The sequence below is a fragment of the Crinia signifera genome, chromosome 19 (assembly GCF_055691185.1).
Source record: "Crinia signifera chromosome 19, ASM5569118v1, whole genome shotgun sequence".
Taxonomy (NCBI): Eukaryota; Metazoa; Chordata; class Amphibia; order Anura; family Myobatrachidae; genus Crinia; species Crinia signifera.
In genome coordinates, this window is record NC_139226.1 from 57,919,148 (window position 1) to 57,991,236 (window position 72,089).

At 45.7% G+C, this 72,089-nt stretch overlaps 1 protein-coding gene across 1 annotated transcript; it reads right to left on the reverse strand.

Moving 5' to 3' along the window:
• Positions 1 to 1,691: 1,691 nt before the first annotated feature.
• Positions 1,692 to 49,408, reverse strand: KCNJ14 (potassium inwardly rectifying channel subfamily J member 14). Its single transcript, XM_083161725.1, has 3 exons — positions 49,175 to 49,408; positions 13,697 to 14,562; positions 1,692 to 4,243 (listed from the first exon to the last, which is right to left on the reverse strand). The coding sequence occupies exons 2-3, from the start codon at positions 14,465 to 14,467 to the stop codon at positions 3,674 to 3,676; spliced, it is 1,341 nt and encodes a 446-aa protein (XP_083017851.1). The 5' UTR covers positions 14,468 to 14,562; positions 49,175 to 49,408; the 3' UTR covers positions 1,692 to 3,673.
• Positions 49,409 to 72,089: the final 22,681 nt, after the last annotated feature.

Genomic DNA, 72,089 nt, shown 5'->3' on the forward strand with positions numbered 1-72,089 from the left:
AAGTACCGATATATATAGGTCTGTTTGTTGTTTCTCTTCATTAAATCTCCATTTAAGTATACAATTTCACATATTAATACACAATTTCATCTTTAACCAAATGTAAAAACAAATAAATCACAAAGTCATCTCATAAGGATCCAAATTATGCTTTATTTGCAACAAACCTGAAATATTTGCTCAGGAGTTACACAGGATTGTCATTAACATTGCTGAAATCACTTCCAGCTACAGTATACACGTCTTTATTTCCTTTGGCAAAACCATGTTATGACTTATAACCTATATACTGTAGGGTTAAATGATACACATTGCTATTTTGTGTTTGGTTTTGTTTAGCACAATACAATATACCAAGAGCATCTGTTACTGCAATGCCTCTAGTTCCGGTCTCTTACACCTGTGATGTGTAATGTTGTGTACACACGGTACAATCCAGCATGAGATTTTGACTATATAGTCAAAATCGCATACAGATCACACAGGTTTTTTACCTTGCGATCCCACAATGCGCACTCCCGTGGCAGCACAAATCGAAACCCAGATAGACAGGGCAGCAATGACTGTATAGTGCAAATCTGATTGTATGAATTGTATGTTAAAAGTACAGAGTTAGCAAAGATTGTATAGCACTCGAATCTTAGTCGAATAGCAAGGGAATCTCACCATGTGTACACAGCATTAGGTATACAGTACTTGTAGGGCTCTTTCGCCTCTTACTGACAGCGCTGACAAATATTCTGTGATGGGCTGGACAGTGACCTGTGGATCCAGTTTCCTGCAAGTTTACATTTGGCACTCTGTAGCGGAGATGAAATAAGAAGCGGCAATCCGTCACCATTCTATTTTACTTTTTTTGTGTGTTTCTTTTTATTATAAAATTATGTTATGGCCTAGAGCTGCCAGCCCATTACATCTTCCAGCTCATTACAACTTTGACAAAACTAGCTGGAAAGTCCTAAACTTTCACTCAAGGTAAAACTGGAACTGGCTGAGGCTACGGGCTAACATACACATCCCAGACATAATTGATTTATATATTTCCTATATAGATATAATTGTCTAAGACTTGTTTTTGGTAATGCTCGCCAAAAAGGTTTACATTCATAATCCGTCATTTACATATTTGAAAAATTGCTAAAGGGCAGCGGCCATGCTTTTTAAAGGGGGGCTCCTCCGTCTCCGCCCTTTTTTCTGGCGGCAGCAATGTAGAGTCTAAACTCTAGAGCAGTGGTTCCCAAACTTTTTTGCATCACGGCACCCTAGATTATCAGAATATTTGTCACGGCACCCCTAGGTCCAAAGTTTGCTATCGAGAATTTCAGAAAACAATATAAAATTAAATATGTTGTGCTTATATGTCCAGTAATGTAGATTCACTTCTATTTATCCACATATTTTAAAACTGGAAGCCACAAGCACTGATTTTGTCTAATACATTGACCATAAATATTTTTAATTGGTTTTGGACCACCACACCAAGGCACCCCTGCAAGTGCTCCGAGGCACCCCAGGGAGCCTAGGCGCACAGTTTGGGAACCCCTGCTCTAGAGCAATGGTTCTCAACCCTGGTCCTCAAATACCCCCAACAGTGCTCGTTTTCCAAGTCACCTGGTAGGTGCACAGTTGCACTCATTATTCAGACACATTTTAAAAGATCCACAGGTGGAGCTAATTATTTCACTTGTAATTCTGGACCTTATTCTTGTCCATGCGCACCTGTGCGAATTCACATGGGTGTGTGTTGTATTTGAGCTGCACATGTGTTCGCACACAAGACTGCAGGCGGGGGAGGCGGGCAGAGGAATGCGGCCATGGGAAATTGTTGAGCATTCCCATGGTAATCATCCAGTGACGCGGTTGCCGGGGGCAGGCAGAAGACATCACCGGATGTGAGCTTCCTGCCATGTTCCCCACAAGAACACACGCAAATATAAGACCAACGAATAATGTAGGTTTGGCCCCGTAGGCTGCGAATGGATGTTTATGCAAAATTCGGGCTTTGATGTTTATGCCGAATCCAGGCTGTGAATGGGGGGTGGCAGCATATGTGAAAGGGCTGAAAATGATACACAGCGATGTGAACCTCGCATCGCTCCGTGTCAACCAGAATAACCCCCTCTGTGTGAAGACCTGGAAAATGTGCACTGTTGGGAATAATTGAGGACTCTAATGCGTATACGCAGATCTCTGGGAAAATGGCGTGACTGTCATTTCGCAGGCAATCTTACTACTGCGCATGCACACTGTAAAAATTTGCCTTCCAATTGTATAGGCCCCTTTCCATAAAGCTAAATAAGCTGCCCTTCTGTGTTTCTTCTTCTATGTAAATGACTTTTTAAATTGTCTTTCTGGCGCAACCATATAATTTCAGGTCTTCACATAATGGAAACATTACACAAAAAGTGTGATTTCATTCATAAGCTTCTTCAAAGGAAGCACGGGCTTCTGGGTAATGCCTTTGACCTGATAGCTAGTGAACCTCAATGTTTTTTACAGTTACAACCTGGGTTTTTAATAACACAACAACCACCTGCAGACAGATCTGCTACAGTCTAGCTGGCCTAACCAGCGAAGGGTACAATTTTCTAAGTTGTAGAGCATTTTCCAGAGTTCCCATTCAGTTTGGAGACCCCTGCCTGAGAGTCTCCCAATCCCTACCCCCTACCCTGCTCTAGTGAGGATACCTGACGTGAAACCATAGGTTAAATATATGTGTTAATGATGGATTTTACTGTAACAAACCTTTTATATCTAACAGTCTTTAGTTGTGTATGCATTAAACCCCTTCTTATGCTTTTTGTATCTTTTTGCATCCATATAGTTTATCTAATCTAAGGTAAGAAAAAAAATTATTTTTTCATTTTTTCAGGGGATTGTGTACACTATATTGTTAAAATGTACCACACAGCTCTCACATTTGCAGGCAGCCATTTTGTTTGCCTTTTTTTTTTCATTCACTCTGCACTTTGTGCCTTATGTACTAGTGACGTAACTAAATCCTAGCACTCTCAATATTGGTTCAAACCCCAAAAATGCTGCGCTCCTCCGCGTATGAGCACTAGGTACACGTCACATGTATGTTATGGTTTGGTTGTTCCATTTGTTCATATTTGGCTTATGAAATTTTTTCCTATTTCTCAGCAAATATTCATATGATATTTAGAGAGAATTGTGATTCTACACTTCACAGAAGTCAATAAATTGATCTCCTAATTTATAACAAGACACGCTAGCCTTGGTTATGAGTATTACATAGTAAGCTTAGTTTGCTGATACTTTGCATGTATTATGTGTAAGTGGTAAACTCTTGGCTACATGGGATCACCAAGGTGCATACACTGCATTTGCTGAAAAGAAGGAAATTGAATAAAGCAATCTAGTATCACAGAGCAATTGACTTGATTGTTCAGCCAGTGACCACTTTCACAAAGCTCGGTGGTATAAGAGCGCACTAGAAGCTTTTCCCAGATCATTCAGATATTAAGCTCCAGTAAGCAAATATGACCTTTCCCAGTACAAAAATATCTTTTCTTTCCATAAAAAGATGCAGCGGAACTTAGTGGTCTTCTTCTGCATGGATACCTGCATCAGTCTATGAGTAGATGTCTCCAGTTTTGACCCCAAAGGAAAAACCGCCTAATTAATGGTCAAATTAGAAGCATTCAACAAATCATGTTAGTAATATTTCGTCTAAGGGATCCACAACCCTAAGCCTACTTAACTCAAGTGAAACTTCTGGATTCGATAATGTGGTGTCCACAAGAGCAGGTGGCTCTTCATCACAGATGCAGTTTAGGGCCACCTCATTCTCATAGCAGAATGAGCTACGCGCCACCATTGAATATTTCCTTTCAGAAAGCTCCTTGGCGCTGCATGAAGGTGTATTTGGGACATCATAAGTACGATGGAAGTGTAGGTAGTCCACCTCGTAGTGGTTACGTTTCTCAAAGAGGACTGGTTCAAATCTGCAACCCCACTGGATCTCAGATGGAAGATAAGAACTACGGCATTGCGTGGTCATTGCTGTGGCTTCTACCATGCCTTCAAGGATGACGACTAACTCAAAGTTAGCTGATTCCAGTTCTGCTTTACCATATTCATACAATGGGCTGTCTTCATCAATCTCATGAACAATGGTCACTGGAGACACAAGAAAGATTCTGTCTGTGCCACTATCAAACCCAACATTGATATCTGTATGGTCCAGTGGTAGGTATTCTCCTTCAGGGGTGACTCTAGGCTGGTTAAAACATAAAAAGGAAAACCATCAGAATCATATCAGATGCAAGCACAATACCGTAAAAATCATAATGCTTACACCAGGTGTTATATCTAATACACAATATACAGGGGGGGATGCTCTAACATCCGCGCCATCTTACCGCCGCCCATCGCCGGCTACCGCAAACATATTTATAGCATATGATCTAACATATGCGATAATTATCACAAAATACATCTCTTGCGTTAAGAGCTGTCTTTTGCGTTGACCCGGCGATGAGTGGCGGGTCCCGGCGGCTTCCCCCTCCCTCCCTTACCCGGCCTGGATGCTGCTGCTGCAGGGGGGGGCTGACGCTCCTCCTCCCTGCACCCGGAAGATAATGTACAGTGCAGGGAGGAGGTCACAGGTCCAGGCAGCACAGCTCTGTGCTGCCCGGACACACTTGAGGGGGGAGGGGGCGATGCGGGACGGCAAGGGGTCGTGTTAGAAGCCCATAGGAAAAATCTGGCGATGCCCTCCGTCACGGAAACCCGGCGGGGGATGCTTGGAACATCCCAAAATGCTGTAAAAACCCAATAACGGGGGTTTTACCGCATTTTTAGTTTAGAGAATCTCCCCCTTTATCCTCTACAGGGAAATATAGCATGTGGCATGACTGCTTGGGATGCAGTTACAATCCCGGCGGTCGGGATCCCGGCGTTCAGAATCCCGACGCCGGAATCCCGACCGCCGAAATGCCGACACATTCTCCCTCCGTGGGTGTCCATGACACCCCTGGAGGGAGAATAAATTAGTGTGCCGAGCGCAGCGAGGCACCGGGCCCGCTGCGTGGCGAGCGCAGCGAGCCCGCAAGGGGGGGCGATCCACGTCCCCCCCTTGTCGGCATTTCGGCTGTCGGGATTCCGGCGTCGACCGCCGGGATTCAATACTGAATCCGACTGCTTGTGTAATAGAAGTATATAACATACACAACAATGACATACCCTCCAACATGACCCCTTGCATTCGGTACACATTGCTCTGCTCCTGGACTTCCCTGGTAATGTATGATTACCAGCACCTGCGTGGAACTAGGTAATTGACGAGAAGGTGATAACAATCATAAATTACCAGGGACGTCCAGGAACAGTACCGAATTGTGTACCGAATGCAATGGGTCATGTTGGAGGTTATGCAATGATATTCAATACAGACAGGCAATATCTAAAATCATCATTATCAGTGACGTCTCCAGAGGTGGGTCCCAAAATTCAAATAGGGGAGCCGAACCAACAGTCTCACTGGCAAAATCATAAAAGGAATCCGGTAACCATTGTTTTTTTTGTGCAGTGTATGACCTTGAATACTAGTAGATAAATTATTTATTTACTCTTAGATTAGAATCCTTTCATAATAGAAAATCAAATTTCCTTTAATCTCATTGCATGATCATATGGTTGTTTCTCATGCAATTCTTTATGTCCTGTATATTTTAAAGTCATACTAGTAACATTTTCACTTGGTATAGTGTAGTCGCTTATTACATGTAAAAATGCAGGGATGGGCTGGTAGGGTTATCATATGGTGGCACACCAGCCTGGGGTCACAGCCCGAGTTACCTCCTAGCACTGCCTAGCCTGGCAGCCGGATACGTAGTTGCACTTACTTACACAGTCATTATTTGACTACCATGGTCACTGTCACAGTCTTCCTCCTCCTTCTCTCCTGCTAGAATGTCAGGCATGATAATGTCATACCATGTGACAGCAACTCGCCTGGCATTACTAAGGAACATGGTGATAGGAGATACTCAGTCTGGCATGCTGCGCCTATGTTCATCAGTCAGAACCCGAGCTGTCTGGACTACAGGCCTCAAGGGAGTACCCTACCGGACTTGTGTGTCTGGGACCTGACAAGCGTGGTCCATGGAATAAATTTACTAAGATGGGAGTTCTATTGAAGACGGGATGTTGCCCATAGCAACCAATCAGATTATACTTATTTATTTAGCATTTTCTAGAAGATAATAGATGGAATCTGATTGGTTGCTAAGGGTAACTAACATGCCATCTTCAATAGAACTCCCATCTTTCTAAATTTACCCCCATGTGTTTAGTTGTCCGCTTCTCATCATGTTGCTCCGTAGGGGAAAACCTTCAGCCCTCATTCCTCTATGATTGTGGTATGATTGTAATTCCTGTACACTTAGGACAAACACTAGTTGCCCTTACAGTATTTATCATTTCTTAAAGTTATACCTGTTGTGAACCTAACTATTCCCAATAATACCTGTCGCCCATTAACCCGGGTCACCCATTATACATAGGTTAACCCTTCTTTTTTTTTTTCAAACAGTTTTATTGGTTGCAACGCATAACAAATAATAGACGGTAGAGATATTACATTTTGTCAGCACATAATAGAAAGACATAGTATAAATATACAGGACAGTCAGTCAGCATCCAATCATTATTGTTGTTCATAAGGTATTACATGAGTTGTAGTAAATCTAGGGTTTAAACAGTAATAGGGTTTTTGTAGGAGTGCGGTAGATCTCAAAAAGGTGGGACGCCGTTTGCTAAAGTTTCATACCAAGATGTCGATTGAAAACTATTTCTTAATGCATCTTTAGTGGGTTTGGCTAGAGTGTTAATATAAGGCATCCATGAGGTTAACCCTTCTTAAATCTCGGGTCGAATTGCTAGGTTGCACCGCACCTCATCCCGAGTCGACCAGGCCAGGGCCGGATTAAGGTCTGTGGGGGCCCAGGACAGCAAAATTGCGGTGACTCAAATAGGCAGGTGGTACCTGGGCAACCCCCCCCATGGAAGCAGGTGGTACCTGGGCAGCAGGGATGAAGGCAGCGGGGTCCTAGCGGCGGATGGGAAGTCAGTGTCATGGCCCCTGCGGTGGATCGGCAGTCAGCGGCTGGGTCCCTGCGGCGGATGGGAACTAGTAGTGCTACTAGTACCCATCTACCGCAGGGACCCGGCGGCTGACATCCCATCTGCCGCAGGGACCCCGACGTTGACTTCCCATCCACCGCAGGCGCCCCGCTGCTGACTGCAGTGCTCAGCTGCCGCAGGGACCCCCTGCCCGCCCTACGCTCGCCGACCCTGCTGCCTGCCACCCACTCTCCACCACCACAGCAGTGCCAATGTGAGAGCCCCTTATGTGTGGGAGCCCCCGGGCGACCGCCCCTGTCGCACCGTGCTTAATCCAGCACTGGACCAGGCAGCGACATGGCTTCGTGTGAAAGGATGAAAGGAGTATAAGTGTAAACATTGTCCTAAGATGTTTATTTCTGATGGGGCATGGGAAATGTAGTCTGGTATAAATAGATAAAGTTATACCTTAGTTTGTGTGTATTATGCATAACACCTGCAAGAGAATATATTATTCACATTTATTGTCAAAGATCATATTACTGGAGAGTTGATTGTAACTTATTAAGTCACCCAAGTTCTCTTTTGCAGTGGTTTGACATGGTAGAGTAGAAGGTGCAGCTTCTCATACATGAAAGGCACAGGAGTGGGGGACTGACAGCTTGGCAGATCTGCATATCTTTTGCATGAACGGGGCAATTACATTACAGTAACTAAACAGATTACAATTGTCATCTTATTGCTACTATACAGTATAGTGTATTTCAAAAAATGTTGGGGATACTGCCCTAAAGATGTATTAGGAGTTTCAGCTGCCTATAATAAATTATGATCGTAATGTTTTCCTTTTCATCAGCTATCTACAGGGCTTATTTCATTATGCTTATTATAATTATTATTATATTTTATTTATGAATGTACTTGAATTTGTGTCTAGCAATTAAAATGAAGTTGATTTACAAATGTAAATATTATAGTCAGGTCAGGTTATAATTTCCTACTCTGATACAATGAGATTTTCTAATCACTACCCTGGGTCTGCTGTGTACACACGGTGAGATTCCCTTGCTATTCGACTTAAGATACGAGTGCTATACAATCTTTGCTAACTCTGTACTATTTACATACAATTCTTGCTATCTACTTTAGATTTGCACTATATAGTCATTGCTGCCCTGCAGGGTCGCCACTAGTAATGTTGGGGCCTGGGACTGACCTTCAGCCCGGGCCCCCAGCGGCACCACCCCTATATAGTCAAAATCTCATGCTGATTGTACCCGTGTGTACACATAGTTACACTGCTGCATACAGTGATCCACATAATAATACAGTAGAGAACCAGAGTCTAGCTATCATTTAACTAGTCCATTCTATAAAATATTATCTACAATCTGATTGGTTGTTACAGGCAACTTTTCTACTTGTCCTCTTTAGAAGGTTATCTCCATAAAAATATTTGGTACTTGTTCAGTTTCACGGCGGCAGCATGGCCGCGCGCTACTTCTGGGTTCGGCACTTGCCAAACCCCACCCTGGCCTTCTGGCTAGGGTCTTCTTTATTATTTATTTCTTTTCCTTCTCACGTTCGTCACTTCACGTTTTCTGTTTTTTTGTAGTTTGTCACGTTTTTTTGGGTTGTGTGGTCGTCCCTTACGGGCCTTCCATTTCCCCAATGTGCCGAAGCTCTCGCCTTTTGGGGAGAGCTTCGTGCCCCCCCGAGGACGACCCCGAGCCGCAAGGCGGAGGGAAGTCCACAGCGGGTCTCTCCAAACCACGGGGTGCGGAGGACCCACCGTCCTAACCCTTTCGGGGGTTGAGGAATGAGGGTCTCTCTAAGCTTCGGCGAAGAGGACCCACCGTTCCCTATTTTCCCCTCGTCGGCCTTATGGCTGAGAGGGGTTAGGGGAAAAACGGGGCACGTCTCCTTCGGGAGATAAGCCCACTCGATCGCACGGCCGCTTTTGCACGTGTTTAGGCACAGCACTGGTGGTAGGGAGCACACCTCGGGCTCCTGAGTTTCTTCAAACTCACTTGCCAAACTTTCTAAAATAAACTAAATAAACTCCATGCCAACGTGGATAGTTCATACCCCAACTATCCACGTTGGCATGGAGTTGATTTTAGAGCCCGTAGTGTGGGCATTTTAAAAAGGGGGAAAAAAATATATAAAACAAAATAATACAGTCCCGTTTGTACCATCTATTGAGGACAAATAAAATATTTGGTTTAGTTTCACAGCGGCAGCATGGCAGCGTGTCTGAGTCCCCTTGTGGGGCTCCCACAAGGGGACTCAGACGCGCGGCCATGCTGCCGCTGTGAAACTAAACCAAATATTTTATTTGTCCTCAATAGATGGTACTAACGGGACTGTATTATTTTGTTTTATATATTTTTTCCCCCTTTTTAAAATGTTTAATATAAATATAAAAAATTGATATTTATGTTGTAGGACGGAAACTGCTTTTTATTACCCTGCTAGTAGGTCTGTTTGTGGAGTTCAGCAGGCTACATTTGCAATTGTTTTCACATTATTCCTTTGCTTTCTCCTAGAGCTCTGCTGCCCATTTTGTCAATGCCCAAGTGTCAGGGAATATATGTAATATACTTAGTAGCGGGTATAATATCATTGGGATCTAGCCAGGGCCTGGATATGCTAAGCATTGGACACTGTTCTTGCGGATGCAATGCTTTACCTTTACAATAGCCTGGGCTTAGATAATGAATGCCAATATTAGGTCACTTCACATTGTTCGGCCACATGGTGTGTCTCCCTATGGCCCAGATGTATCAAGCTACAAAAAAGTGATAAAATGGAAAGTGATAAACAACCAGCCAATTAGCTCCTACCTGCCTTGTTACAGGCTGTGTTTGAAAAATGTCAGGTAGGTGCTGATTGGCTGATACACCTGGCTCTCAGTCTGGAAATGTGCAGTAGGTTTGCAGCACAATTTGTTTACAAGGAACCATTTATTTGTCATCTGGTATATGAAAGTATAAATGCTATCTCAGGTGTCATTCCAATAAAAGCTTGACTTGAGGCTGAGAATGCAATGACACATGGATAACATCCATAGCATGTAGGGCACATGGTGATAATCAACATTGTCTTCTTAGAAGACAAGTCTTCTATCAGGAAACAAATGCTGGAATATTAGCATTGACCTCGCCTTCTAAAGGCCCCCAGACATTAGGCCGACTTGTCCTTAGGACAAGTCGGACCCAATTCTCCTGTGAGCCGCCCGGCAGCTCTCCGGGAGGCTCACATACAATTTGTCACTTGATGTGTCAAATTTACATGTGATAAATCGCTTGCGATTTACCACATGTAACGGGGAGCTGCGGGCGGTGAGGAGCAGGGGGCAGGCGGTGAGGGGCAGAGGGAGCACCGGTGATCCTGGGGCGCAGGGAGCCATGTAAGAAGCCACTGCCATCAGCGGGAGCAGTGGGGGCAGCGCAGAGTACCAGGGAGCCGGGCCGGGCAGGAGAAGACGCTGCCGGGCAGCGGTGGGACTCGGGAGCAGCAGAACACTTAAAAAAAAAAAAAGCCCATACAAACGCATAGGAAGCCATTGATTGGCTGAGACCTCTCTCAGCCAATTAGCGATTGGCTGAGAGAGGTCTCAGCCAATCAATGGCTTCCTATGCGTTTGTATGGGCTTTTTTTTTTTTAAGTGTTCTGCTCCCGGCGCCACTCGCGCTGCCTGGCAGCGTCTTCTCCTGCCCGGCCCGGCTCGTTGGTACTCTGCGCTGCCCCCACTGCTCCTGCTGACGGCAACTTCTTCTCCTCCTCTGCCGGGCTCCCTGTGCCGCTCCCCTGATCCCTCCGCCCCGCTCTGGTAGGTCCCCTCGCCAGCTGCAGTCCCCACACGGCTCCGGGCAGCACATAAGATTTAGAAAATCTTATATGCAGCCCGTCCGACCTGCCGACTCCGATCCGATGCGCACGGGGCCGCGCATCGGGTCGGAGGGCATGTCTCCATTTGCGATTTGGGCCGATTTTACGGCCCGATTCATCCGAATCGGGCAAAATCGGGCCCAAATCGCATAGTGTATGGGGGCCTTTACTGTACAACTGCATAAAGACAATACAAGAAAATTCACCTTAAGGCTTAAACACCCTATAACACTGTGGAACCACCAAAACCTTCATTGCTCAAAACAGACACTTGGGGCTGTGGAGCTCTTCAGGTTGGCATTATTCACATGTACTCAGCAATTAATTGATCTGTAGTTGCTCTTCTGCTTTTCCCTTTGCACAGGTATCACAATCCAGGAATATTTACTGTCCAATGCTGACATCACCTTAAACATGATTTTTGAAAATTAATTCCAAGATATGCTGCGAATGTGCTCCAACAGTCGCCCTCCTGCTGCGATGTTAACCAAAATTAAAAAGTTTCAAACCAAAGCAATCCAGCATTTTTATAATTCATCTTGGTAATGCTTGTGCGTATTTCATGCATTGGCTTTACCAGTGTGCAAGGCCTTGAAGTCAATATATATTTGCCTAAGTGTTTTCATTTTTAACATTCACCATGTGTAAAATTATGTCTAGCACATACGTTCCTCTAGGGTAGGCAAAGATAAAGTCCATTTATCTGATGAACTGCAAGGGTGAACAGATGGCAAACTGGAAGCCATTGCGCTTGGTTTGCAAGGTATCCCATAATTATTTTTCACTTGGGGGGGGGGGGGGGGGGCTGGGGGTCTGCAGGCTTCACCAGGTGACACCATCCCAAAATAGCAGAGCTACTGGGCAAGCCACCAGCAGTACAAAAAGCAATACAGGCCTGTGCTAGGCATCCAGGGATAAGGGTAACAGGATGAGTAGGTACACTGGGAGACACCCACCACAGTGACACCAATGCTGTAAGTGTACCACTACCACATACTATTGTGCATTAACAGAAATGCCACTTAAATAAAGATGCATAAATGTGACATTTGAAATTACAAAATTAAAATTACAACAGCCTAGATGTTGCTTGAAATAACAATGTCCTACAGTGGTGTAACTACAATTCGTGAGCCCCTTCCCCCCCCCCCCCCCCCCGCCACTAAAATTTGTGTTCCCCCACCTATACCTCCCCCCCCTCCTCACCGATGCATCTTCATCCACCACTGACGATCCATTGCTGCTCCGTTGTGGTTCCGGCTTGCTGCTGTATGCAGTCCCGGCACTCCTGCTGCTCTTGTTAGAATGTCACTTACAAAATGTAAGCCGCCTTACAGCAGACCATTATTTAGGATGCAGGAGGAGGTCTCCGCCTCCTCTAGCATCCATAATAACTGTCTGGTGTAGAGATGAGCAAAACGGGTCACTAAGAAGAGCTGGGATCGAGTGATCAATCTGTGAAAAGAATTGGATCTTTTAGACGGATCATCGGCTCACTTTGCAATAACGAAGCATAATTTGTTTTACAATCATTTATTGCCATTTTTGTTAACTTTTTTTTCTGAGCTGGGTGCAGAATCGCCATCGATGGCAATCATCAATGGCATCTGCACCGATAGCCATCCCTAGCAGCAGCAGCCTATTTATTCTTTCTTTCACTTGCAGTCCCAGGACTGTACTCAGTCTCCAGAGTTAGTACATCTCAGCTCAGGGCTAAGATCAGGCAAATGCATTATAATCAAAAACGAAACTGAAAGTAAAAGAACGGCGGTTCACCTTTTTGGGATCAGCGGCTCATTCACTCTTTTATGGGATCCGTCCAAAAGATCCGATTAGTTCGCGACCCATCTCTAGTCTGCTGTGAAGGGGGTGGCCATTTTACATTGACATTCTAACAGGAGAAGCAGGAGCACCGGGACTACAGACAGCAGGAAGCTCTGCTGGTCCCGGCGGCCGGCAGCAACAGATTCGGCAGTGGCGCCATTAACACCACTGATGGCCTAGATTTCCCTCTGCTACTGCCATAAAGAAATCCATATGTACAATAAGGCTAGTATACTATTAGCAGCAGTAATTCACCACTGCCTATAGGTTCTCCCGGGGGCTAACTAATTAGCCTTGATAACCAGCACTTATTGGGGATTATGCTTTTGGTGCTTCGGGCAGCCATCAAAGTCACGATAACACATGGGATTTGGAGCTTTTCCTGGATCACATGTGTCATCACCCAAACTCTGGTAATTGTTCAGGGAAAAAGGGCTAAAATTGGATGGCATGATACTGACCATCAGGCTAAAATCATGATAATAGCCCATTTTACATCCAAAAAAGTTAGCATCTTAATGTATACCCGGCCGTTAATGTAACTTTTTCACTTTTCTTCCATTTGCAGTCATAGCTGGTTGATTGTACACAACACAGGGAACACACTGGAACACAGTAGTAATCTTGATTTTCATTGGTGCATGGGACTTGCAATGGTACTATGGGTAATGAAGCCAACTAAGAGGTTGTGCACAGCATGTTTATTACCACATAAATGGATCTCTGTACAAGACTAGATCATGTATGCAAGGATCAAGAACATCTAACTCCCCAGCAATGATTCTCGTGCATTTATTCTACTTACATTGTCCATTTAACATAACTTTCAACAACTTTTTATAACGTTTAAACAGAGAAAAAAAATAAGCCTACTGGTAATAATCCTTACCTGCAGGAACTGTGCCCGTACATGTGCCTCCACTAAATGGCTTTTACGAAGGTTTGCCACCCTCCACATGAGACATAGTTTGCCATATCTTAGAGCAATAACTGCATTTTCTGTAAACACAAGAGTTTCGTTCCTCTTTTTAGGTTTGGCAATTTTTGCCATGATGGCTCCAATAATGAAGGCATCAATAATGCACCCCACAATGCACTGCAGCACCACCGTTAATATTGCCAATGGGCATTCCTCTGTCACACTCCGAAATCCGTAGCCAATGGACGTTTGAGTTTCTAAAGAGAACAGGAAGGCAGCCATAAAGCTGGTGACTTGTAAAAAGCATGGAGATAGAGGCGGCTCCTCAGAGCCAGGTTCAGGAGGTGGAGCTAAGTCCCCATGCAATGAAGCAATAAGCCAGAAAGTGAAACCAAAAATAAGCCAGGAGACCACAAAAGTAAAGGAAAATATTAGAAACATCCACCTCCAGCGTATGTCCACACATGTGGTGAAGAGGTCCGTCAGGTAGCGTTGGCTCTTTTCACTGAGATTGATAAACTCTACATTGCAGTGGCCATCTTTCTGGACAAAGCGGCTGCGTTGGCGTATAGGCTTAGTGTGTATCTTCCCATTCCGGTAGGCGGCTGCTCTCATGCCCTGAGTCAGTTCTGATTCCTCTTCCTCATGGAGTGGGTTAGGAATATCTGTGCTAAAGCGACGGATGGCACGCGCCACCCCCATGGCTATGGCATTGCGGGGGAGGATGGTGGTGCTACCCATCCTGAATTTGGGAGATAGCAGGTTTGATGAGAAAGTCAGTTTCCTGGATGAGTTAAAGGCACAAAAAGTTCATGATGCAGAGTTTTTATTTATTCCTAGAACAAAAGAGAGGAATATTAGTAAAGGTTGAGTTAAAGAGTTCTAGTAGTTCATGTGTGTTCACATGTCCTAATTCAAACAAGTTATATGTATAAAATGAATATACTGTAAATGCATTTGGCAAACATGTACCATTTTTATAGAAGCATCCCTACTAGAGATGTGCAGGTCTGGATTTACCCGGATCTCAAAATGGGATCTTATTGGCTATCTGTCTCTCACATGTGTTGGAGACAAAACATGTGACAGTCGATAGCCAATAAGATCCCATTTTGAAATCTGGGTAAATCTGGCCCATTACTACCCTTTGCTATTACATTTATAAGCCCGTACTGACTACCTACTTGGTGACCATCCTCTTTTAAAGTCTAAAATCCTGCAAAATGTGTGTTTTCTCAGTATGTAAGGGTTATGCCCATTTCCCCAAGCACCGCTTACTGAGATGGCATCACCAGCGATAGTTTTCATCAGGGACTTCCAGGGATTTCTGCATAATAAACCCCATCTAAGAAAATGTTGCCAATTGTCTCAAAGGCACTGTTCTACTGGCATGTGAGGAAACAATGGTTTGTGGGTATGTAAGTGACATGTGTAACACCTAAGGTTGTATTTTAATGCTAGTAAAAGCATAAGAACTGAACCCGTTTGTTCCAGTGACCCCATTCCCATCTGCAATATCACTTACTGTTGGGAACCTTTTGCAACCTGCTTTATTTACTTGTGTTCTTAACAAGTGAATCCATTGGGGTGAATGGTGTGATCCCCAACCACAAGTGCACTTGTTCTCCTGAGACCAGTGCCAGATTAAGCCTTTGGGGGGCCCGGGGCACTTTAGACAGAGGGGCACCCTTGCACTTGCCATTACTGCCCGCAAACTGCATTGGAAAATATTACACTGTCAATACACAGAGTAAACGCAGTATAAACTTGGTCAATGGGTAACTGCAGGGGATATATATATATATATACACACATACATACATACATACATACATACATACATACCACATGAAAAGCCTGTGTTTGTCCCTCTGCACCTTACTCTGTAGGATACCTCACAGTTCCAGTGCTGCCTCTGATTAAACCCCCCCATGACTAGGCTGCTGCTGCTGTTCTCCATGGGCCTGAGAAGCATGTATTGAGCTCCACCAATCAGAGCTCAGCACAAACGTCTCAGCCTCTGCCCTCTGGTGCAAAGTGTCATAGGACTCCCAGTAATGCACTGCACACTTGTGCAATCAGTGTGTCTTGGCTCCCGATGCTCAGCACCATTAATCATTGTCACATTGGCAGATAGGTGAAACTGCAGCACTACCCCACTCCCATGCACAAAATCTTTAGCTAAAAAAAAAAGATATATATATATATATATATATATATATATTTATTAAATACATGCCAACCACAGGGGGCCCCTAGCTAGAGGGGGGCCCAGGAGTACTGACCCCTTGTGCCCCAATTATAATCCGGCCCTGTCTGAGACCAATGGATAACTAGCCAAATGTTTCTTATAAAATAAATGATCCAAAAAAATATTATCACTTAAAATATAGACTAAGGCCCTGTCCTGCCTATTACTTTATTATTATTACCAATTATGTAGCACATACATATTCCGCAGCGCTTTACAGAGAATAATTGAACATTCACATTAGTCCCTGCCCCAGTGGAGCTTACAGTCTATATTCCCTACCACATGTACACATACATTATTTGCAAAGCATTATATATGGGTTAAACTAATGTTCATTAGAAAGAATGCAGCCTGTCAATTCAATTGGAGCTGGTGACATCACTTAGGTTAGGTAGGAGGCAGTAGGCATGTAGCTGGTGACATCACTTAGGCAGGAGGCAGTGGGCATGTAGCTGGTGACATCACTTAGGCAGGAGGCAGTAGGCATGTAGCTGGTGACATCACTTAGGCAGGAGGCATGTAGCTGGTGACATCACTTAGGCAGGAGGCATGTAGCTGGTGACATCACTTAGGCAGGAGGCAGTGGTCATGTAGCAGGTGACATCACTTAGGCAGGAGGCAGTAGGCATGTAGCTGGGGAACACCTGGAAATGTCACTGTCACAGGGAATAGGGACCCACATGTTCTCATCTAAATGCCTTTATGCTGCAAAGAAAATCACCCTTTTATCAGAGCTCTTGTTTTGTAATGATGGAAAATATAATATATAAGGTCAAATGATACATAACATTATGGGGCACAATAATTGGTGCAATAAACCTTATTGTGCCAAAATGAATACTATAATAAAATGCCATATCCATGTGAGTAGGGATGCCAATCCCGGGGCATTTTTTCAATCCCGGAAATCGGGATTGAAAAATGCTCAATCCCGGGATTCCCGGGATCCCGGGATTGGCATGTCTAAAAGAAAATTGCCCCTTTGCCCCCCACAATAACTGACTTTTGTGGAGGGGGGCAGGTGGCAGCGGTGCGTGACGTGGGTGTAGTGACGTGGGTGGCCTGGAGGCAAGCAGGTGCCGGGGCCACACACTTACTTTTGGTAAACGATGGGACGCAGACGGCTTCAGTGAAGAGGCAGGCGGCTGGGGGAGGCTTGGCGGCTAGCGGATCTGATGGGGGGGGGGGGGTGTAGTGCTATGGCCTGCGCAATGTGACCTGTGACCTAATCACGCTGCGCAGGCCGCACGCCGGGATGGGGACAGCCGGGCAGCGTCTGAGCGAGTGCTCAGACGCTGCCCGGCATTAGACTGCGCATGCGCAGTCTAATCCCGAATCCAGGGATTGGATACTCTAATCCCGGGATTGAAATCCCGGATATTTTGGGGCCAAATCCCGGGATCCCGCCGATCCTGGGATTGGCCACCCTGCATGTGAGGGAATGTTGTTAATACATTTGAAATACATTTTGTTGTACAGTTAGTACAGGGACATTTGCTACAATTGCTTCCGCTCTCTCTTCCTCCTCTGTCTTGTCTCCCTGCCCTCCTAACATACCCTCCTGGGCTTTATTCAGGTCCACTCGCTAAGCAGCGGTAGTTCGCTGCTTAGCAACGGACAAACTGCCCACCTGAAGAACGAGGGCCCACCACCCGCTGCCCCGCGAATCCTCTCGGGAGCATGTCAATGGATGTGTACGCTCACACACCCATTTACATGCAAGCGTACGGGGTCCTCGACCATCAAAGGATTTTCCTCCCCATGTTTATACTGACTTTTATTTGGCTCGGAAATGTGCAGGCTTCACCACAACTGCATTCACATGGGGAGGATGCCCAGCATTGTTCTGGGCGCACCAACCATTTTTGTGGGCAAGCCCAGGAAACACTGGGCATCCCAATGCGCCAGCCCTTTGTCCATCCCCTGCCCACACCGAGGGCTGCACATGCACATAAACATTGACACAGAGCAGAATTCATAAAAAAAAAAATGAATGAACGTGAATCACCCCCTCAGTCCCTTTTGGGCACCTGAACTAAAAATAATCTCTTGTATTATATATACAGTACTGTATGCGTGAATAACAATAGTTATGTAATATTGCATTGTGTCTGCTGATCTATATGGGTCAAGTCCTTCTTGTGGCTCTGACCCTGGTGAGAGCTACGAACCTCACACACACACGCACACACACACACACACACACACACACTTGTACTCTCTCTCCGCACAAGAGCTGCTTATGTTTCCATATAAAGCAGATGTGAAGCTTAGTGGCAGCAGACTCGGAATTTCCTGACAATGTCATATCTAATCTCAGGCAAGGTATCCAATTTGCATGTAAGGTCAATGATGCAACAAGAAAAAAATCTATGCTATGTTTCCCATATTGACAGCAGTGAAAATATCTATCAATGTCTGATTTACACATCTGATCCTGCTGTTAGGAACATATTAACTGATTTTCCATGTAACATTTAAAGTGTCTTCAAAGTATTTTGGGACACAGAATATGTACTCAGCTTTGGACAGAGAGATAAAGTGGATGGAGATCAGCTCCCATTATTTTTCAAACACAATAGGTGGTATTCAATTGTTATATTGCGAACAATCTCCAATCTAAAGGCCCCCATACACTAGGGTGATGTACATGCAATTAGGGCAATTTGCATGCGATTTAAGCGATAAATCACATGTACAGTGCCCAGATTGCATGTACATGACAGGAGGTATGATGCAATGCGCGTTCCCGTGTGCATAGCATCGCACCTCCTTGGGGGCACCTGCAGCCGGTGAAATCCGTAGCTGCCTGCCGGGTCACCAGGACATCGCCACACCGCCGCTTGTGATGCCTCCTCCCCGCCACGTTTCTCCCTTCTCTCTTCCTGCTCCGTCTCATCAGTCGGCGGAGGCAGCAACATCTGGGAGGCCACCTCCTCTCCTTCCTCCCTGCTCCCTCATCCTATGCTGTGGCGGCAGAGCAGCAGCAGCCTCGGATAGGAGAAAATCCGAAGCTCCTGCTTCCACTGTTCACCATGTTGTAGAGAATCCCACAATCCAGTAAAAACCCTGATAACAGGCTTTTTACCGCAATTGTCTTTTAGAAAATCTCCCCCAGAAGCTGATGTGCAGGACTCCTGGGAAGCTGCCGGGGAGTTCAAGGGAAATCTGATGTAATTTCAAGCGTCAGGTAAATTCCCCTAGTGCACAGGTTCTCAGAGTCGGTCCTCAGGACCCCGCGCAGTGCATGTTTTGCAGGTCTCCTCACAGAATCAAGTGAAATAATTAGCTCCACCTGTGGATCTTTTAAAATGTAATGTCATTCAGTATTGAGTGCACCTGTCGGGTGACTTGGAAAACGTGAACTGTGTGGGGTCCTGAGGACCGAGTTTGAGAACCACTGCCCTAGTGTATGGCGACTTTAAATTCTAATCTTTTGCACATAGCATTATGGTCAGGTTTAGCCACACATTTACACATTTAAGCTCACCACCCCCAGGGAAATGCAGGTGAAAAACAATTGAATACCACCTCATATTAAACCGCAGTTAGGAGAGGATTGGCTGGTACTTTACTGTACTGCTAAACAGGGCCATCTTAATGTATGGGCTTAATGGGCAGCTTCCCAAGGGCTCCCAGGTTTAGGGGCCTTTGACCTGGGGTAGACTGGGCTGTGAGCATCTATTTCCTGAGCTTCTTGGGAAGCCGTAGAGCAGGGGTCTTCAACCTGTGGCTGTGGGTTTTATGGGGGGCTGTGCTGCCTCTCTATGAAGGGCTCTGCTGACATTATGGGGGAGCTGTAATGTCTATGGGGGCTGTGATGTCTCTATGAAGTGCTGTTCTTACATTATGGGGGGCTGTGCACAATAGCTTTGTAGTATTTTTTATTCTCTACTACACCATTGAAACATGTGGCATAATGTGTATTTTGGCTCATACTGTGTGGCAGCACAATGTGAATTTCAGCTTATTTGGGTGGCATACCGCACCCTACCGAGTCTAAATACCGCATTATAGCTTAGTGGCCTTCGGGCTTAATTGAATTTTTTCATTCGGATCACACAGTCTTAAAGGTTAAACACCCCTGCCATACAGAATATAATGCTGTGTACACACTTGTACAATCTGCATGAGATCCAGATGCGATTTTGACTATGTATACAATTTAGACTATGTATACAATTTAGACTATCTGCATACATATAGTGCAGATCTGCATGATATAGTCTATGCAGCCAAGACTTTCTGCATGAGATCCAGATGAGATTTTGACTATATAGTCAAAATCGCATCTGGATCTCATGCAGATTGTAAAGCGTGGCAAGTCATCATTCCCTCCCTGCTTCTCAGCCTGCAGCCAAACACTGAATAGCTGCAGCTGGCATTGCCCAATAGAAGATTATGGGCCTCTCTCCGCAGCGATGCTGTGTGAGGGATCTGACATGGATACGTTCCAGCATACCCCATAGCCGCCAGCTTCCCTCCACATGCACAGAGCGAATCCTGGGTTACAATCCGGGCAGCGGCAGAGATTGCAAAGGACAGAGCTTCCCTTTGCGTTCCTTACCTCATATGATAGTACATATGAAGTATGGCATTTGGAGGCGGGATGCACCACCAGTGTTTGGTACATCACACCCTCTTTCAGGACCTCCAACGTTAAAAAAATAAATTAGTGTAACAGATTTTCCAAAAGCAAATTAACAGGTGCAAAGATGTATTTGTTTGTGCATCAGTCAGGTGTTATAACATTACCCACACCAACTACTTTTGGGTCCACATGGGCTATGATGTCATTCCATACTGTACATGTGGTGATGGTAGAGTTAGTGGGCTTTATATGCACAAAATCCAAGTCTTCGTCTCCGGTAGTAGGGCATGCCCCCTCTGTCATCTGAGTAGTTGGATGTTTTTGCAGCATTGAGTAGACTTATATCAACTAGAATTTAAAAAAAAACTTCAATATCGAGGACTAGCTAATATATCGGGCTCAGATTATTAGGATTACATGCAAATCTTGTATAGCATCCTGCTTTCATCAAACCCAGGAGGACATTTGCTTTCAACACGATAATGATCCAATGCCTACTGCATTGTCTAAAATGACAAAAAGATGCTGTTTGGGGACTCAGCAAGATAAAGTACATGTCAGATGTGTTCAAAAAATGAAAGTTAGGAGCTAATTGGTTTTATATCTCTTCACGTTATCTCTTTCCAAGCTTTGATAACTTTGGTGTTCCCCAGAGTCTTGACATTAAAACCATCAACACAGTGGCGTAACTATAGCCCCGCAGACCCTGCGGTGGTGGGCGTCGGTCTGCGGGACTATAGTTACGCCGCTGCATCCTGCAACGTCTGTGCAGGGATTACTTGTCTGTGCGGTCCCGGCTCTCCTCTCCTCCTAGCTCCTGCGGAATTGCTAATGAAAACTGACCCACTCAAAATGGCTGCCCCCATACAGCAGACAGTTTTTGAGGATGTTAGAGGAGGCGGTGGCCTCCTCAAGCATCCTCAAAAGCGGTCTGCTATTAGAGGCAGCCATTTTGTCAGAGTCAGTTTCCAACAGGAGTTCGAGCCAGAGCACCGGACCGTGGTGGGTCCCTAGCCCGCCCAGAATGCGGCAGTGGCGGCGGCAGCAGCAAGCGGAGGGGTAAGGGGGTGATCAAGGAGGTGTGGGGGGTGAGCGAGCGGGCGGGGGGGGGGGGGCGCAAGTATACTAGTTACGCCACTGCATCAACAATCTTTCACAAAATCACAAATTGCTGTCCTGAACAGCTCTGCGACAACAGTAGCATGCCTCTGCTTTTTGCCAAGAAAAATGGACACTTTAATTATCGATATACATTTTATACTATATTTTAGTTGTTTTTTTATTGTGAATGAAGCTGTTATAAATATTTTAACAATTGACCTTTATAATCCATATCCAAAACGGGTGATCATTTAGGGGGAGATGAATCTAAGCATTGAGTGAAATAAAGTATTAACCAATCAGATTCTGCCATTTTACAGGCTGTGTTTTTGGAAAATGACAGCTTGGAGCTGATTGGTTGGTACTTTAGCTCTCTAAGCTTTGAGAAATTTCCCCGTCTGTATTTTAATAATCATATTTAATTAACTAATTGATTATAGAGCACCCTCTCCACATATTTGCAGGTTACTTTCCCTGATGTAGTATTACAATGAAGGAGCACACATATATTGTAAACTAGGTGATTCATCGCGCCCTACGGGCGCTCTTCACACCGTCGTAAGGGGCTGCGCCCCCTTAATTTGTGAACATTTGTATATGAGAAAGATGGTTAGAATTGTATGAAAGATGCCTGTATTGCAACTTCAGTTATAGGTGAAATGTGTTAAATAGAGAGCATATGATTTGGAAGGGGGTGTGTATTGTTTTGTTTAATTAAAAAGCGGTTACAGAGTAAGATGTACATTGATAGTGTGGATGGTACCGTGACATTTGTGGGTGTGGGGGGGGGGCTGTGTGTGCATGTTGTTTAGGTGTGTGTGTGTGTGCAATAGTATAGTAGGGTGTTTCTGAGTCAGCGGCTCCCCACTGGCGGAGGTCATGACACAGGAAAACAGGAGGCTGGGTAGTGATAGGGGTGTGTGGGAATAAGGGGGACTAAAGAGGAGGGTGGGAGATACTGTGCTGCTTCTGCCCGTGGGTGAGGGTCCAGCGTGGCAGCACAGGAGTACAGGATGGTGGCCCTTAGTCAGTGTCTCCTCGTACTGGGTGGGAGTTCGGGTGCATGAGAGCAGGAGGCTGGGCTATGAGGCATGATAGGGGCATGTGGGCAAAACAGCGTCAGCGACTCCCCAGTGGTGGAAGTTACGGTTCAGGAGAGCAGGAAGCTGGGTAGTGATAGGGGTGTGTGAGTATACAGGGGACTAAAGAGGGGCTTAGGAGTGCCGTGAATTGCGGGAGGGGCGCAGGGGGTGCCGTGAATCAAGGGAGGGAGGGGGCGCAGGTTCGGCGAATCGTGGGAGAGGGCGGGGGTCCGCAAAGCGTGGGAGGGTGCGTGAATTGCGCGAGGGGGGGTTGCGAATCGCGGGAGGGGGGTGCGCGGGGGGTCCGTGAATTGCGGGAGGGGGGGGCATGGGGCGCGATGAATCACCTAGTTGGTTATATATTCTTGTAGAAGGATGGTAGGATGCTGCTGTCATTCAGAATGCATTTACATAAACAGTAATAGTAGCAGTAAAAGGTCTGACTTAAAACACCTACAGTAAAACAGAACAGGTGTTATATATTATACAAAGAATTGGTTGATGATGTGTAGGTTGACGTGCACATAGTTCATAGTTGTCACTGGAAAAAAATTGCTACAAGAAAAAATCAACACAGAAAGTTCAACACATGTAAATGTTGACATAAGTGTGGCACTTCATCGGTGTCCATGTCGACATATGAGAATGAATATGAAAACATTCAAAAAAAGAAAAATAAATCTTCAAAAACTCGTCAACCTTTTTCATTGTCGACCATAGCCGTGCCAGTGTTTTGCATGTGCCATTTAATCCTGGGGTTGCCGTGAATCATGCGCGGGGGGTGGGGGAGGGAGGAGGTGAGGGGTGTCAGCGAATCACGGGAGGAGGGGTCGTGGGTGGATGCCGTGAATTGCGGGAGGATGGGTCGCGGGGGGGTGTGGGTGCCGCGAATCGTGGGATGGGGGGGGGCGCGGGGGGTTGCAGTGAATCGCGGGAGGGTGGGTCATGGGGGCGGGGGGTTGCCGCAATGACAGGAGGGGGGAATCGCGGTAGGGGGGTCGTGGGGGGCACCGTGAACCGCGGTAGGGGGGTCGTGGGGGGCACCGTGAACCGCGGGAGGGGGGGCCCGGGGGTTGGCGCGAATTGCAGGAGGGGGGTGTCACGGGGTGGGGCCGCGAATTGCGGGGGTGTGCTGCAAATCGCGGGTGGGGGGTCGCGGGGGTGCCGCGAATTGCCACAAGAAAAAAATCAACACAGAAAGGTCAACACATGTAAATGTTGACATAAGTGTGGCACTTCATTGGTGTCCATGTCGACACATGAGAATGAATATGAAAACATTGAAAAAGTGAAAAATAAATCTTGTCAACCTTTTTCATTGTCGACCATAGCCATGTCAGTGTTTTGCATGTGCCATTTAATCGTGAGGATGCCGTGAATGGGGGGGGGGGGAGGGAGGGAGGTGCATACCCAATATGACCCTCTCCAGGAGGGACACATTGCTCTGTTTCTGGACTTTCTTCTTAATTTATGGATTACCATCACCTGTGCTTAAACACCTTTCTTATCAATTACCCTGTTTAAAATGACAGGTGATGACAATCATAAATTAAGATGGAAGTCCACAAACATAGCATTCTGTCCCTCCTGGAGAGGGTCATGTTGGGAGGTATGGAGGTGTGGGGCGCTCACCTGGTGTGTCTGGTGTGTAACGGTGTCTTTGCTGTGTAACATGGAGAGGCAGAGGGTGTCTGGCACTGTCTGTGGGCTCACTGGGCTGGTTCTCTGTCATGTGAGTCAGTCATGTGAGTCAGAGGCTCCACCCAGGGTTATATCTCCAGACACACTTTGAGTGACAGATGTAGCCAAATATATAAGAGATATATGGAGAGCTAGAATATGTACACTAGGGGTGGAATGTAATAGGGTGTGAGAATCAGAAAGTGAGAGATTTGGGAAGAAATCTCCAGAGTTTTTTAAAAGCGGCAATCATTTACACTGCTAAACCAGTTTGATTATGCAGTGTAAATGATTGCTGCTTTTAAAAAAACTGGAGATTTCTTACCAAATCTCTCACTTTCTGAGTCTCTCATCCTTGTAATCCACCCATCGTTGCAGTTAGAGAACCTGTCGCTGTTCCTCCCTCAACTCTGTAATAAGCTGTTGGCTCTTCAAATTTCAGGTTTTAAGATTTTGCCTAATGTTATCTTAGCTGCTGTCAAGGGTCATTGTGTCAACCTAATTTTGGTCGACATGACCAATGAAGGTGATCAGGGCTTAGGTCATCGCATAATAATAATCGGTCAACATGGTTTTTCACCTTTTTTGTCCCGAATATCAACATAGTCATCATGGACACTGTAAAATTGTATGCTGCACTCGCCGTCACTATTTTATTCTTACGCCACCCCGTAGTGGATGGTAAGACATGAAGTACTATCTGTTGGTTACAAAAAATGTGAAAACATCATGTCGACCTTTATGACTGTCGACCTTGCCATTGTCGACCTAATGCTTGCGTCAATCTTCCAAATAGAAATGAGCAATGTTATGGTATGATTGCATAACTGTAGTAGATGTCCTTGCAATCTCATATATTTCTTTTACCTCATCTCCTTATAAACACTTTGTTTTTTATATATTTGACTATATAACAATCAATTACAAGGAAATAACATTTGATAGGAAACATTATAAACCAAGCCTGGATTAATTGGCAACTGATAGAATATAACTACAGAGCATTAGAACAGTAGAGTATCTTTGCCATGTCAAAGATATTAAGGAAGTTCCATAAACGGTAAACTTAAAGGTCATCTGGGGATTCATTGGGAAATATTACAATAGCTCTTGCTGGTAATGCAATTTTTGCTGTGTGTACAGATCAATCTTTCAGTCTCCAAACACCCAGACAGTAGCGTGCAGACAAACTCTGAGCGAACACTACATGGAATTGCTAAAGGCTCATAATCCTTTAGTCCCAGGGCCAGTTGACTTTGTCTTGCACGTGACTGCATAACTTTCCCCAGCCCTTATATCCCAAATCTGTTACTAGAAAGACCACAATACACTTGCAGTGTCAACAATTCTAATAATAACGCAAAAGTCATTTCAGATTCCCAGTTCTAACAATGCTGGAGGTTATACGAAAGCAGCAGGATTGTTACAGTGTCGCCCAAATCCAGGGGTCCAGGAAATCCCGGTGACCTGGTGTGGCCCGTATTTATTTATATAAGCGGAGCTGCTGTAAATGCATGTATAAGCATGGTTTATTCAGAGCAGAGAATAATTCCGTACTGCAAACCCTTCCAGATTGTAGGCATGGTTTTCGGCAATAGCGTATAACTTCTAAGTACATGAAAATGTTCCGTAGACAGCAAAAGCAACTTTAAATATAAACTGAATGAAACCACTGCGCAAATTAAACCAGAAGCAGCTCACACTTATATTGTATCACCAAACCATGGGACTAACAGTGTGGAGTTTGTATGTTCTCCGTGTTTGCGTGGATTTCCTCAGAGAACTCCAGTTTCCTGCCACAAGCCAAAAATGTAATGGTAGACAGTGGTGGCTCCAGGGGTGGTGCTGCAGTGCAGTTCAACATTGCACACTGCTAAACGTCCGCAGTCGGTGTGACTTGCATATTACAATTTTGGACTACACTGCAGCCCAACCTCTAGAGCCGCCACTGATGGCAGGTTAATTGGCTCCCTACAAAAATTAACCCTAGGGTGCCTGTTCATGTGTTTAGGGCACACTAGATGGGCCAAGCGGTTCTTATGTGCAACCATATTCTATGTTTATATGCAGCCCTTCTGAGCGATATTGCTCATTTAATTGCTCAGTGTGTATGCTGCAGCCGACACCAATAGCACATTCCCGCAGCTCATTTATGGCCCCCTCCATCGTCTCTGCATGTATAGATGAGGGAGCGGTGCGTTCATGAGGGCCATGCTGCTCGGGGTGATCTGAACCTCCCCTCTGGCGTCCATAAAAAAAGTCACACATAAATAATATATTTTGCATTAGTTTTTGATCTGCAGAGAGCATGTGATTTTGCTGCCCACTCCTATTCGCTGTTCAAGTAATTATATGTAAAACAGATGCAGCCTAGATTGAGTAAAGGATGTACAGATGGAGCCCTCTTCATCTCTCCCTTTAATAGGATTAAGTGAGTAATAGGATTACTCTGCTAATCTCCTACTGTATTGTTCTATGTATTGTATTGCTGCTGAGAACAATAGAATAGCCATGGTGAGCCATGTTGAGCCAAGACCTAAGGAAGATAGTTGTACTGTACTGTAATTTTACTTATAATTTTATTTATTTTAAGGGCTTTCTATTTGTGATATATAAAAAAAAATTTTTTTTCAAAAATCTCCGAAACCTTCATTATGAAGGGGGGATATTTGGTAGTTTTTAAAATGTTTCCTGTTTTTATAGCCCTACAGCTGTTTAACATCTGCGGTGGTGGAGAAAGCTTGTGACCCATTTGGATTTATCAGCAATCTGATTTTAATTTATACTCTCATATTGAATAAATCTGTTGGAACAAAGCATGTATCATTTCTACCTCTTGTCTTTTGTGAACTTGTTATTGATTCAACACTTACTTTCTTTGTTGGGAATAGTACGGGAAACTTTCAACAAAGATTACAATCAAATGTTCTACGTACCTATTGATAAATCCCACATGAGATTAAGGTATTTAGGGATGTTACTCTCATTAGAACTGCTGGTTTTCATGTCCATTGCATAATTTGTATATAAGGTCACATCACAACACTTCTGGGTTAATGTACGGACTTTGAACGTTTTGTGGCTTCCTACGCCTATGTTTGGGATATGCACCAGTTTTTATGAATGCTCGCTAGGTAGTTGGGTAAGTGCATGAGAGGGTGTAGGCACCTGTGCAGAAAGGAGATTTGTGCTGTCCTGTGTGATTATTCATATGAGATAACGGGTCAGTGAAAACAAAGTTATATTGCAAATATCCCCAATACATATAAAAACGTGTAACAAGGTACAGTAACTATCATATTGTCTGGCAGCAGTCAAAGAGTAGTCTTAAGTCCCGTACACATGGAGTGACGGGTGCCAGCGCTGTGTGGGGTGCTTAAGTGCAGCCCACTCAGCACACATAACTGCACACATGCAATTCACCTGCGATGTGTGCTGATTGATCTGTGCGGAGCAGTGTTTTGCCTATGCTTATTGGCAATCTTAGTAGGTATGCAGTGCATGCACTGTCTATCAGAGCGGGCAATGGCGACGCATGGGAATACACATCGCCATCGCTATAGGGTATACACAAAGAGCAATGCGTGATTACTTACTAAGCGATCTAGACAAATCGCTTAGAAAAGAGCCTAAAATTGTGCCGTGTGTATGCCCCTTTAAGGGGCTTACACACGTTGAGATGTGTGCTAAACTTTTGTGCTGGGCAATTTAAGGTGAACAACTGGATAACCCACACACTTGCAGCAATCTGTCTAAACTGAATATGCTGAGCAATTTAGCTAATTAACACAAAACGAAACAAGAGGAGGGCTCACAGGGAGTGACAGGGGAGTGGCTCACAGGGAGAGACAGGGGAGTGGCTCACAGGGAGAGGCAGGAGAGTGGCTCACAGGGAGAGACAGGGGAGTGGCTCAAAGGGAGAGGCAGGAGAGTGGCTCACAGGGAGAGACAGGGGAGTGGCTCACAGGGAGAGACAGGGGAGTGGCTCACAGGGAGAGACAGGGGAGTGGCTCACAGGGAGAGACAGGGGAGTGGCTCACAGGGAGAGACAGGGGAGTGGCTCACAGGAAGAGGCAGGAGAGTGGCTCACAGGGAGAGACAGGAGAGTGGCTCACAGGGAAAGGCAGGAGAGTGGCTCACAGGGAGAGACAGGAGAGTGGCTCACAGGGAAAGGCAGGAGAGTGGCTCACAGGGAGAGACAGGAGAGTGGCTCACATGGAGAGGCAGGGGAGTGGCTCACAGGGAAAGGCAGGAGAGTGGCTCATAGGGAGAAGCAGGATAGTGGCTCACAGGGAGAGGCAGGAGAGTGGCTCACAGGGAGAGGCAGGGGAGTGGTTATAACTATAAAGCTCTAGGGGTGAGATTTAATAGGATGAGAGATTCAAAAAGTGAGAGATTTGGTAAGAAATCTCCAGTTTTTTTAAAGCGGCAATCATTTACACTGCAAAACCAGTTTGATTTTGCAGCGTAAATGATTGCCGCTTTAAAAAAACTGGAGATTTCTTACCAAATCTCTCACTTTCTGAATCTCTCATCCTATTAAATCTCACCCTACATCTCTAATTCTGTAAAAAGAAGCGATGTAAAGTTACTTGCGCATCTATGAGCAGTGGATCATAACATATAGTGAAAATGTACATTTTTGCCTGAAAATTGTCTTTCTTTCTATAATACAGAGGCTATAAATAAATAAATAAAAACTATTCAATATTTTAAATAATTTTCCCATTATGTACTTAATTTAATATATAAATCACAGTGTTTTAGGGGGAAAATAGAAAAGTTAAAAAAATAAATGAAAATGGTTAACTTAAACATTTATTATTCAGGTGTTTTAAATAAAGTTTTATTCATTCAAACCATATTTTTCACCAATTGAACCTGTAATCCAGTGTAACAGTAAGGCTAAACTGGAAGCTGGGCATGGATGAATAACCTGCAATTCTGTTATGAATAACCTGCAATTCTGTGTAAACACATGTAGACTTGTCCTACATCCGAATGCTCAGTTGCTGAACAGCTACACGCACTACATGTCGTAAGTGGAAATACGGCTCAGATGTGTATAACTGTGAGTGACTCATAGTTACTCAGTTTGCAGTGCTCGGCTACAGAGAATGCGCATTGCAAAATCAAAACTCAAGATCCATCCATAAGACGAGCTTCCGTGCAACTCTGAATCGGCCATCAACCATTATATAAGTAAGCTGTGTAAGAATTGATGGCGCCCTATAAACATGTAGGTGTCCAATCATACAGTTACTAACAACATAATGGTTTATTTACGTAAAACTCATTTACTTTGTTTGTGCATTTATAATGGGTACTTGTTTCCTAGCAGGGCACCCAGTACGCATCTAGTGTACTGGGCTATTCTCCATAGTAAAATCGCATCACGTAGCGTGTATAGTGCTGTGCGATGCCCATATTAAGTGCACAGGAGTGCTTATACAATGAAATATTGCATCGGATTGCATGGCACGAAATGCGATGCGATGCAATGCGATATTTCATTGTACAAGCACCCATGTGATGAGATGTCATGGGTGCGTAATATGAGATGTGATGCAATGACATTAACGCCAACCCGAAGCGTGTTGAGCGCAGCGAGCCCCGCGTGGGGCGGCGGAACGCATCCTCCGCTCTTTTCTTATCCCCACTATCCACGTCGGCGTGGAGTTGATTTTATATAGTGTGGCGAGCGCAGCGAGCCCGAAGCATGGCGAGGAGATGCGGAATACATATAAAGCAATCCGCGTCCCCTCGCGGGGCTCGCCACGCTTCCGGCTCGGTGGCTCGCTGCTCTCGCCACACTATATAAAATCAACTCCACGCCGACGTAATGGGGGTATGAAAAGGTCGGAGGACGCGTTTCCCAGCCCCTCACGGGGCTCGCTGCGCTCGCCATGCTTTGGGTTGGCGTTGATACTGGGGGTGACAGGGAAAATGACTGGGAAAATGACAGCCAAAATGACAGTAAATGACAGGGAGCGGGAATGCGAAAATCGCATCACATGCTACTACTACGTTATGCGATGCGATTTCAGTACATTTGCGTACGTAATAAATCTGGGCGCCCTGCTAGGAAACAAGTACCGTTGTACTGTACAGATGGAGCCGCGCTCATTCAACCCGCCGGCACGCCACAGATTTACATCTCGGCACGGCTTTTGCCAAGACAGGGACGCACCAGTGTCTCAAATGCACTCACGCCCCATTCTCGGTGAATGACGCGCCGAGACGGAATGCTGTGGTGCTACGGCAGTTTGAATGAGCGCAGCTCCATCTGTATATATTTTTTTTTTCTTTTTGCCGTCAGCCTCCATAATGACGTGACCATGGGTTTAGTATGTATCCTATTCATAGAAGGCATAAAAGATTCTGCCTAGGTCTGTTATTTTGTGCGGCCTTAGGCAGGGATTAGAGTTAGTGCGGCGTTAACTGTCCAATCATTTAAATGCCTGGTTCAAACAACATCAATAATGAGAGATCTTAACTATTTTGGGCCTATAGCTGCCAAATAACAAAGAGGCCACGCGCCATGTTGCTGAACACATTAATAAGGGCGTATGACTCATGTAGGAGCTTTTCAGGCACACGTTTTATATAAACTGCAGGAAGGCCCTGGATTTAGTCATGTTTAGTGCTATAATCCCGTCATTGTAAGCAATGACGGCACATGGGGCAACACAATCTGTGAGCAGCAGTAGGATAGAGCATTTCATTGGACCCAGTTGTTTACACGTATACCTAGCCTTAAACATAGAGTGAATGGTAGAGTCAGGCAATATTTGTTTGGGTGGAAAATGTGTTTGGATCATTATCAAATTTCAGGAAATCTATTTATGTTATCATTTCAATTTAACTCAATGAATTAATGGAATTACAATATTTCAGTGTGATACTCATAACAAATGTTTATTTTCTGAATAATGTAAATAATGTATGTGCATCATGTACACATTTTCAATGTCAATAATGACAGAGTCTCCACATAAAGTGTTGACAATAGAATGTTGACAGACAATTTTTAAAAAATGACTAGGTTTGATTAACGTAATGTCTGCATTAGGCATGGAGTGAGTTAAACATCCAAGCAGGGGCGGATTGGCCCACCGGGAAACCGGGCTGTTTCCCGGTGGGCCGGCATATTTTTAGTATAAAGGGCCACCCTCCCTCCTTAACAGGGCCGGCCGCGGCATCTCCCTGTATTTTGCCCTGTTTAAAGATGGCCGCGGCCGGCCTCGAGTAGTTCCACAGTGAAAGTGGCCGCGGGAGGGCTGCGGCGCATGCGCGGCCGCACGCAGCTCCTCCCGCAGATATTACATCTGCCCCACTGTGCAGAGGTGGTGGCCGCATCGCGATCGCGGGTGCGCGTGTGACGTCACCGCGCACCCGCCCACTGTACAAGACTGCCTCAGCTGCCTGCAATGTGGGAACTTGGAAGGCTGAGCCGCTGAGGAGTGAGTGCCGATGCCCGACTGCCTAGATTATAGTATGGAAGTGGCAGCGGGCAGACTCACCAAAGAGTTGTAAGATGACTGGCATTATTTTTATTTTGTAATGTGTTTAAGTTTGCTACTATATATTTAATGCATATATATTCTTTGAAGTTTTTTGTGCCTTCATTAAACTGTGTGTGTACAGTGGCGGTGGGTGGAACTACCAGGGGTGATGTTAGGTACCCGCCCCCAGCAGCAGCGTCACTGCCTCATTACCATGAGAACGCCCAGCGTTCTCATGGGTAACGCCCATGGAACGCTGGGCGTTCCCATATGGTAATGGGGCAGCCCGGCGCCCCCCCGCCCATCTCCGCCCCACGCACGCCGCCATGGGTGCACGCACTATACGTCTGCACATGTGCAGAAACCCGCATGCAGACGCGCAACATTGGTCCTGCGTGCGAATGCACGCAGGACCGAACAAACGTGAATAACCCCCTTAGTGTGGTGGTGGCTGTGTCCAAAGAGGCACAGCCACTCACCACGGCTGTCACTTCCCCCCAGCCTCCCGCCGGCTGCTGCTGATACCCTCCCCGCAGCCCATACCCACTGCGGTCCCCGGAACCCCTCCCCCCCCCATCCAGGTTTTCCACTAGTGTAAAACTTGTAGAGACAACACAGCTGCATTTTAAATTTGCCGCTGTGAGTGAATAAATAACTGCTCGCAGATCGGCAGCCGCAGCATTGCGGTGTGTCAGATAATGTGTAATGGGCATTGCGGTGTGTCAGATAATGTGTAATGGGCATTGCGGTGTGTCCCATAATGTTTAATGGGCATTGCGGTGTGTCCCATAATGTTTAATGGGCATTGCGGTGTGTCAGATAATGTGTAATGGGCATTGCGGTGTGTCAGATAATGTGTAATGGGCATTGCGGTGTGTCCCATAATGTTTAATGGGCATTGCGGTGTGTCAGATAATGTGTAATGGGCATTGCGGTGTGTCCCATAATGTGTAATGGGCATTGCGGTGTGTCCCATAATGTGTAATGGGCATTGCGGTGTGTCAGATAATGTGTAATGGGCATTGCGGTGTGTCAGATAATGTGTAATGGGCATTGCGGTGTGTCCCATAATGTGTAATGGGCATTGCGGTGTGTCCCATAATGTGTAATGGGCATTGCGGTGTGTCAGATAATGTGTAATGGGCATTGCGGTGTGTCAGATCATGTGTAATGGGCATTGCGGTGTGTCCCATAATGTTTAATGGGCATTGCGGTGTGTCAGATAATGTGTAATGGGCATTGCGGTGTGTCAGATAATGTGTAATGGGCTGTGCGGTGTGTCACATAATGTTTAATGGGCATTGCGGTGTGTCAGATAATGGCCCTTATTCAGATCTGATCACAGTACACATTTGTTCTCAAAATGGGCAAAACCATGTGCACTGCAGGTGGGGCAGATGTAACATGTACAGTGAGAGTTACATTTGTGTGAGTTATTTTGTTTCTGTGCAGGGTAAATACTGGCTGCATTATTTTTACACTGCAATTTAGATTTCAGTTTCAACACACCCTACCCAAATGTAACTCTCTCTGCACATGTTACTTCTGCCCCACCTGCAGTGCACATGTTTTTTCCCATTTTGAGAACAAATTCGTACTGCGATCAGATCTGAATGGGCCAATGTGTAATGGGCATTGCGGTGTGTCAGATAATGTGTAATGGGCATTGCGGTGTGTCAGATAATGTGTAATGGGCATTGCGGTGTGTCCCATAATGTTTAATGGGCATTGCGGTGTGTCAGATAATGTGTAATGGGCATTGCGGTGTGTCAGATAATGTGTAATGGGCATTGCGGTGTGTCCCATAATGTGTAATGGGCATTGCGGCAGCGGGCCATTTCCCGGTGGACCAGCACATTTTAATAGGGAAGCGGCCGCCCACCCTCCTAACAGGGCCGGCCGCGGCATCTCCGTGCCGGGCCGCGGCACTGTGCCCTGATTGAAGATGGCCGTGGCCAGCCTCAAGTCCTCCCACAGTTAAAATGGCGGGAGTGCTGGTGTGCAGAAAGCCTGGCTGCGCTGCCCACGTGATCAGCCATCCCAGCAGCAGCGCGCAGGACTGTTTCGCGCGCTGCGCTGGATGGATCTGTTGGGCGTGGCAGGAGCATCGAGCAGGGATAAACACAGCATGCAGAGGCCGGAGGGAGCACAAAATAAACAGCAGCCGGGGACTGTCTGACAGGTGGCCACAGGAGGAGGGTAAAAACAAGGCACTGGTGCTGGCAGAATTAATAATTTGAGGCCTCAGTGTATATATATAAATATATATATATATATATATATATATATATATTCAACAAAAAAAGTGAGCAAATTAATGGCACAGGCTGTGGAGCTAGCGGTGAATACTACGCATGCTGACTACAGTATATTGAATTGTATGTGAGCCTACACTTTTTCAGTAAATACTTGTCATTACTTTGCTGATGTGTGCGCTCCTTTTTCTTGTTGGATGTTCCATACACTGAGGCCGTGACAAAGCCTCCTGGAAGTGAGCCAGCACTACATCCTTAAAGACGGATTTACATATATATGACATTGTGACGTTGCGCAGATCCTCTTCTTGTGTGTATGTATATATATATATATATATATATATATATATATATATTTTTTTTTTCATCTCCATAGTAACCGGACTCCTGCATTCTGATCAGAACTGTGATGCATTTCCTTTGACTCGTCTTCTGGAGAAAGCCTGCTGGAAGAGGGGCTGCGCTGAGCGGAGGTCATGTGAGAGCGACTTCCGCCGGCGTCTGCTTGCACAGTGAGGCTGACTGCCGGTTTTTCAATGGCGGACAGAGATCTGCATGCACGGGCTTTCGTCAGGTACAGGGTTAACCGGAGGGTGGGCGGGAGGGTGGGATTTTTGTGGTGTGTATATATATGTCTTTTGTGTACTGTATTGTTCGAGTCCCTGATGACGGGGTAGATACCTCGTAATGGCGTAGGACCATCAATAAATGTTTTTTTGCATTTATTGGACAGTGAAAGTCTGTCGGAGGGCTGCCAACCCCTCTATCTATATATACATATGCCTTACAATACAGATTTTTAAGGTAGATGGATGAAGAAATGGCGGCACTCGAAGACTGATATAAACTGGGTAATTTTGTAAAAGCATAGAACAGTGCATCATACTCCGACGTTTCGGGTATACAACCCCGTTTTTTAAGGTGCAGAAAGTGACAACGGTTGTCACTTTCTGCACCTTGAAAATGGGGTTGTATCATCGGAGTATGATGCACTGTTATATGCTTTTACAAAATTACCCAGTTTACAGTTTATCAGTCTTCGAGTGCCGCCATTTATTCACCCTGTGTCTTCTCATTCCGTTGCATAATGTGAACTTTAGCCTATTTTTTTTTTACTCATTCTGTGTGGCATTTTGTGAATTTTGGATCATTCCATGTGTCATAATGTGAATATTGGCTCATACTGTGTGGCATAAGGTGTACAGTTTTTTTTTATAGAAAATAGGGCCCTCATGTTATGGTGCATAATGTGTTCAAGGGAGGTGGCCCATACTCAAAGCCCCACGGGGGGGGGGGGGGGACAGTTGGGAGACCCCCTGTCACCCTCCCCCTGTCTCTATCTCCCCAGCCCCACAGGCTGCAGAATAGACGCTGTATGCATGCGCCTATTCTGCAGCCTGAGGGGCTGGGGACATAGCCAGCAGCTCAGAGAACCACTAGCCATGACCCCACAGCAGCAAAAAATAGGGCGGGGCTTCGTTGACATAGGCCACACCCCCATATTGATAGACCACGCCCACCCAAAAACGGGCGCGCCTGCGGCGCGCGGCAACACCGCCCCCCCCCTTTAGGGCTGCTTCAAGATATTTCCCGGGCTGGTTTTAATTCCCAATCCGCCCCTGCATCCAAGGCTGTTGTGTGACCTAGGGAAGCACGTGACTCGGGGGTCCAATAAGGACTCAGGGAAGGGCAGTGTTAGCTGGGATATCAGGGCAGGAAAGGGAGGTGTCTTCCTCTCTTTCCTGAAGGTTTTTCCGCCCTCCCTCCCTTGTGTTATTATGGTTGGGTGGGTGTTTAATTGCGTTGGCTGATAGGCGGGAAAGAACGGCAGGTTAATAGAATTAGCTATTTTTCAAATGATGATGCTACGTATACGTTTGCTTTTCGGTGCGCTCGCCTCTCATTGGCTTAGGCCTTCGCTGGATCACCTGCTCGGGGACAGCGACCCCACCCTGATGGGTGGGTAGTCAATGAGGTAGGTCGAGCGGATACCGCTTGTTAGGGTAGGCTTGATTACATATGCAGATTGTGTGGGTGGAGCTTAGTTAATTAGCCGTTCTTTCTGGGCCACCATTAATTAATTAATTATTAATAAATTAATCTAGCTTAAAAGTGCTAAAATAAATCAGCTAACAATTTCTGCCAAAGCTAAGTCTCCAAGTCTTTATTTCAGGTTTAGTTTGTAAGTTTTGAATTGTGATGTATATACTGTACATGCTAGAGGCCACACACATCAGATGCTAAGATGTGTAAGGAATAGGCTGTGGGTAGGGTTAGGGTTCTCCACAGATATTTCTACGCAATATGGCTCCCAGTGTGAGCAGGATATTTTCTACCACAGGATAGCCCACAATGCAGTATACACAAAATTGAGGTCATTAGTAGATAAAGGGGGGTATTCAATCCAGGATCACGGCTGTCGATCCCTCCTGACAGCTGTGATCCTGGACCGTTTATGTTTTGATCGACAGCTGAACGGCAGGCGGGATTCAATGTCACGGCAACACGGGGAGTTGCCGTGAAAACGGCCGTGGATTGTCTATCTGCGGGATCAGGACAATCCATGGCCGTTATCAGTAGAACAGGCCCAACAGATTCTAAAGTCGGGATCGTTCTGCCGTGATCCTGCTTCAATGCTAGTCTAGATCTATACAGTCACAGATATTGCACATTATCCCACATAATACAGATGCCAAGTCCTGGATCAGAGGCAATGGAGGCGCCAACCTCTGGGATCCAAGCCATGAACGGGAACTGGTGTGGTTCACAGTGGTATCCAAATGTGACCGCTGCTCTTCCAATGGAGTTGTGAGGTGCATCCGCATAGTTAATTGGCTCTACCCAGGAGCCAAACACCAGTAATAGGTGACAGGACGGCTCCCACCTGGTACCACTCGACCTTACTGCAGCAAGTGATGGTGCACGTAAATTCTGACCCTGCTCCACCACTCACACACTCTCACACAGCATAGCTGAAGCCCTGCCAATCCACTGTGGACACACACTATATTTGTTTTGTTTTTTTTTTAAGAAGGAAGGAGGGCACCAAACTCCAACTTGCCTCCTTGTGATTGAAACCTATTTACGCCTCTGTCCTGGATTATAATAAATGATACTTCTCGATCTTACCTGTCGGATACAATAGCGAGCAGACATGGTCCAAGCGGCCTGTAACACTTCGTATTGCTGCTGTACTGCTGCACTACTGTTGTTGTACTTGGGACCCTCTTCCTGCTGACCCACAGTGGTGGCTGATTTCATGGTATGTGCATGTCTATGTTGTAAATGGTAGTGATAGCAGGTGCCAGCGGGGTGAAAGTAGCGAGCAGGGTCAAGGGCATGGACATCCTGTGCATTTGCACAGCATGCCTACCCTTAGAAATGACCCTGGGGTCAGTAATATTCACCTTGCCAATGGCCATCCACACGGCCAACATTCACAAAGTTGCCATTGGCAATGATCACATTATGTCATTGGAAACATTGGGAAGGTCATCATTTGACATGTCGACATCCCAAAATTCTAAATGTTAACTCTAGCTACTTATATACCTAGGCCACAGTGCCGACATCAGCAAGGTGCCGCCCCCCCCCCCCTTCTTCCACAGCATTTGGCAGAATTGGTCATAGTGCCAACTTGTGGTGTTGGAAGGGGACAAAGGGTCACCAAGCTCCTGTGGTGCCTCCTGGATGTCACGCACATGGGTAAGATATTACTCCAAACAGTGTATGGGAGACAACCAAATACAGTTTATACTGTATAATAAGCATTTATATTGTCACCATTAACCCACCGTGTCCGCTCCCACTTATCTGAATTCTAAAGGAAATATATATCTCATAGGGTCGATCCTTCCTCTTGGTGCCCAACCCTTCAATAGCACTAGGAGATTTATTTCCTTTCTTAATCCAGTATTACGGTATGCTTTGGTTTCCTTGGTCATCTTCCGCATGTTTTGACTGTATATACACACACACGCACGCACCACTTTTAAAGTCCTTGGTGCTACCTAAGAGTTCCTTTGAACCTGTCAGTAAACAGATGTTTGAGGCCTTGATCTTAATACACTGTGATATGAGGACCCCATACTCGGGTGTGAGGAATATATTTACTGATAGGAGTAAGCAAACAAGTCACTTTCCATTTCCAGGCACTGCTGCATTATTGATGCGTTATCTCTCATATCCCATAGGAGAATCCTTCCTGTATTTCCCCAGGTACCATTACAGCCTATGAACCTTATGGCAGTGACACCGGAATATGGATGACACCGGAATATGGATGCACTCATATAACATATTATTTATTCATATTATCTATGGCTATTGTTTTAGATGCGGTACCCCATGTCATTACCTCACAGTGATAAATCATTCATGTATACTGCTAGCTAGAGAGGTTCCACAACATTGTTATAGAATGTGACATGTCTATGTACGAGCTTAGAGGAGACAGAACATACTCCAGCTGTGTCCCACTCACTATATTGTATTTATATGATTATTAGGTACTACTGTACATGTGTTTGCTGTGATTGCAAGATAAACTATATTCACAGCTGGTGAGAAATCATTTCACAACATGGCATGGGATCCACTTTGCTATGAGGATTAGTTTATATTTAGCATGTCATGAAAATCAATTTTTCCATCCATTTGATTGCTAGAGCACATGGAAAATACTACAGTACATTTCATAGGTCCCACATTCAGGGCCGCCAATAGGGGGGTGCTGTGGGTACAGCGGTTCTGGGCCTTGGCCTCTGGAAGGGCCTGGTCAACTCATTTTGCTCACCACAACCCTCCCAACTGCCTCCGCTGCGCTCAGTGCACTGAACAAAGCAGGTCCTGGAGCGCAGGCTTATTCAATGCAAGACGCCGGTGGCCAATTAAAATGCTACACCGGTTTTTGAGCCAATCAGAGCTCACCAAATTGGCTCACCAGCCGGTGCTGCATTTTAATTGGCCGCTGGCATCCTGAGTTGACGAAGCCTGCGTTCCAGGACCTCCGGGCTGCAGCTCAGCGTAAGAGAAGATGGGGGAGCAGGAGCCGGGTAAGTCAAGTGAGGAGGAGGAAGGGGTAGTGGGGGGACCCAGACTGGAAATGAGTCCCAGGCCCCAAAATTCCTGATGGCAGCCCTGCCCACATTGCTTTGGTCAGTCTCATAGCCATTAAATCATTATAAACCACCAGCCAATCAGCTGGTTACTGCCCTGTCACATCCTGAGGGACAGATTCTCTAAGCTTCAAAAGTGATAAAATGGACAGTGATAAACAACCAACCAATCAGCTCCTGCCTGACATTTTTCAAACACAGTCTGTGACATGGCAGGTAGGAGCTGATTGGTTGGCGGTTTATCACTCTCCATTTCCAGCGTTTTATGGGCATCCCTACAAAAACACAGGGCATTCCGCTGGGAATGCAGGCATGCTGCTGCCTCCGCGGGGCGGGCAGTTGAAGTCACATGACGCCGGCGCCCACCCTGAATTTAGAAATCAGAATCTATTTTGACAGGTGGAGCCAATTTTATAGTTACGCCACTGTTGGGTGGGGTTTGTTGAAACTGAAAGTGTAAAAACTGCAGTGTAAAAATAATGCAGCCAGTATTTACCCTGCACAGAAACAAAATAACTCACACAAATCTAACTCCGATCTGAATAAGGGCTTTAATGTGTAGATGCTTTAGTAAATGTACCTCTGTGATTAATCTCATCACAAAAATGTGGCAATAGTGTTGGATATTCATGGTCATTTCGATCTTCAAAGCTGTTCAGTCCTTGGGTTAACACCATGGATAACTGTAGGTTACCGGAAATGTTCCTTCGATATTGTTATAATATTTAATGGTGAAAGCTTATTTTTTTTTTTTTTTTTATTCTTTTAACTTGTGCCTAAATTATGTAGGCATACGCTATATGTATACAAATAAGCAGATCCACAGCATAGGGCAATGGTAATTATGGGGGCGATTCTCCAAGACAGAAATACGTAAAAACCCCGTTATCAGGGTTTTTACCGCATTTCTGTATGCTCTGTGCCCCCTCCGCAGTGGCAGCGCTGCGGAGGGAATCGCCAGCAAAAGCTGGCGATTCCCTGCAGATGCCTATGAGATTCTTACCGCAGCGCTGTTTGAGGGATCCGTCATGGATCCCTCCCAGCATGCCCTGCGGCCGGCGCTGTCACTCTGTGCATGCGCAGATGGACTCCCGGGTCACAGACCCAGAAGTCCAGTGCCGGCACCGCATCGCAAGGGACAGCTCTTATCGCAAGAGCTGTCCCTTGCGTTAATGACCGCATATGTTAGAACATATACCGTTATTAAAAATGCGATGCCTGGCGACACCCCGCCCTAAGTGTTTTATAGTAACAGGGCCGATAATGAAAATCGCAGGGCTGGGTAAGGTTATTTACCCTCTCCTCATAATGCTAACCTAATGCCTTTATCCTTAAAAGCCTAACCCCTTCCTCCCCGCAACCTGGTTGGGATTGTTTGGTCCACCATAAGATGGTCGACAGTCATTAGGTCAACACAGTTGGGTCGACATACAGGAAGATCGAAAGGGGTCTAGGTCAACATGGGTCAAGGTCGACATGGGTCTAGGTCGACATGGGTCTAGGTCAGTCCCTTGTCGACCTAGACCCCTGTCGACCTTGACCCATGTCGACCCTCCTGTATGTCGACCCAACCGTGTCGACCTAATGACTGTCGACCATTTGACTGTATCCCCGCAACCTAACTTTAACCCCCACTTCCTAGCCCTAGACTTCCCCAGCATACTTTCAATCGGCATGCCAGCTATCGGGATGCCAGCTGTCAGGATGCCAGGTGTCGGGATGCCAGGTGTCGGGATGCCAGGTGTCGGGATTCCGTCATAGGCATCTCCAACAATGTTGGGATTGTGGCGCCAGTGTTACGGCCCCAAGTTGTGATTCCAACGCTGGATATTTCAACATGGGCATCCTGTTTTATATTATTCACACATGAAAAAGGTCAACATGCATTAGGTCGACATAGTCAAAAGGACGCTGTACACTTCTATTGTGTCCATGCGAAAATAGTGAAATTCTCATGTTAACCTTTTTCAAATCGCCCTTTTTTTGTTGACCAATAGTGGTCGACCTTTTGACTGTCAACCTAGACACTGTCAACCTAACAGCCCATACCCGTCAGCAATGCATGAGTTGGGACTATTGGATGTGTCCTCCTGTATCACATGATTGAGTCATTCAGTGATGATTGGACTGCCCTCAAAGATTCCAGCTGCAGTGCTGACTCCTCCACGACAACAGGAACCAGGCGCTGTAGGATAATGTTACAAAGCAGCACCCAACTCTTGTGGAGGAGCCAGCATTTTTGTGTCAACCCCTGAAATGACACCAATCTCCCCCCCTCCCCCCATTATACCTTTGGTCGAGACACATCCATTCCTTCCTACTTTCATTGCGGTGGAGGAGGGACACCCGCATGCGCACCAAAGGTGCGTCAAAAATGTTGGGGCGTTTTTGCCGCTGTGGGGGCATAGACGCTGTGCGTTCCCACGATAAGCGGGACAGTTGGGAGGTATGCACATCTGCATTTGGCTACCCCTCCAGCTATCTCCCATATATGCTCACTAACGGTCCTCACTTTGCCCGCCATTGCTACTCAGTCACCACCTGTGCGCAGTGCAATTGTAACACATTCAAATATCAAATAACATTGATAGGATAACCAAATATCGACATTGCATCAACCTCTGAATGAATCAGACCTTTAATCCACAGGAAGCACAGCAAAAATGAATGCTCCAGATGTATAACTTATTCAATGGGGATAACATAAGCATATTCTACAAAAGCTTGATTCATGACTGTTGTCTGATGATAAATGAGGTAGCACTACATGCTTCATGGAATTAGCAAGAAATACTGTTCCTTTTATTTGATATAACAGGAGCTGACATGCTTTTTCTGGGTGTATTACAACCTTTATGTTCTCCCCTTATATCCATGTGACACTGAATCAGGCACTGTACAGCATATCCTATTTTGATATGTGAATGGTACATGGATTGTGCCCAAATACGGATTACAAACAACTTTGCATAATAAATATAAAGATTGGATTGGAGGGCTTTGCAGCAACACCTGGTGCACAGAAGTGGTACTGCATCACTTCCTTAATTTATTAGCATCCGTTTAAAATATTTCTTGACAAGTTCTGTATTCCAGGTACACCAATAAGTTGCTCTTTAATATATCATCACATGTTTATTAAGTAGCAATGTGTGTGGCTCCCCATGTTTTGGCTTTGGTCCTTATTTTCCGAGTCCACCAAACCCTGCCTTGCGAATGGTGGCTGGCCGCCACCCATTCGCAAGGCAAATTTGCTCGCAGGGCATGCTCAAGCTTATGTAAGGTTCAGGTTGCCTCAGAGCAACCTTACAGACGCGTGTCTGCTCGAAGGGAAGTAGGCAGGCAGCTGACATCCGGTGATGTCAGCAGCCCACCCCCCGCATGTCCATCATGCCTCATTAGCATGAGAACGGCCAGTAATAGGGCAGCCCGGAGCCACACGCCCCTCTTTACCCCCGCCTGCAAGGCTGCTTGCATGCACCTAGCAAAAAATCTGTGGCTGTATGCAACAAGCACATGCACAGGTGCAATAAAAAACATCGGTACTTGTTTCCTATCTGGGCGCCCAGGTTTTCTACGTACGGCACCGTAATGAAATCGGATCGCATCGCATCGTACACATACACGATATTGAACGATGCGATGCGATGCAATGCGATCCGATTCGATTTCCCATAGGAAACAATGTGAAATGGCTCAATTTAGCCAAATTATCATAGGAACAATAGTAAATGGGCCAAAAACACCCCTGAACATTGAAATGTCCCCCCAAAAGTAGTTGACGCCACCCCGCCATCAACGTGAACCCGAAGCGTGGCGAGCGCAGCGAGCCCGCGAGGGGCGGCGGTACGCGTCCTCCGACCTTTTCATGCCCTACTATCCACTAGAGCGTGGAGTGAGAATAGAATAGTGTGGCGAGCGCAGCGAGCCACCGAGCCCGAAGCGTGGCGAGCGCAGCGAGCCCCGCGAGGGGACGCGGATACCTTCACAGGTAAACGCGTCCCCTCGCGGGCTTCCCAGGTGTCCATGGCGACGCGGACACCTGGGAAGCCCGCGAAGGGACGCGTTTACCTGTGAAGGTATCCGCGTCCCCTCGCCACGCTTCGGGCTCGGTGGCTCGCTGCGCTCGCCACACTATTCTATTCTCACTCCACGCCCTAGTGGATAGTAGGGCATGAAAAGGTCGGAGGACGCGTACCGCCGCCCCTCGTGGGCTCGCTGCGCTCGCCACGCTTCGGGTTCACGTTGATGGCGGGGTGGCGTCAACTACTTTTGGGGGGACATTCCACTGCTCTGTGGGTTTTTTTGGGGTTTCTGGCCCATTTACCATTCTTCCCTATGCTGATTTGGGTAAATTGATCCATTTAACATTGTTTCCTATGGGAAATCGAATCGGATCACATCGCATCGCATCGTTCAATATCGTGTATGTGTACGATGCGATGCGATCAGATTTCTCTACGGAGAATAGCATGGTGCGCAATTAACTTAGCGGGCGCCCAGATAGGAAACAAGTACCAAAACATCAGTCCCCGTGCGAAGGAGAAGAACTTGCGAACGGATCTGAATAAGGTCCTCAGTCTGTACAGCCAATGTTTAATTACAGGATTGTCTCTTGTAGAACTCACCAATTGTCCTACTGTAACATGCAACCTTGTAACATAAGTGTGATTGCTAAGTATTGTATTTAATGTGCATTTAAATGTTTCAATCCCTTGATAGCTGTAAGTAGGACTATTCTCTATATACAAATTGAACACAGCTAGACCAATCCATTCATGTATTGGCAGGTCATGTAATGGCGGGTTACGCAGTTCTCCTGTAGGCAAGTTCATGCATTTCCCAGCATTGTACTCAATTGTTTTAATATAGGAGAGAGAGAGAGAGAGAGAGAGAGAGAGAGAGAGAGAGAGAGAGAGAGAGAGAGAGAGAGAGAGAGAGAGAGAGAGAGAGAGAGAGAGAGAGAGAGAGAGAGAGTGTGTGTGTGTGTATTTTCAGGGCAAATTATTGAAATTAGTATGAAATACAGTTTTTATTTAGTATTCCATGAAAATGACCCCTATTTCTCATAGTGGAGGCTGTCATAAAAAATAATTTAAAAAACAGCTCCTAACAGCTGATTGGCTGGTAGTTTATTACTATCCACTTTATCAATCTTTGGAAGCTTGGTGCATCTGGACCAAGGTGCTTTTTTTAATCAAAGCATGGAGAGAGATATAGGGGCCAATTTATCATGATCGCATTTACAATGCGATCTGGGTGGAATATTACCTCCCAGGATCGCATTGTAAAAATGCGATCATATCGGGCGAATGTATCATTTTTAAGGGCGCAGGGACAGGGCTCCGATAGGAGCCCGTCCCTGCGTAGCCTTAACCCGGAAGCCGGGGAGTCAGCGCATGCGCGGTTATGCGCTGACCCCCGCCGACCCCTCTTACCATATGCTACAATGGACTATCGCCATATCAGAATGGCGATAGCCCAGGGGTGTGATGCCGGGCTGCCCGATGTTGATACATCGGGCAGCTTCGCATCCCCCATAGAAACCTATGGGGGATGCGGCCGGCGGGGGTGCAGAGGGGATCACAGCAGGGATTGGAGATCTCTGCTGTGGTCCCCCTTTAATACATTTAGGAGATACTTAATATTTGCGGCTAAACCCCGAAAACGGATTTAGCCGCAAATATGGTTTGATAAATGGGCCCCATAATTAGGAGAAATAAATTAGCCAATCAGCTCTTAAATGTCGTTTTTAAAATAAAGCAACCTCTAAAACAAGTTCTGAGCTGACAGGATTAGTGATCTCCGCCTCATCTCTGCAGATTAGTTATAAATTGATACAAACCATAGTGAATTTGAAGCATAACAGCAAAGAATGCTGAAAGCAGACATATTCTCAGGCTGTTTCGGTATGTTTGTATAGTTTCTGCTGCTTTGTTACTACATATACTGGAACACTATTTGCAAGTTCAGTATATACAGTAGTTAACTCTGTCTCTTTAAGCAGCTATCAGTAGTTTATGCTTGAACGCTGTTATGTAATGTAGATAATCGTATACCTCACAGTCTATCTGCAAATGTCATGTGTTAGTGTAGAACAGCTATCCTCCCAGGCACCAACTAATCATTACTGTAATATTAAATCCATCTTGTTTTTATTCCTGTGCCTTATACTAATACATATTACACTCTGCTACTTCACTGCTATTCTTTTAACACTATCACTAACACTTACTGCTATCCTTTTATTTGTGTGGTGCCCTGGGGTGGTTTGGATGGGGTGGTGGGTATGGGTCAATGGCAGTGGTGTAACTATAGTGCCGCAGACCCCTCGATGGCAGGGAGGCGCTGACTAAATGTGGGCGCTGGGGGTCTGCGGGCGCTATTGTTACACCCCCCCTTTCCCCGTTGTGGGTGCAGCATCACAGGGGAGGTGGTACCCAGTACCTGGGCAGCGTGAAGCGCCAGTGCCGCAGTGTCCAGGAACTGAAGTGCTGAGAGCGGACACTGTGGACGTACAGCGGTGGCTGAGGCCGCTGATTGGCTGAGAGAGAGCACACTCTCAGCCAATCAATGGCCTATCTTTTGAATTTCCAAACTCTGCCACCGCTATCCACTGAAAGTCGACAGGACTCAGGTCGACACTTGAAAGTGGGCTTTAGATCGACATGGTCAGTAGGTTGACATAAGTATTACATTGACATTTGGGAAGGTCGACAGTCAAAAGATTGACATGTTTTTTTTTTCACTTTTTTTGCTCCGAATGTCGACATGTTCCACATGGGCACCGTATTGGTGAAACACATCCCCTCGCCACGCTGTGGGCACTACTCTATTCTCCATCCACACCCTTGTTGAGGGTAGGGCATGAAAAACCACCTGTCAACACATATCGGCTCAAAAAAAAATGTGAAAAACCCATGTCGACCATTGTACTGTTGACCTAGCGACCATATCCCAGGGCGGTTTAGGAGTATTCTGAGCCCCAGAGGTGAACCCTATAATGTAAGGCACCTACCCAATGAGGTTACCTTAACGATTAGGGAGTAGGCTCATAATATTGTCCAATTTTATGCCAAAAAACCTTGTATATGATATATATTATTAAATACATTTAATTTGAGAGCTATTAAATAACAATGAAATCACACTTTAAGTTAGAAGAAGAAATAATTGACAGAATTCAGCACGTGTGTATGCCAGTTAATCCATGTGTATGGAATCAGTCACGGCTTTAATATATACAAAAGAACAAAGGATGATCTTTTTATTTGCCATTGTAGCACTGTTTGCATTTGGGACACTACAATAATAAAATTGTTCCCATTTCCGCTATACTATAAACTGTGATCCATTAATGGCTGTAGGGGCGAGGTCACTGGTCCCTAGAGCATACTGCTGAATAACTAATACATACTGAGAGGATGTTGAACATATAAAATTGATGGCAGGTAAAAGACACCAACCAACATAGGCATTAGCACTAGTGACCAATAGATTATACAGTACTTTATTGTATGAACTGTACATACAATGTGAAGATTTTGGTTTAACCCTTTGAGTGTCAAGTGATTATATTAAAATACTGTAGGTATGAAAATTGGCAAGCCATCATAATGACCTGTAATGTTTACCTTAAATGGGAAATATATTCTTTTTTACACAACATATTTTTTTATTTGAATTTACATAACAAATGTTAGAGACGCTGGTATTTTTAGTGCATATATTTTCTCTGTGAGAGATGTTGGCACTCAAAGGGTTCAGATATTAGTTACAACAATTGCACCACCAATATGATCTTACATAGGTTCCCCTTGTTATGGTTCTCTACAGCTATAATAAAGTTGTCATTTTTGTTTGTCTGTTTGTCAGTTCATACCGGCATCACACAAAAACTACTGGAGGAATTTGGGTTGTGTTTTCACTATTGTATAGCTTAAAGACCTAGTAAGAAACTGTGGTATCTATTATCTCAATGTGACATCAGCGAGATGAGCAATAAAGGAAAAAACAGACGATTGACCCACAGCTTGTGCAGTGTGCGGGGTTCCTTAGATCCAAAATAACTATGTGTACAGTATATATGAATATGTATTTTTGGGGTGAAATATACTTCTAGGGACTGTTTATGAATTATGGATAGGATTTTGTTGGAATACGAGTGCAGTTCTGGGCAAATGCTAGTTAACGATAATTTAGTAACTAGAAACCCAGGATATATACTAAACATGGCTATCTATTCATGACTTGGCCCCCACAAGGGTTAAATAGAAGTTTACATGTTCATCCTGTGAAATGGAATAACTGCTACAAAAAATGCAATTTAAAACAGAGGGGCCATTTACTGAACCTACAGAATATTGGAAGTTTTCTTTATATTTAATCTTTTATTATTATTACAGGTTAAGCATCCCTTTTCCAAATATCTGTTATCCAAATTATTCCGAAAATGTACTTTTTTTTTTTTTTTGGCTAAAAACCTACTGGTTATATCTGACACTACTGGGGAAATAACATGTAACTGTCAATACTGGGTACATCTGTAACTGGCACTACTGGGGAAATAACATGTAACTGGCAATACTGGGTACATCTGTAACTGGCACTACTGGGGAAATAACATGTAACTGGCACTACTGGGGAAATAACATATAACTGACACTACTGGGTACATCTGTAACTGGCACTACTGGGGAAATAACATGTAACTGGCACTACTGGGAAAATAACATGTAACTGGCACTACTGGGTACATCTGTAACTGACACTACTGGGGAAATAACATGTAACTGTCACTACTGGGAAAATAACATGTAACTGGCACTACTGGGTACATCTGTAACTGGCACTACTTGGGAAATAACATGTAACTGGCACTACTGGGAAAATAACATGTAACTGGCACTGCTGGGGAAATAACACGTAACTGGCACTACTGGGTAAATCTGTAACTGGCACTACTGGGGAAATAACATGCAACTGGCACTACTGCAGAAATAACATGTAACTGGCACTACTGGGTACATCTGTAACTGGCACTACTGGGGAAATTACATGTAACTGGCACTACTGGGGAAATAACATGCAACTGGCACTACTGCAGAAATAACATGTAACTGGCACTACTGGGTACATCTGTAACTGGCACTACTGGGGAAATTACATGTAACTGGCACTACTGGGGAAATAACATGCAACTGGCACTACTGCAGAAATAACATGTAACTGGCACTACTGGGTACATCTGTAACTGGCACTACTGGGGAAATAACATGTAACTGGCACTAAATATGTGCAAGAAAATGATTGCTTGGCATTCAAAGGCAGTATCTGAGATTGTAAACAAACTTTGTTTCATGTTTTAAAACCTTGTTTCGTGCACAAATAAAATATATGTAGGTGTATTTCATGTGTTTGATGTGTTTGTACAACATAAATGAAAGATAACTCATACAAATTCTAAAATATTCCATAATACAGAATAATCCGTTATCCAAAATTCTTCTGGTCCCGAGCATTTCGGATAAAGGATACTCAACCTGTATTGTTATTTTAACGTTTGGTTAATAAGTAGGTTTAAATGAACAAGAAAGTTAAACAATCATTATTTTGTATTAAAATGCTGAAACTGTTACGTTGTGTTGATTAGGATACATTCTGAATCTATTCCGATTTTATTCTCACCTCTTCAATAAGGATCAAGTGATTTTGTCTGTTTGCCTTAAGCCTGTCTATCTTTCTCCTAATCCCTGTGTCCTGGCCTCTCGTCACCTTACCTCTGCCTGCCTGTCTCAGACCAGCAAAGTCATTACCATCAGCAAATACACAGCTATGTGTCATACAATAATAAGGAATCTTACCTGGAAATGCCTTGTCTATTAGCATACTGTACTTGACTTCTTTCCCTGATATTCTTTCTTCTTACAGAGTTTTGGATAATTTCTTTAAGTTGCCAATTTGTCTCCTGCTTGATAAAGGTTTATATAACCTCCTGTCTTGTGCTGCCAGCTTGTTTTCAAAGAAGCACCCTTATTTTATTGTAGCTGTTCCTTGTCCTGTCAGCCAGCCCTTGTCTGTCAGTCTCTTTGCTTCAGTTCTCCAGCTTGGCAAGTGGCAATTTCAGAGAATAAAATTAAAGCACCACTGAGGTGGCTCAATCTTTTGATCCAATCGCAGCAGTGCCCTAGGCCTTCAGCCAATCACCTCTTAACCCCAGTCCCCTATGAGGATGAACCTTCCTTAAGCAGGCTTGGAAGTGACTGAAGTGAGTCCTTCCCACAGACTACTTACATTGCTAACTTTGAGGTGTTGGACTGAAGTCCTGAGCCATTAGCTGCAAATGAACAAATAAAAATATATATGCATGTAAGCAGAGTAACAGAGGCAGGCATTAGCTTGCATTACTGAGAATTCATTAATGCGTTTGCTGGGGCATGGGATAAAGCTCATTTAACAGACAGGTCAATATGCATATTGATCTGAACAGCCAAAGCATGCAAATTGCAATGTGTTTTCTTCTGTTTATCCCACATTTTATGAATATTAAAAGCAGAACTCTTACTCATGTCTATAGTACAGCATCAGAAACATGACAATAAATCCTGCTCACAGGGTTATTGTAATTGTATGTTCTTTGATTTTTTTTTTAACCCTTTCAACTGAGTTCTGCCAAAACCTCAGGAACTGTATCATTCAAAGCAGCGCTGTAAATCAGTGTTGTGTTCCTACTAGTACATGAAAAGCCTTCAGCCATTGTACAGCACAGATTAAAAGTACAAGAACACAACCTACAAAAATAGAACAGTCCAAATGAAGAATGGCTTAATAGCAACCATCGACCATTTTGTTACACCTTGTTACTTCTAACCCACCGGTAGAAAGGAATCCGACCATTCAAAAGCAGATCTACAGTACTGTATAAAATGACTTTAAAATATTAACAGTGCATATAACAATCTGGCGTGGTTAAATCATGATTGTAATGGAACTAATATTCTACTTATCTCAGAGACGTTGCTAAATCCCTTACTCATCTGAGCTATTCAACCCCTCCCAGACTCCAGTATTTTGCAGCATGACATTAACAGAAGTTTAATAGGGGAAGGAAGGTTTATATCACACGTCTGATTACTATTTAAACAGTGTTTGTCTGTGCGCCCTCGCACACAGCTACAGTGATCTGGCATAATGTGAATGTGATATGCCCTGTGGCATAATGTGAACTGGATATGCTGTGTGGCATAATGTGAACTGGACATGCTGTGCGGTATAATGTGCACGGGGGCAGTAGAGTGTGTTCAACACATTTGTGGTGCTGAGAGCATTAACTTCTGACACTTTTTAATAAAATCACCAGTGTTTACATTTGTCAATTTTATTAGTAGTGACCTTTGCATATTAGTTGCCATGGGCAGGGCCAGATTAAGCCCTTGGCAGGCCCAGGGCACTCAAGGTACGTGGGCACGCCATGCGCTCCCCTTACTGCGCAAACCATGAGTTGGCAACATAAGCCGTCTGGTGGAGGGGCCATGCTACAGAGGGTGAAAGGACTCCAGGGTTCCGGGTAGGGTAGGCCGGTGGCTCTGCGCTGTCAACCAGCATACTGAACATCCACCTCCCCTCCTCTCTGCCAGCTGAAGATTGCATGAGTCAGTCATTCAAGGAGGGGCAGAGCAGCCCTTACCCCCATCCCCCCACCCTTTATCCTTCTTGGGCGATGGGTCCCCACAAATCTTAATCTGGATCTGAATTTAAGAATATGCAAAAATGCACCATTACAAATGTCTGTTTGTGATGTTATTAGCCTACCTCAGGCCAGAAGTGCTGTGCAGATTTGTTGTTTAACCATGAGTGAGAATCCATACACTTTTGTGAAAAGGTGCAGTTGTCACCCTTGCTTGTGCAAAATGCATTTGTGTTTCACCATTAGCTCAGCCAATCGATATTAAACTATCTGTGGTTGGCCATCTGACCACTGCTGGGGAACAAAACACCCAACTCATCATCGACCTCTGAACATCAATGAGTGCTCAACCATCAGCGGTTGAGTGCCAACTCTATTTGTACGTGTGCAACATATACAGTATGGCTGCTATATGTCCCTGTCTTTTCAGGATAGTCTTGTCTCTTTCATTCTAATCTTACAAGGTTATGATCCCAAATCTCAGGCTCTTCATGCACCCAAAGTAACAAGATACGTGAGGATATGTACTGGATCAGGATCAGCACCCATGAGACAGATGTGGTTGTTGAAATATGGGTGAAACCATAAAAAAGATAAATATTTAATTACTTAAGTGGTCACAAAGCCTGTCTGTCCTTCGGAAATCAATAATTAGTCATTTTCTCTACATCTATATACAATTTCTGAACTAATGTTTATATGATCGGTAGTTTGTTTCTATTTTCGGTACTCTTTACCTAGCACGGCGCCCATCGTGGGGATCGCGGGCATCGCGGGCAGTACATTAACGGCCGCGACGCGATGCCCGCGATCCCCACGATTTCCCATAGGGTTCAATGTTAAATTTAGTGCTGGCCGCGATTTTACATTCAATGCTTCAATGGCCGCGATTTGGCCATAGGAATTAATGTTAAATGGGCCACAGAGCCCAAATAGGCACAATTAACACTTAAATGTCCCCCCAAATTTGTAACGCCACCCCACGATCCACGCCAACCCGAAGCGTGGCGAGCGCAGCGAGCCCGCGAGGGGCGGCGGTACGCGTCCTCCGACCTTTTCATACCCCCACTATCCACGTCGGCGTGGAGTTGAGAATAGAATAGTGTGGCGAGTGCAGCGAGCCACCGAGCCCGAAGCGTGGCGAGCGTACGCGGATACCTGTGAAGCCCGCGTAGGGCCACGTTTACCTGTGAAGGTATCCGCGTCCGCTCGCCACGCTTCGGGCTCGCCACACTATTCTATTCTCAACTCCACGCCGACGTGGATAGTGGGGGTATGAAAAGGTCGGAGGACGCGTACCGCCGCCGCTCGCCACGCTTCGGGTTGGCGTGGATCGTGGGGTGGCGTTACAAATTTGGGGGGACATTTAAGTGTTAATTGTGCCTATTTGGGCTCTGTGGCCCATTTAACATTGATTCCTATGGCCAAATCGCGGCCATTGAAGCATTGAATCTAAAATCGCGGGCAGCACTAAATTTAACATTGAACCCTATGGGAAATCGTGGGGATCGCGGGCATCGCGTCGCGGCCGTTAATGTACTGACCGCGATGCCCGCGATCCCCACGATTTCTTTACCCACGACGCCCGCGATGGAGATCGTGGGCGCCGTGCTAGGTAAAGAGTACCCTATTTTCCTACTTTTATAGATATTGTCTATGTTCTGTATGCTATAAAATTATAATAACAGCCAATTTGTGTTTTAATTATAACAGTGAAACTAACAGGTTTATAAAGATGTAGTTGCATAGAGACCAATCAGGGCCCAGTACTGTGGGATGCAAGTCCAGGCATACAAGGGTGTTCTCTTTTTATTTTGACCTACACAGTGCATCCCAGCTGGTTGCCTCGGATGGTTCCTCTGCGGGCAGGATGTGCTTCACGTGGAGGTTTCCATACACTGCATATCATACTGATACTCAAGCATCCGCTTTCCCATATCTGCATTGGGTCCTTATATAGCTCACCTCCCACAATGTAACATTTGTAGTGCGCCCAAGATGGCTGCCTCATGTGGTACACTTGTGGATGGGATGAAAAATACATGGACCTGTAAAATACATGTCTTATTGGGACCCTACTCTACACTGCAATCACCCCATTTTGTGTAATTTCTTCTAGGGGTAACCTATTCCACCCAGGGTAATCCTACGCAGTGCTCCTAAGATGGCTGCCTTACCTGGACCTTGTTAGGGTAGAATACACAACTAGTGGAAGTAATTATCCAAAATGCCTGCACCAACACTACATTGTGCGTACTGTGCTCTCAAGGCTTTCTTTTATGTCTGTATGTATCTATTGCTGCACTACCTAAACTTTATGTATTATGTGCATTATTTTGATGTCTGTAAAGCGTCTTGAGTCCTTTTGGAGAAAGTGTGCTATGTAAATAAAACATACTTACTTACATGGGCCATGCCAACTGGAAGGCTTGGATGCTTAGCTGTGCCTCCCTAGTAGAAGAATACTCAAGTACAAACGGGGGCAGAGGGGACTTTAGTCATTCCAGGCCCCCTGCTACACCGTTCTCTGCACCACTGCCTCCATATACACTGTATCTTTTGCACAAAGGGCCTAATTCAGCATGGCTCGCTATGCTAAAATTAGAGTTAGGGGTTGATTGGCTGGTTGTTTTTCACTGTCCACTTTATCACTTTTGTAGTTTGGTGCATTTGGCCCTGTTTGTAATACATTTTAAACCGGAAACAGTGTCAGTGACTTGGAAGGTAGTTGTAGGGTGTGTGTTAGGATCTGGCAGTGTCCCCGCCAACCCTAACTCTGTTGCCTCTACCTGGAATCGACAGACGTGTGCAGGGCTAGGCTTCACCTGTACCTGTCCCGGCTGTAAAGGCGAATTAGGTCCGCCCACACTCCGTTACAGGCAGGTCTCAGGTATAGACAACACGTCCGTCGAGGCCAGAAGAGAGCAAAGGGACAAGCTAACTAATGCCTACAAGAGGCGGGGAACCCCCAGAACCCCCGGTTGCTGACAACCCAGAGAAGATGGGAAAACACAGTAGTACACCCACCAGTAACCTGAACAGGGTAATATGCAGTGGGACGCAACAATGCGTAGAGGTAACCAATAATAAAATATAGAAATGCAGACGGCAACAATGCTCTAAGGTGGTATAAAACGATAACTAATAGCAACAATGCTACAAAGATGGTACCAACAATTAACAACCTCAACTGAAATACAGGAGTATACACAGGACCGTCCAAGGGACCCCACGGAGGGTATCCCCATGGGAGTCACGGTGGAGATAGTGCCACAGATGGGACCCTCAGGGCACAGGACAATGCTGCTTCCTCCAATGGGTTAACGTACTCACAGGATGGTGACAGGTACTTTGGAATGGAGAAGCAAGTATCACGGGACAAGGAGTGAAAGGCAGATCCAAGACCCACACAGGGACCAGATAACCACAATGAGCCAAACAGGACAGACCAGGAAGACTCTAAATCTGGGTCTGCCTGAGGGCTATAAAGGAGCCTGGTCCAATAGCATACTACGGGACCAGCCCCCTAATTAATCGGCAGCACCTGTGTTTAAACTTTCTCGCCTGCCGGCGGCTGCCTGGCGTCTCCATTGCCTCCGTTGGCGACGGCAGCCGGAAGTTCGGGTCCGGAAGTGTGCTGGCGTCCCGACTGCTTAGCAATGGCCGGGCGCACACTCTGGGACCAGTCCGCCGGACAGGGACGCCAGCGCCGCGGGTCCCAACAGTGTGAGTGTAAATCATATTATTATAGATTGCTAAAAGGAAGAATGAGTAACTTACAATACTGGGGAAATGGTTTGATAAAATGAATGATTTTTCTGCTATTACTAATGAAAAGTCAGCCTGGACTTTTTATTTACACACTCTCCTCTGAATTGGGGGTGGGCGCTGACGTCATGTTATCTCTACTCCTGTGTGTGCAGGGGAATGCCCAGCGATTTTATGGGGACGCCCATAAAATAATAGGCGTTTCCCTGCTTTTAATAAATAAATTGGTGTGTGAGGGTTTTTGCAGTATAAGAAATGGAGCTCTTCCCTGGAGATGACCCCATATGTTCCTGCATCCCTTAGCAGCTTTAATAATTCCATGCCAAAATTGGGATCCATCTCCAACTTGACATAAAAATTCTTGTCACTCAGCTGCCTGTTAGCCTCCTAGATGTAGTCCAATCTGTCCTGTATCAAAAGACCCCACTCCCTTCGTCTGCTTCTCTTATCACCACTGAAGTGTCTTCAGTCAGGTTCCTCAGAGCTTGTTTCTCATTCTTACTCTTACGAAGATTTGTTTTCTTCACTCTATCCAGCTGCTGTTTTGCATACAGTAAATTCTTAAAGTCATCGAGCATTGTTTTGTAAAATAATTCTACACTTGCCCTTTTGATTTTAGTAGGGTAGAAATCTGATTTAGCATGAAACTTTTCTCTAGATATTTTAAATAATTTAATTGGCTCTGAGGAACCTGAACCAAACCCCTACAGTAGTCCAGTGAGGGCGTTAAGGGTGAGTAGGTCTCCTTGCTCTTTTTATTGGGTTTTTTATTTTTGTTAATATAGTTTTATTTATATTTTCTTTATATCTTCATATATTCATGTATTGCACGTATATATCAATTTATTAAAAGCAGGGAAATGCCCAATATTTTATGGGCATCCCCATAAAAATGCTGGGCGGAACCCTGCACACACAGGAGTGGAGATCACATGACGTCAGCGCCCACCCCCAATTCAGAGGAGAGTGTGTAAATGAAAAGTCAGTCATTTCTTATACTGTGAACAACCTCACACACCAATTTATTATCATTTTGCCTATAATTTCAGGAATTCACTCACTTACATCTAATTTGTCTTTTTTATGTTAACTCTTTTTCGCAACCCGGTGTTTCTACCCTCAGGTCACTTGTGAAAGATACTATCCATTTTGTGCAGTGCATTAAAGATATGAAAAAACTGAATTTTCTCATCACTTGATATTGCCAGTTTGTATTCTAACATTTGCCTATTGCGAAAAGACTTGTCTTCTGACGGTGACCTGGGGGAGAGACACCAACTTTTTATCACTGACTGTATTTTGTATATTTTACAACACAATTATATCCTATTTGAAAACACTCTTTATCTACAGGTGATGGAAACGGCCATGGGGACCAGATTTGGGCCAAGTTATGCAAATTTGTATTTTGGAGAAATTGAACATCAATTTATATGGGGAGTGACTATAACACAAATCTGGTCCTCTATGGCCATTATATAGCTCATTTATTATTTGGGATGGTGATCACTCTTTAGCACTCAATTTTGTTGATCACCTTAATTCTAACCCTTTTTATTTCCATTTCACATACACTCTCCACACAAAACGGACCTCTTTCCTGGACCTGACCCGAAATTGTGGGAAATATCATCTCCACCTCCAACTATACTAAATAGGAGGGATCAAATGCATACTTGCATTTTAATAGTGCCCATTACCTTCCCTGGAAGAAGGGTTTTCTAAAAGGGCAACTGTTTTGCCTGTATAGAAACTGTACTGATCGTGAGATCTTTGAAAATCAAGCTTCTGAGATGTTGAGCTCATTTGAACAAAGGGGATACTCCAAACACATACTTACAAAATTCTACAGAGAGCTGTCCACCTTAGACAGAAAAAAAACGCTTCTGAAATCACAAAACAAGAATGGAGACACTCTTCCACTTAACAGGAGGGGGTTTGAGATAACATATATCTCGAAATTTAACAACTACAGATGGGGCTGCTCTCATCTCATTCTTGGCAATGGATGCGCTCACGTGTGAGATGCTCACGTGTCCATGTACTGTCCCCATCCGCCAGATCGCCATCTGCCAGAACCCTGCAGATGGAGGTCTGGTGGAAACAATGAGTGTGACTCCATCTCTATTCCACACAAATTAAGAAGATCATAGAGAGAAACCACAACACACTAAAACAAGATAACCTACTAGTAGTTTTTTAAATGCTTGTTTTTAATAGAAAACATATACAATGTTATAGCCCTGTTCCTGCTCATACTCCATTATGGTTAACTTGTATTTTGCTAATGTTATTCAATTGATTATGTACAACAGATGCTCTGCATCAACCTATTGGCACAGGTATATAAACCTCTAAGACTTAATACCACACACAACTTGATAAAGCTGGGCATACAGCGAAATGCGTTGGTGGATCCTGTTAGATGACAACACCGGCTCAACCTTTCTGAAAGTACCATCCAGTGTCCAGAAACCTGACCAGCCCTTGCTCTACCACTACTCATAATTTGTGACCCAAATAATTCTAAAGTGGTCTCCCGCATCCTAGGCTATAAGAAGCAGGACCCCATTCTACAAATGGTATAGAGCAAGGAAATGGATACAGACGCCCATGCCTTCCTAACTGAATATCCATCAAATATATGATACCGTATGGACTGCAGCTGTTCTTGTCACCCATTTAATAACCGATTTTTAATAACGTTTTATGTTTTCTTTATATCTTTATATATTCATGTCTTGTATGTATATATCAATTTATTAAATTATATCTAATTATTGATATAAGTGTCAAAGCACCTTCTGGCACAGTTTTCTACTGCTTTGTTTAGTTACTTTGTCATTTGTATGGGAATAACATCCCTATGTATAAACTGTTGCTTGGCTACACAACTCGGTACTTGTTTCCTAGCTTGGCGCCACCGATTTTGATCGGGTCGGAAAAATCAGGTCGGTCATATCGCATACGATACGATCGACGCGACCGACCCGATTTTTACATTGGATCCAATGTGAAATGGTCCCTGGGACCCTATTTTACATTGGATTCAATGTAAAATTGTCCCCAGACCCCAATTTGAACCCCCCTGATGGGTCAAATGCCCCCATTGTGAACGGCACCCCACGATTGACGTCAACCCGAAGCGTAGCGAGCCCGCGATGGGTGGCGGTACACGTCCTCTGACCTTTTCATACCCCCACTATCCACGTTGGCGTGGAGTTGAGAATAGAAAGTGTGGCGAGCACAGCAAGCCACCGAGCCCAAAGCGTGGCGAGCGCATTGAGCCATGTGAGGGGACACACATAACTTCACAGGTATACATGTGCGCTCGCCACACTAATCTATTCTCAACTCCACGCCGAAGTGGATAGTGGTGGTATGAAAAGGTCAGAGGACGCGTACCGCCGCCCCTCACGGGCTCGCTACGCTCGCCACGCTTCGGGTTGACGTCAATAGTGGGGTGGCGTTCACAATGGGGGGGCATTAATTAATACCCATGACGGTAGCATATACAATGAGAAATGAGCCATATTGGCCCATTTCCCATTGTTTCCTATGTAAAATATGTTTAATCGCGTCCATCGCATCTTGTGCCATTATAATGGCACACGACCGACACGATCAACGCGATTACAACATTAAAAATAATTTAACATTGAACCCTATGGCAAAATCGCGTTGATCGCGTCGGTCGCGTCGTGTGCCATGTTAATGCACGCGACCGACGCGATCAATGTGATTTTGCCTTTGCCGGCAAAATGGACCTGATTTCAAAGGAAAATCGGGTCCATCGCGTTGGTCGTGTACCTTAACTTAAGGTACACGACCTGTAACGACGGGCGCCGTGCTAGGAAACAAGTACCCACAACTCTGCTTCAATCGCCCCCATCTAGACAACTTGTTATTTACAACTGACAACTCACCATCTGCGGGTCATTAACAATTTCCCCTGTCGTCTGAAGATGCAGTGAAATCTAACAATATAGTCAGCCACGCCACTGCATGTTCGGAGGGGGGTCCCGGTGATGACACTGAACGATATAATTTACAGTATCAGGTACTTGTGTATTATAGCGGCGCCCCCGATGTACATCGCGCAACGTTTTTATCGCATTGCATGCCATGCACCCAATGGCATGTGATGCGACGCGATTTTTGCCCCCTATGCGATGAAACATTGTATAAGCACCCTAAAGGGTGCTTTTAAGCACCCAAATGGGTGCTTACAATGTTAAATGCACCCCCACGCCACCCCCCCACTATAAACGTGAAGCGTGGGGAGCGCAGCGAGCCCGCGAGGGGCGGCAGTACGCGTCCTCCGACCTTTTCAAACCCCCACTATCCACGTCGGCGTGGAGTTGAGAATAGAAAGTGTGGCGAGCCACCGAGCCCGAAGCGTGGCGAGCGCAGCGAGCCCCGCGAGGGGACGCGGACACCTGTGAAGCCCGCGAGGGGAAGCATATACCTGTGAAGGTATCCGCGTCCGCTCGCCACACTTCGGGCTCGGTGGCTCGCTGCGCTCGCCACACTTTCTATTCTCAACTCCACGCCGACGTGGATAGTGGGGGTATGAAAAGGTCGGAGGACGCGTACCGCCGCCACTCGCCACGCTTCGGGTTCGTGTTTATAGTGGGGGGGGGTGGCGTGGGGGTGCATTTAACATTGTAAGCACCCATTAGGGTGCTTATACAATTTTTAATCACATTGCATCACATTGGCCCTTATTCTGATCGGTGCGGATATTCCCGAATTCTTTCGGATGGCGTTTTTTAGCCGTCTGCGCATGCGTGGAGAACGCTACGCGCATGTGCCACGCATGGTCTCCGTACTTGTTCTCACTAATACCGTACAGAAATGTGCACCGCAATCATTCGGGCAATATGGGTGTGTTATGGGCGTCATGCGGAATGACACAGGGGCGTAGTTTCAAAGTGGGCTAAACTGGGCGGAAACATGGGCAGACACGGGGGAGTACACACATTTTGGTAGGCGTGCATTCGGACAGCACGCCGAATGCACGCGAGCAAAAAGGGAAGAAATGTGCGGTGTCCAAAAGGTTACTCTTGCTTTGCGGACACCACTCGGTCATGCGCTAGGCAATCGGAACGCCTAATCAGGACGAACGCACCTCAACCAATGTCACCTGAACACAATACAATCACATACTTTACCCATTACTTGTTAATTACACGCTTCTCACTGCTACAATTGGAAGCATTGCAGCTTAAAGGGAACTTTACATGCTGCACTTGTCACACACTTTTACACTGCAAATAATGCACACAACTTAATATTACTAATACTAATACACATGGCACTTGTGCATGTATTAATTAATACAGACATTTGGGGGGCCAACATAAAATTTATTAAAGAAACTTTGGTACAAATTTTAAAACCATAACAAAACAAATGGTACCATACCAGGACAAAAATGACATAATATATAATAAATAGCCACAGCAGAATCATTGGGAACACATCAGGTGGCTTCACAACAAAAGTACAGCACCAATACTTCAAGTACAGCACACATTAATGGTAGCCGAAACAGGGCAACAGGTGAACCAAACATGACATTTGAACCGCGGGCAAAAGTGGTGACCCTGGGCACGGATTTGGACACAGGATGCTGACACACACAGCTCAATGGAAGATTTGGGAAGACATAACGGAGGAGATTAATGGGGACACAAGTTCATTTGCGAGCACGTTTGCCCCTGGCAGGCTCCTTGCCACGTGCAGCAGCTCTTCTGCCTCGTCCACGACCAGAGTCCGATGGTGGCTCATGTGGAGCACATGCTGGTGAGGGGGTGGATCTTCTTCCCCCTCTGGCAGCAGGGAGTGATGAGGTTGGTAATGCACCCGAAGCGGGTGACATTAGGGCCCTATTGCTGTTAACTAGCTCCACCATAAGTTCATTATGGCGGAGGAGGAGGTCGTTTTGCCGCAGGGCTTGATCAGCCAGCACCTGCAGGCTACCAGCAATAGCTTGGTGGCTGGCAGCCATAGCTTGCTGGCTGGCACTCATAGCCTGCAGGCTCTCAGCAATACTCTGCTGGCTGGTGGTCAAACCCTGCAGCACCTCCTCGGCCCTACGCACCCGCTCGAATGCCGACTCTCCCTGCTGCACAATACTATCCAGCACACGGCCCCACATGGACAATTCAGCCGGGGACAATCCCGGCTGCTGCTGCACGGGCCTGCTACTGGGGCCAGGTGGCACAGACTCCACAACCTCCTCAAGAGAATCTTGACCAAGCGGTGGCGATGCTGTTGAACGAGAAATTACCAATTACCACACATTCCATGCCAAATTTAAAACATCTACTTATGGCCTGGCAAATAATTACCTTCAAGAGTAGAAGCCATCACTTCCGCTGGGGACTCGCTGTCTATAGTGCTCACCCCCCGGACCTCCTCCACTGCAATACAGCACTGGGCCATCTCTTCCAGGGGGGTGAGCTCCAGCTTGGATGGCATGGGGCCAGCCCCAGAGGTCTGGCTGTGTTGCCACCGCTCGGTCAATTTCTTCTTGAGGTTGCCTTTGAAGTCGTGCCACCTGCAATCAAAGTGTACATATTAATACATGTAACTCCTCATGTTTGCTGTAGCACCCATTGCAATCTGAAACATAATACAACATGTGCCTACTGACACCAAACTTACATTATATTCATTTTTCATACCAACCCTTAGAAGATACAACCACAGTCACCCTCCAATAACTATCAATTCAATGTCATGGCCAACATGTCTGTGCCTCCAAGCAACGTGAACACCCATTGCCCAACTCTAATATTGAATGTAAACATTACTGGACTTGTACTACTCTAATGTAACACACATGTACTTGCCTCTTCTTAACATGCTCCGTCTGACGAACTTGTGGAGCCACTGCATTAATCTCCGCCGTTATCTCCTCCCAGATCTTCCATCTCCTTGTGTGTGTCAACTTCACCGCTGGACACTCAATTAAATCACGTGCCCGGGTCACCAGGATGTCAAGCTCCCGCGGTTCATATGCCATGTTTCATGTTGTTGGTTCCCGTGTTGCCCCACTGCGGCCACGGGCACGGGCACTGCCACGGCCACGGCCACCGGTTGCTGTACCTGAAGTGCTGGGCTGGCTACTCTGTTGGGAAGCCACCTGCTGTGTTCCCAATGATTCTGCTGAAGCTGAGGATGGCCCAGCTGCTGATTGGCCTGATGTTGATGGGCCATCTGGGTCCTCTGGGTTGAGGGGGACATAGGTGGTGTTGGCCTCCATGCGGGACAACAGATTCTGCACCACCTGGTCTTCCTCTGACTCTGAGCCTGGCATGTTTGCAACAACTGTTTGCCTTTCTAGGACAACTTTAAATACTATTTCTGTAATTGGCGTTAATCAGCTGCAACCTGCGTTCCGTACGGCCGCGTCCCGTACGCCAGCGTCAACCGTGCGGCGCATACGTCCCGCCCCTTGGTGTTGAAAAATATTTCCAAAAAACATGGCAAACTCAGTAAGTCTGATTTATTTGCTAAATGCAGATTCCAACACCAATGACCAAATACAACTGAGGTCAGACATGCAATGTATATTTGAATGTACTTCTGTACTGTGCACTTGTTTGCTATGTAGTACAACTGACACTACTCATTCCATATGTCAATCCAGTCCACCACTTAGCCACAAGTAATCAGTGCTAGCATCCAAATCACATGTGAAAGCACTCCACATTCAGGTTAGATGCTAGCTACTTTTCATTCCACCTCTGTAGTAGGGGCCAGTAGAAGGTAAGTGTACACATGGCAGCATGTGGAGTTAGGTGTAAGTGTCTAGAGATGCACACTATTTCACCAGTTGGTTAGACCCATGTTTGGTGAATGTTATAGATTAGATATAATGTGTTTCCATCTTATTTTACACTGTTTAGGATGGGTGTGCGATGCAATGGGTTAGCCGTCTGTTCGGGCGCATACACGCTGTTAGTGTACAAATGAACAATAAAGTTAATACCAAATATCACTCTGATCAACCAATGACAGCACATGATTGTTTGATTTGTGCCATTGCTAAGATGGCGGCTTATGGCAGAGCAGCACCCTTTTCTGCAGCCGAGCTGAGGACACTGGTCTCCGTTATGGAGACCAGGCTGGGTCGTGCGGGCCCATTCATAACGAATAGGCAGAAACGCTCTGCCTATGCGGTGGCCCACCGGCGGATATACGCCCGCACCCATGTGCGGTGGACCATCGCTCAGCTTGAGCGGCGGTGGTCCGACCTCCGGCGCAGGGAGCCAGAGAGGCTTCAATCCATAAGGGCCAGCATTGCTAGATGTGAGTATTTCAACAGTAAATGTGGATTTGTACATGATTGCTTACCTGACATTATTTAATCCACTAAGGTCAGCAGCCTGATCATGAGTTAAACATGGCATACAATATATGAGTGCTACTTCCTGATTGACACCCTGTAATGGTCATAAAATATGTTATTGGGGAGGATTAATGCTTGTGATGCTTACAATGGCCCAAATGTCACAGCATACCTGCCATGTTACAGGCTGTGTTTTGTAAAGGCCACTGAGGAGCTGTTTGCATGTACAAGTATCAGTACCTCTAACCTTTGCATTTATAGGTTGATAAGGCTTAATACAAATTACCACTAATTGGCACTTTTTTGATTTTTCCAAAACACAGCACGTGCACGAGCAAGGCAGGCCCAGGAGGAGGCAGAGGCGGGCCAGGCCCAGGAGGAGGCAGAGGTGCCCCAGGCCCAGGAGGAGGCGGAGCCAGCGATGGGCGAGGAGGAAGAGAATGAAGAAGGGGTGGCAGAGGAAAGTGATGGAGTGGAGGAGGCTGAGTGGCCAGTGGAGGCAGAGGTGGCAGCCGAGGAGGAGGTTGTGCCGGCCGAGGAGGCCCAGGAAGAGGGGGAGGATGAGGAGGCCTGTGAGGTGGAGCAGGCGGCCGAAAGTGGTATGTATACATAAAGATTCGTTATTCCTTTTGTCATCCACTATTTGATATGTAGCACTGTTGATTCAAATGTGTTTGAAAATACTATAAAGGCAAACAACAAATTGGGTAGCAAAAGACACACTTTGGGGTTAGATAGGGTGCCCAAACCATCCCTTTCATCCTGGACACATATTAATGACACAGGTTGTGCGGATGGCTTTCAGGTCGAATTGAAGTGCCACTGAACCTGTGTAGTTAATCTGTATGCAGGAAGAAAGTGATGACTTGCTCATGTAAGGGTTACATGTCCCTGCTGGTTGCATACAATCTGTAGGCTCATATAGGTGAGTAGAGTTTACTGGTGAATAATCTTTGTAAACTAGATTCAGTATGGCATAAATGGAGTATGGCCAGGCGTGGCTTAGACTAGAGTAACAAGTGGTGAGTGCCCCTGGGCCCTCCTCTAGCTAACCACCCCCTGCCGTCTGCATGTATGTTTTTCACCATAATTGTGTGTGTATTTGGTCTTAGTAATGCTTTTGAGCATGGGAGTGGGTTAGTGCTGCAGCTTCCCCTAACTGGCATTCTGACAATGATTTCTGGAGCAGACCATCAGCAGCCAAGCCATGCTTGATTGCACAAATGTACTGAGCATTCCGGAGAGTTGTGTAACTCCCCTGCCAGGCTCTATCATATAACCGACACTGAACTTTGTTTGCAGAATTGTGATTGGTGCAGCGCGTGGCATGCTTCTCAGAGCTTAGTCATGGGTGGGTTTGGATTGAGAAGGAGCAGTATGACTGTGAGGTGTTCTACAGAGTAAAGGGTAGAGGGACAAAATCAGGCTTTCCATGTAGTATGTATGCATGTATGTATAGGTGTATGTCTCATATATATAGGTAGATATGTGTGTATATATATATAGTTATATATAGAGATATATATATATATATATATATATATATACACACACACACCTCTCAGAATGCATGTTTAAAATGTAGGTTTGACTATGTTAAATGTATGCATGAATATCATTAGTCATTTTTCATTTTGAATTTCCTCCACAGATGAGCCTGCCCAAGCAGAGGAGGGTCGCCGTGGGGCCCTCCTTAGAGTCAGAGGCCTGATGAGGGAAATGTTGGTCCTAATGGACGAAATAATTGATGGGGAAATTTTATGTTTTTTTTTTTTTTACCGTTCTGTATTAATAAATCGTTCTTTAAAGTTGAAAGTTGTCAGTGTTTTTTTCTAACATGCTAAAGTATATGTGTAACTTGTTTAAAATCTTTAAAATAAGCAAAATGTACATAGTGTATCTAGATGTATGTTAGGGTCACATGCTGTAAGGGTTAATGTGTGTCATGAATGTAGTAGGAATGTGGGTCAGTATAGATGAGCATTTAATTGATTGAAATTGCTAACAATCCCTTTTTCAGGAGGTTGCCTAATAGCCTAAGTGGGTCATGTGATCCAGTGACGTGCGGTGAGGTTAGTGGTTGGTGAGGCACTGGCTTGGTGGAGCCAGTGCCGATGGGCTCTGTGGGGAGCGTTGGGACTGGGTTGCTTCTGTGCTGACAGGTAAGTGCAGGAGCTGCCGCCTGCATAAGCAGCAGAGACTGGCAGAGCAGCCCCTTACTGTCGGACCAGCGCTCGCCACAAACCCCGTCGTCGCTGGCTCCACCAAGCCACCATGGGGTCTGCCCACATAACACTTTCACTTAAAAAAAACCATGTGGCCAAATGTACAAGCCTCTGAGTTCAGTGGCTGTGCAGGGTGCCGGCTGAACAGGGCAATCATTTACAATGCATAGTTTTGTCTTGTAGATGTCTGCCTCTTTAAAAGAACCTCTGAGTTCAGCTAGCATCCCGCACAGCCACTGTACTCAGAGGCTAGTACATTTGGCCTTTATACTTCATTCATTTAAAAACACACAGCATTTTACACAAATACACAGATACACATCTATGTCACTTTACACAACACACACACCTCTGTCACTTTACACACTGCCTCTCTTATATGATCAAATCAAATATAGGTCCCCCCTGCCCCCCCCCCTCCCCCATCCCCAAATACAACCCTAGTGTGACTCCATACTGTACATATATACAAATCTCCCCCACAACACTACCCTAGTGCGGCTCTGTGCATAAATACAAATCTCTCTCTTCTCCCCCCTAACCCCCTGCCGCCGCCGCCGCATTTACGCTGAGATCAACTTTGGTCACCAACTACAGTACTCCGGGTCCTTACCGCTACTCTCGCAGATTGCTGCATGCCGCTTTCTCCCTGCTTCGCGGTTCCATAAGATATGCTCTGCGCCCGGCGGTGCTGCTGCAGGCGGGGAGTGGCGACTGCTGTATACTTCTGTACAGCGCAGCACACAGGATCCTGCCATGTCACAGGACCCTGTGTGCACAGGAAAAAAACTTAAAAGAGCAGGGTGCAGTGGAGTAGCTTGCGGATTTGCGGGACCCATTGCAACCGCACCTCCTCCACCCTCTATAGTATAGTTACGCCACTGCTGGCAGCAGTGACCGGAGGGTCCAAGGACAGGCACCCGGAAACAGAACGCCGGGCAGAAGGCAGAATGGACACCCCCCGGGCAGGAAAGAGCAGCACACAGGTACTCAGTGGCCGGTAAACAGCGGGAGACGACGGCGGCAATACAAGTCAGCGGTACGGCTCGTCCGGTTTTAAAAATGGCTCTGTGCTATACGCGTCACCTATAGAAGAGCCACGGTGACAGTCAGGGATGTGCTTTTTGCCTATATGAAAGCACACCCCTGTCACTGAGGCAGCGCCACTGTGCCCAATCACATCTGCCTCAGTGACAGGGGCGTGCTTTCATATAGGCAGAAATCACGTCCCTGTCACCGAGGCACCGCTATAGGTGCCGCCTATACACCTTTTTTTAATGGGCTTTTACAGCCCAGTGCTCAGCCCTGCCCCCTGCCCGCCCCCTGTTTCTGTTACTGTACTGTAGACAGTAAGAGGCACCGCACTTGATGCCTCCTAAATTAATAAAACAAAAAAAAGGTAAAATTATTATAATAATACAAAACATATACTTATGACACATAATATGTGTCATAAGTATTTTCTTTGTATTTTATAATGATATTAATCATTAATGACAGGGGAGGCTCTGCCTCCCCTGCCTCCCCTGACTGCACGTCCCTGATGTGATCGCTGTGTGTACTCAGTACAAAAGTGTTGGATTGTGCGTAAATACTCCGCATCGGGGCGTACGGACAGTTTCCCGTACGTTCTGACGCGGTAAGACCATGCTTGTGCGGGAAGACCGTGCAAGAATCTGTACGTTTCCACCGCACACGCACGGTTTGTATGTCATCCGTACACACGCCCTGTTCTTAAAGAGTGAGTCCGTCCGAATGTGGAGGACAACCTGGGCGTTTCTACGGACGATGCACGCACACCGCCGCACAGCGTGGCGTGCGGCCCGCACCGTAAGAATTCGGGAATATCCGCACCGATCAGAAAAAGGGCCATTGTATGGCATTGTATGCCATACACAATGTCATACAATTTTAAAATTGTATGACATTGTACAATATCGCGCGATATCGCATCGCATACCATCGCATGCCTTATGGTATGCGATGCGATTAGCGCCGCTATAATACACAAGTACCCAGTATCATTCAGTGATATATCATCCATTCTGCGGCATCACCTATAGTATATCATTAATGACGGTGCCGAATACAACATTGTTCCTTATTCTGGTCAATTCGCATCAGCATTCATTCACAAGGGGACCAATGTTTGGCGCATGTGCATTTCTGCGCTTGTGCATACATCGGGTGCATGCGTCCACGGCGAACAGACTGTTTGCTGGGTGCACACACCCAAGGCTGCGGCTTGGGGGCATGGGGTCAGATAGTCGCACCCATGGGAACACCAAGCGTTTCATGGGCATTCCAATGTAAATGCTGGCCATGCTCATGATAATCGGGCTGTGATGTCGGTACCAGGGGTGGCCAGCTGACATCACCGGATGTCAGCTGCCCGCCCACTTCCTCCCAAGGGTGCACACAAATCTAAATGACCTAAAGCTGGCCATACATCAGAAAGATCGATCTTAAGATCGATTGCGCTCATGATTGTGTACAATTTCCCTTGAAATCCCCGGCAGTCCTTGGTGGTTTTTGGACACACAATCTACACACAATCCATCTTACAATCAGTCATACAATCCATCTGCTGTATGATTGTGTATACAAGATGTGCACACAATCTGCATACAATCCATCATACAATCAGTCATACAATCCATCTGAAGATTGATTGTATGATTTGTGTACACAAGATGTGCGCACAATCTGCATACAATCCATCTTACAATCAATTGAGATTGTATGATTGGGTACAATATCTTTCTGATGTATGGCCACCTTAAGAGCCACTTAGATATGCCTGCAATTTCCACATCATTCGATGGTCGGGGACCATCGAATGATGTGGGTTTTAATCCACAGGCTGCGAATGGATGTTTATGTTAAACATCCATTCGCAGGCCCTGCGTGCGAACACACGCTGTGAGGGGGGTGGGCTTACCACCATTCGCAGGGCGGGTTCTGGTTGACTCGCAAGGGTGCGAATTCGCATCCGAGCAAATCAACCAGAATAACCCCCATAGTGTCTATGTGGCTTTAAATGCACTTCCAAAAGTTATATTTTTTATGGGACATAATGGGATAAGATCTTTATAAAAAAGCAAATTGCATGATTAATCTCACTGTTAACATTGGACAGTAACTGATTAGTTCTATTGGCATGAAAGAACAATCCTTGTTTACCCCATAGAACATGCATTTCATGACGTTAATATAGTGAGGCACCTCTTTCTTTCACTCAGAAGCATGATCCTTATTTATTGCGGTGTCAGGGCCTCTCCTTTCCTTTACAAAGAGGTATACAGTAATACCATCTTCCTGCGGATTCATGTTTATTTACCGCTTGATGTCACTGTCTGATATGTGTACAGCCGCTGGCAAATGGTGAAGCATCATCCAATGTATGTGCTACAATGAAAGCTTCTACAGTATTTTTCCATTTTTGGCCGGAAATCCAAGATCCTCACATGGTATACATTTTTTTTTCCATAATGGGGATCTGCCTCTTTACATGGAATGTCACAATCCATGGTTGCTGGTTAATAAAGGAGTTAACAAATGCAATTTTTTTCCTGCAATAAAGCTTGATGAAGAAATGACCAATGCCAAGCTAGTAGTAGATATTACAACCACATCCAAGGCCGGCCTTCTACTGTGATGATTTGGAGCTCTGGAAGGTTCCTAGATTCCTCTTAATTTAGTCGAGAGCTGCTTTTTTTAGGGAAAACTCCTCTTCAGTTTGCCTTTTTGGGGATAGATCAGCAGCATGAAATACGGAAGCCTCAGTTCTTTAGATTATGTAACGTTAAAGCTGCAATACCAGGCAAACCCATAATTGCCGACTTTTAAAAACACCTCTCCGGGAGAAGCCAGGAGAGGAGTGAATGGGGGGCGGGACGAGGCAAAGTTTTGGGGGCGGGGTGATGCTGACATCACATAGCCGGCCCCCACGAGACGCAGCCGCATTAAATCGCGGGTCTGTGGATGGAGGGAGGGGCTGAAATGACGCGATTCCCAGGAGGGTAGGCAAGTATGGGCAAACCATTGTTGAGCACCACTTGGAGCTTCAAGCCTGCATAGTGCATGCTTTATTTCCTAGAACTAGTAAAGTTTTCACATGATTAGTCTCACATAAGCTGCAATTATAGACATTGTGGCTTCTGATTGGCCCTTCCACTTGCAACCACTGCATGCTTCCATGTAATTGCTACATCAGTAAAGGGCAATAATGGGGGTTATTCTGGTTGACGCACAGCACAGTAAAGTTCACAGCAGTGGGTGTCATTCTTCACATGGCAGCTGTTCGCATATGCCCCCGCCCCCCTTCACAGGGTGAATTCCCCAGCACAGCTGCCAATGGATGTTTAGCATAAACATCCATCCGCAGTCTATGGGGAAACACCCATATCATTTGATGGTCGTAGGTTTCTATGGGGAAAGCGATGCTGCCCGATGTATCAACACTGTGGGTCTCAGATGGTGGTAGCCCATTGTCGCAGTGGGTCTGAGATGGTGGTAGCCCATTGTAGCCTATGGGCTACAGACCTCACTGCCAGTGGGGCAGTGAGGTCAAATTATTTTGGCAGGGGGGCACAAAACTTCTAGATACGCCACTGCAGAAGCCACTGAACCTGGATGTGATCTTTCCTACATTCAGGTGATTTCTAATTACCCTATAATACCGCGTTCTCACTGTGAGTGAGAAATACACAGCTTTTACCCGGCATTAAAATGATGGGGACTGCAGGGACGGGCCCCCGTTCTCACTGCAAGACAAATTCCCGGGTGAAGAAGTTCTACCCGGTAATTTGGCTTTTAACCGGGTTTTTATGCAGTGAGAACGGGTCTGTGGCGCTAACCGGTCCGGACTGTGCGGCTAGGTTTGCAGTTCTTCTTCCCGGCGGTCCAGCAGCCGGGTCTCTCTCCCTCTGCGGGTGGCCGCTGCGCTTCCGGTCTTCCTGCACTAGGCGCTCCGGAGTGCAATACATTGCAGTTACAGGTCTGCACCATTTTGTTGTAGTCCTCAGCGCTGCCCAGAAGCCCTCCAGCCAATAAGGGCAGCCCGGGAGGTACAAATCCTCCCAAACCTTTCTGTCCAGTGCTAGAACAACGTTTAGGATCCTTCAGTAAGGATCTGTGTTCTAAACTCCCTGCTTTATACTATTATCACTTGTATAGTTACCCGCACCTTGCTTGTCCCTCCTGCTGTTATTCTGACACTCCGGTCCAGCTCCCTGGTTACTTCTCCGGTGCATCCTGTAGTTATTCCGACACTCCGGTCCAGCTCCCTGGTTACTTCTCCGGTGCATCCTGCAGTTATTCCGACACTCCAGTCCAGAATCCTGGTTACTCCTCCGGTGTATCCTGCTGTTATTTGCGACACTCAGGTCCAGCTCTCTGGTTACTTCTCCAGTGCATCCCGCAGTTATTCCGACACTCCGATCCAGGTTCCTGTTCTCCCACTAGTGCACTCCACCGCTGTTCCACTGGTCTGATCTTGACCCAGCATTCCTTGGCCATTCCGTTAATCCTGATCCGGACCCCTGGCTACCTGCCCAGCGTTCTCAGTGACTGCTCTCCAGCTCCGGTCCTAAAGTCTGCTTCTAATCCTTGGGCAGTCTCCTCGGCAGCTCCGGTCCACTCGCACGTTCAGGCTTCCTGGTTACGACTGGCTCTCCAAGTTAAAGGGTACTGCCCTAACGACGCTGCATGAACAGAAGGTATATCTGTCCAGCTACCTTCAACCCACCTTCAGAAAACTTATCGAGAGGTCAAGTTGCCGAGCCGGATTCACAAAACCCTCGATCTGTAACAGGGTCAACCCGTGTCTACATACCCGGATCTCAAACACGGGTAAAAAGAAGGGTTTTACCCGTGTATGAGATCTGGGTATTCGACCCGTTCACATTGCAAAAAAACCTGTGTTAAAAGGCAAATTTCCGGGTCGACATGCTAGACCCGGGAATTTGCCTGCATTGAGAAGAACGGGGTATTATTCATACATTTGCCCCTGAATGTGCAAAATAAAAAATGACATCTCAGGATTCAGACTATTCTCTTCATTCTTATTATGTTTCTAGGGCCGGGTTGATAAGAAATAGAAGTATACTTTATTGATTCTTGTACTGCTGAAGTTTGGAGGGGATTGTAGTGCCACATATATACAGCAGGTGGCGATACACATCCCCTTTATTCAGTATGTTGCAAATACAGGTAGAGTGTGGTAAAACACATAGACTATAGATTATAGCATTAACCATCAGTGAGGCAGATGTATTAAGCCATAACAAAATATATATATCACACACACTAATATGAACATTACTGACTTCACATAACATACATTTGTTTAAACTTTAAAACAATTTGCTATACACGAACCAACAATATTAGCAAACGTATTTATGTTAAAAGAAAGAAAAAAACCTTGCACCGGTTTTCTTAGTACCACGACGTTGTGCGTCCCGACCTTAAATGTCCGCCTATAATATCGCGCATGCACAGTCCAGGTTTTTTAACTGGGACCCACAAAAACCAGGAGGTAGACTAAAGGATTGCGGGGCACCTGTTAAAAAACGTGAGCCTCCCGCTGAATGCGGGACTGTAGGTAACTCTGGTCCGGCCAAAGACACACAGGGGTAAGGCAGGGCGGGGGGGGGGGGGGGGGGGCGCGATATGTGATTGTGGGGTGGTCTGCTAGAATGAGCATCATGTACAGCAGCCACTCACACACTCTG

Bases quoted from the DNA above. Each gene is read 5' to 3' on its own strand.
- KCNJ14 (XM_083161725.1), bottom strand. From the start codon at position 14,467: ATGGGTAGCACCACCATCCTCCCCCGCAATGCCATAGCCATGGGGGTG. The intron at 4,244-13,696 runs GTAAGGATTATT...TGTTTTAACCAG, and splicing joins TACGGGCACAGTTCCTGCAG to CCTAGAGTCACCCCTGAAGG.